At 39.7% G+C, this 72,089-nt stretch overlaps 2 pseudogenes; both read right to left on the minus strand.

Annotated features, from left to right (window-relative positions):
* Positions 1 to 9,942: 9,942 nt before the first annotated feature.
* Positions 9,943 to 47,962, minus strand: LOC144252975 (kinetochore protein NDC80 homolog; annotated as a pseudogene).
* A 2,184-nt stretch (positions 47,963 to 50,146) lies between these two features.
* Positions 50,147 to 51,220, minus strand: LOC144252983 (akirin-1 pseudogene; annotated as a pseudogene).
* Positions 51,221 to 72,089: the final 20,869 nt, after the last annotated feature.

The following is a 72,089-nucleotide window of genomic DNA, read 5'->3' on the forward strand; positions in this document are numbered from 1 at the left end:
ACTTTAAAATATTAAAGCTTGAAAACCTAATAATCTATCAGCTATTAAAATAGAATAAAGGTAAGAAGTCATTACTCTGAAATTTAATAAGATTGCAAGATGTTTGGGTGCTTTTTTTAACCTTCTCAGTATAGTAGTAGCTTTGAAGACAAAGCAGATGTGTTTGATCTTAAGTAAGTTGAATAAGTTAAATGACCATCTGGATTGTTTAGTAGCTATGGTGAGACTTTCTACTGTGTGTTTCATAGTGTGGTTAATTGAAAATAGGGGAAAGGGTATGGGGGTAGGAAGGATAGTAGAATAACTCAGACACAATTACCTTATATGTATATATAACTATAATGACTGGTGTGGTTTTACATCATGTACAACCAGAAGAATGAGATAATATAATCCATTTATATGAGGTATCAAAGTGCACTCTACTGTCATGTATAACTAGTTAGAATAAATTTTAAAAAAAGGTATACTGTGTGTGTATGAGTGTGTTGTGCACATGCATGCACACACACACACGTGTGTGTATGTGAGTCACCTGTTCCACAGGGGTTCAACTCAGATTATAAAAATAGTAAGAACATGTGATAAAATAAAAATAATTGGATTAGGAAATGGAATGAAAAGCTATTAACATCAGTTTGAGAATGAGGTTAAAACTTGCATGTTGTTTGGTCTTGGGTGACATTGACATTTTCCCCATACCACTGAATTGTCCACTATTTAATTCACATTTCTCCCTTTTTTTTCCTTCTCATAGTAAAAATCAAGCTTCTTGTTCTAGGGGCAATTACTTTGAGATCTGCAACAAGGCACAGGAGTGGCATAAAGGGTATACTGATGTTTCTGAATGATGGGGACACTATTAAGTAACTTAGAAGCTTTAAATTGCTGGCACTTGTGCTGTGAGAAGTAAAAATTAGTCTTAAGATATGACCTAGCATGTCCTTGCTGTGGGGAAGGGTGAATGCCGTGTTGACTGAGCAGTCACTTATCTTCTATTTAGAATTCTTCCTGTCTGTGTGCCATGTGTGTACCCTGAATATAGCTATTAAAAAAAGGATGCCCCTTTGAACAGGACTAGAAGAAATAAAAACATTTGTTGGTTTAGGCTAGTGGGATTATGGGCTCATTTTTATTTCTTCTTTATGATAATTTTAATGTTGTTTTAAGTATCTTTATGATATAAATAAGAAGGAAAAAAATAAAAAACGTTGATTACTTATCAAGTATTACTGGCCTCCAGGATATTTGAAGTCTTTGGAGATGAAATTCTCATTATACTGACAATATTGTTCAATCATTTAAGCAATTTTTACCCAGCAAAGCATTGTAGGAAACTTAGAGTCCCAATGGAGACACTGTTCTCACAGAGTCATAAGGGCCATAATAGGTAAAATAATGTGGTCTGTACATTAACCCTATGGATAGCTTCATTTTATCAAAAGGAATCAGGGATATCTTTTAGAAGGAGGTAGAACTGTAATTTTATTAGGAAGAATGATCAGATTTGGGATCCATGGAGATAGGAAGTCTTTAATAGTGTTGGTCAAATATTTTTAGTTTCTTCCTCCTTCCCTACATATGGTAGAATTGTACTTTTATGGCTTGGTAAAACCACATGACCAGATGTGGTATTGAATTGTGTCATTTTGAACTGCACACTTAATTTCTGGTACAAGGCTCCAACATAGTTTTCCTCTCCTCCCAGCATGGCTACACATAGTTTATGAATTGGTGTTTATACCCTCAGCTGGATGCCTATGTAACCAAGGTGGACAGAACTGCCTCAATGGACAGTACACAAGACATAAACCTTTGTGTGACCAGTTTTTGAAATTTGGGGGCTGCTTATTGTCACAGCAACACTTAGCTTAATCTAATGATATAATGCCAAAAGATGTTCAGAGCAGTGAGGTATATGAGGAAATACATAAAAAAATGACTGGAACCCAATAGTGTAGTGACATTGGTTAAAACCATGATTGGAAAGACTTGGAGCCAGGCACAATGGGGTTATGCCTGCAATCCCAGCCACTTGGGAGGCTGAGGAAGGAGGATGACAAGTTTGAGACCACCTTAAGCAACTAATCGAGACCCTGTCTCCAAATAAAATTAAAAAGGGTTGGGGGGTTGTTTCTCAGTGGTAAACTGCTTGCTTAGCATGTGGGAGGCCCTGGATTCAATCTCCAGTATCAAGAAAAAATGAATAAATAAAAGTGGCCAGAGGAAGTGGGGAGAGATGAGGCCTAGCATGGCAAGCAAGCCTGGAACTTTGTTAGTGATTAAATTAAAACAATCCTGTGTGCTGTGGCTGGGCCACATTTTTAATTTCAATGTTATTTCACACTCGATTGCTAAAGTGAAAGTGGGCAAATTTTATGTTTAATGAAGGGGTCTCTTTGTAAAACCTTGATCAGTTTTAAAAAGGAAAAAAAATAGCTAATGAACAAATTAATAAAAACATCATAAAACACCTCAACACTTTACCTGTATAAGATTCTGAAATTAAGAATTTCTCCACATGGTGGCCTTTCAGTGAAATCCAGCTCGCTACCTATCTGACTGCTTCCTCTCTCCCTAGAGCCTGGTGCGCTCTTTGTGTGCTCCTTGTTAACCAGTTTTTTTGGCCCAAGGAGGATTTCCCTACAATGAGCAGGTGGCTTGATCCTCTGAATCAGCTTTGTGTATTCATTGCTCTGTGTTATCTTTTTCTCTGAAGCACGATGAAAATGAGTTAAGGTTTATAAAATGTTTGAGGAGACACTGAGAAAAAATATATTCTGTATGGATGAGATGATACAAATAATGAAATTACAACCAAGTTAGAGATTGGTGAAGAAAATTTAATTTCATTTGCATCAAACAGGCTCAATGCTTTGAAGGGATGGTAAAGTTAAATCTAATTTCTGAAGTTCTTCAACATTCTCATTTCTAACCAGGGCTTTAATATCATTTTAATGCAGTTTTTTACATATGAATTAATATAATAAATGTCAATGCTATATAGAATAAGGTCACATTTTACTACTTTGACTAGAAGTATAATCTTCCAAGATTTAATTTTATTACTATTATAACAGCCATACTGGATAAGGTCACCAATATTTCTTTCCAAGTGATAATAATATATGATGACAGCCTTTATACTAACTTTCGATTTTGTAATTTGGATTTATGTTCTGAAACATGTTGAAAAAGATATGCCACAGACATTTCATGGTAAAATGGCAGCCTAGGGAAGATTTTTCCTTATAATTAATGGGAAATTTGAAGATGGATAAATGGAGTCATTGAAATGTAGCATTTTCTTGATCATATCATCGCGTGTCTACAGATAATTAAATTCTGGTGATGTTTTAGTCTTCTGCTTGAGAGAGAAAGGTTTTGTTGAAAGACTTCTCCATAAGTAAGTGTTTTTCTCTATTCCCTGGATGAGTGTGAGTGTGAGCATCCCAGCCTGCCAGACGGCACAATTCATATGTGTGACACGTTCATTAAATCAGAAGAGTTCAGGGTTATAGGGGTCAGTAAAGGGCAACTAGCAAAACCATTTACCTTGACCCTCTTTTGCAACATCTTGACCAAGCCATCAGTCTCTTCTGGCACAGCTCCAGTGGGGACAGTGAGTAAACCTACCTTGTGAGATTGTCATGAAGATTAAATAAGGACCTCTCTGCCTTGTGAAAAGTGCTCATGAAATGTAATCTGATGCCATTAGGAATATTTTGTTGGCCATCAACTCAGAAGACACTTTATTTTCATTTTTCCAGAACTCTGTTAAAATATTTTTCTTATATTGAGTTCAAAGCTACCTCTTTGTCCTTTTAACTAATTAATCTCAGTTTGACTTTAGAGATCTTAATGATAATGATGATGCTAATAGTGTCTAATTGATATTGAGTGCTTACTGCGTGCCAGGTAGTATATTCAGTGCATAATCACATTCAAATTTCATTTTCTAATGTTTCAAATACACTCAAAAGTAACATAAATAAAGAATGCCAGTTTGCTTTCAACCAGATTCAGTTGTTACCTAGATTACACACACACACACACACACACACACACACACACACAGAGTTTACAGGGTCACTCTGAACATTTTAGTTTCTGAGATCCATAATATCTGAACCCTTTCTAGTTTAAAGAATGCTTTTGTAATACTAAATTTGTTCAACTTTGCTGCTTTTACAGAATGAAGGGAACAAGTCAATACTAAATAGTATATTGCTTCTAACTTTGCAAACCTAAGAGAAAAACTGTTGCAACTCAAAGCCAAATTTCTCAAGGTGTTCTAGCTCAAAGCCAACCACAACAGGAAGAGGAAGCATGCAAGTTCTAACACAGAGTGTAATCATGGTACTCTCTCCCCCATGTTCCTAGTCTTCTTCCTTGTCTCTAAATATTCTCACAGGAGAACACTTCCATGAGAGTGCAAGAAAGAGATAATGAGCATCTGAAGGAAGATTCACCTTAGATATTTCAACTATTGTTCAGTGGCCATCTATCTCCACACAAGTCATAGTTCTCATTATCTCCTGCCTATGTAGAATTGTTCATGGATTACTCTTCTAGAATTACAATGCTGCAGAGATTTTTAAATTTTTTTAAAAATTGTTTTTTAATTGTCAATGGACATGTATTTAACTTATTCAAATGCAGTGCCTCATACATGCCAGACAGGTGTTCTACCAGTGAGCCAAAATCCCAGCATCTACATTTTTGTTTTATTTATTTATTTACCTATCTATCTATATACCTATTTATTTATTTATTTATTTTCAGTTGTAGTTGAACACAATATCTTTATTTTGTTTATTTATTTTTATGTGGTGCTGAGGATCAAATCCAGGGCCTCATACATGCTAGGCAAGCACTCTACCACTGAGCCATAACACCAACCCATATATTTTTATTTTTTAGTTTCAGGTGGACACAATACCTTTATTTTATTCATTTTTTTAAAATTAGTTGTAGGTGAACAAAATACCTTTATTTTATTTATGTGGTTCTGAAGATAAAACCAAGGGCCTCACACATGTGAGATGAATGCTCTACTGGTGAGCCCCAGCCCCAGCCCTTATTTATTTATTTTTATGTGGTGCTGAGAATCGGACCCAGATCTTCAAATGTGCTAGTTGAGTGCTCTACCACTGAGCCAAAACCCCAGCCCCCTACAGAGATTTTTCCATGGCCTTCTATTTAGTCAAATTACTTTCTCCATCCAGCACTCATAACTCCAAGCAGAGATTGCCAGATTCTGATAAGAGTCAGACTGTAATGAATGATGTTTTCAATAGGACAAGGAGAAGGCTAACAGAACAATGCTTCTAACCAAATTTAATAAAGGGTACACTGCACTTGCAAAAACTAGCAGTCTCCTCTTACAAGCTGCCGCAGTCCGGCTGCAGCAAAATAACCAGGGGATTACGAACAACTTGTGTAGATTGATACAGCAGGAGTGGAAGCCTTTTATTGTAGGACAGGAGCAGTATTTATACATTCCACACAGCGTATCTTAATTAGCATAAACTAGATACATCAGTCAACCAATAAGGAATCTCCACACTTAATGGCTCGCTGGCGTTACTTCACAAACTACTCCCTTTGGCATTTTGCCAGGTGCCATCCAGACTTGTTTACAGACTCTAACAACAAGCAACCCACACAAACTCCAACACTATAACAGGCTTCTCCCCACTCTATCTGACTGAAATATCTCATGACCAGTTTCTTGTTGCAACAGTAAGTTCAATAAACAACTAGTCTCTGTGAGTAAGATAGCTACTGGGCTTTAACTGGCTTTTGTTAGCTCTGGCTGGCTTCCCTAATTCTCAGAGTGTCTGTCCCATAGAATTAGAGTCTCCTGCCTCTCCTCTTCACAGCCACGTTTTCCCATTTGCTTGACGAAATTCCCCAAGTTCCCTTTCTTTGCTCCAGGATATAAGTTTACTTAAGGAGAGACCCAAGAACAAGCTGGACCCAAGAACAAGCTGTTCTTGGGTCCTAGTTGCTCAATTGCTCACCCTCTCTTTTTTTTAAGAGAGAGAGAGAGAGAGAGAGAGAGAGAGAGAGAGAGAGAGAATATTTTAATATTTATTTTTTAGTTTTTGGCAGACACAACATCTTTGTTTTTATATGGTGCTGAGGATCGAACCCAGGCCGCATGCATGGAGAATATTTGGATTTGTTGCTCTCAGGATGCAACCCTTGCTCACTACCTTCTATCTAGGGACTCCACGCTGATATGTCAAAGACAACCAACCAGCCTTTGCCCTGCTCCACAGCCAACTCCATTTCCAGCCTGATTTTATTCCACATCTTTTCTTCTTCTCCTGAAAATGGCCTATTTCAAGTAAATAGCTATTTCACTTCTTTTTCTTTTTTTAAGGTGGACACAATATCATTTTTTTAAAATTTTTATATGGTACTGAGGATTGAAACCAGTGCCTCATGCATGCCAGGCGAGCAGGCTCCCACTTGAGCCACATCCCCAGCCCCTATTCCACTTCTTCATACCCCATTCCAGAAGTGAGGCATTAAGATTGTAGGTGTAGAAATTAGAATTCTTTTTCCAGGATTTATATGACTTAGACCTTGCCTGGAAAACCAACTCAAAAAAGACTTTCTCTCATTTTCCCTACTGAAGTTGACTAATATCTAGGGATTCCAATTTACAATTAGTTTATTTATCTTCCAATTCAGTGCATTCTTTTTTCTCTTTCTTTCTTTCTTTCTTTCTTTCTTTCTTTCTTTCTTTCTTTCTTTTTTATTTTGCTGTGCAAAATGAAGCTTTTCTAAAGTGTCCAAATAAATAACTTATTTTTTAATGCATTAGATAGTTACTCATTCTATGTTTGAAGAGGAAAGATAAGGAAGCAGTAGTTTTTCCCACAGTGACACCCTTCTGCTAGGACACTGCTCTGGTTCATATCCTCTTTTAAACAGAGTACCCCAAAAGTCTCTACTAGTGAACAGACTGGCTTAGCATGGATATCTACCTCCTTTCTCAGGAGTTGGAAGAGTTGTCAGTGGAGAGATACTTATTATCCCACCCTCCACCAACAAGGAGCTGTCACCTCCCCCTCAGAGGCACTCCAGTAAGGGGCCTTCCCCATTTGTCCCTTAATCCTGCCCAAATCTGGTGGGTGGAGTCTCCTGCTTTAGAGCTGATATCTTTCTCTCTAGTAAGAGGTTGTTAGGTTTGTAAAGAATAAACAACTCCACTACCATACCCCTCTCACAGAACAGTGGTACCACTTGTCCTCTGCAAACTCAGTTGCTTGATAAGAACCTTTTTGGTGGGGGAGGGGTACTGAGATTGAACTCAGGGGCACTTGACCACTGAGCCACATCCCCAGCCCTATTCTGTATTTTATTTAGAGACAGGGACTCACTGAGTTGCTTAGCACCTCGCTTTTTGCTGAGATTGGCTTTGAAGTGATCCTCCTGCCTCAGCCTCCCAAACCGCTGGCATGAAATGCTGCGCCACCACACTGGCAAGAGCCATTTTACCATCCCAAATTTAACTACATACCACTTGCTTGGCAATTTCATTGACCAAATCCCAAGTAGTTGCCAAATAGTTGACAGGACTGTAGTTGAAAGATCCTTTCGCTCTACTCATATTAATTTTTTTTTTTTTTTTTTTTTTTTTTGCTACTGGGGATTGAACTCAGGGGCACTCAACCACTGAGCCACATTCCTAGCTCTATCTTATATTTTATTTAGAGACAGGTCTCACGGAATTGCTTAGTGTATCACCATTGCTGAGGATTGACTTTGAACTTGTGATCCTCCTTCCTCAGTTTCCTGAACTGCTGGGATTACAGGTGTGTATAACCTGCTTGGCCATGTTATCATTTTGCAAATTCCTTGAAGGGCTGCCTGACTTCCTAGATGCCTTGCTAAGTTGTTTCACAATCATTTTTATTGATTTCAACTTGCTCCACTTGGGAGATCTCTTTTGCCTACTAAATGGGTAAGCAAGTCATCCCAAGTGACATCCCACAGAGAAAATTCTAAAAAAAAAAAAAAAAAAAAAAAGAAAGAAAAGAAAAAAAAAAAAGGATGTGAGACTATACTGTATATAGCCAGTGGTAGAGAGCAGCATGCTTGGCATGTGTAAGGCCCTGAGTCTAAGCCCTAGCACCATTTAAAAAAATAAGAATCTAACTCAAAAATTAGAAAGGAAAAACCAACCCAATAAATTAAAGCAAAGCAGACGTCAATTCATAGAGAAAAAAAAGCAAAAATTTATTAATTATTTAACATGTGTACAGTTATGCTAAAAGTTTTTATTAGGTCATCATTATTTGCTCATGTGTGTCACTGATGTAGTTTTTGAGTATTGTGCCTAATACCAATTTTCCTATAAGTGCTATAATTTTTTTTTGCTGTTTTTTTTATTGGTTGTTCAAAACCTTACACGGCTCTTGACATATCATATTTCAGACATTAGTTTCAAGTGAGTTATGAACTCCCATTTTTACCCCAAATACAGATTGCAGAATCACATCAGTTACACATTCACCTTTTTACATAATGCCCTATTAGTAACTGTTGTATTCTGCTACCTTTCCTATCCTCTACTATCCCCCCTCCCCTCCCCTCCCATCTTCTCTCTCTATCCCATCTACTGTAATTCATTTCTCTCCTTGTTTTTTCTTCCAATTCCCCTCACAACCTCTTTTATGTAGTTTTTTTTTTTAACAATGAGGGTCTCTTTCCATTTCCATGCAATTCCCCTTTTCTCTCTCTTTCCCTCCCATCTCGTGTCTCTGTTTAATATCAATCTTTTCTTCCTGCTCTTTCTCCCTGCTCTATTCTTAGTTGCTCTCATTATATCAAAGAAGACATTTGGTATTTGTTTTTTAGGGATTGGCTGGCTTCACTAAGCATAATCTGCTCTAGTGCCATCCATTTCCCTGCAAATTCCATGAGTTTGTCATTTTTTAGAGCTGCGTAATACTCCATGGTGTATAACTGCCACATTTTTTTAATCCATTCATCCATTGAAGGGCATCTGGGTTGGTTCCACAGTCTAGCGATTGTGAATTGTGCTGCTATGAACATCGATGTGGCAGTATCCCTGTAGTACGCTCTCTTAAGGTCTTCAGGGAATAGACCAAGAAGGGCAATAACTGGGTCAAATGGTGGTTCCATTCCCAGCTTTCCCAGGAATCTCCATACTGCTTTCCAAATTGGCTGAACCAATTTGCAGTCCCACCAGCAATGTACAAGAGTACCCTTTTCCCCACATCCTCTCCAACACTTGTTATTGTTTGACTTCCTGATGGCTGCCAATCTTACTGGAGTGAGATGGTAAGTGCTATAATTTTTTACTGCATTATTTTGCACAGCATGGCAATTATTAGCAAAGTGTAAGTTGTATTACAGAACAATGACTCTGTAATTTATAATATAATCACATTTTACTATATAATACTCATAATTTCTAGGAAATTTAAAAAAAGAAGATTAGTGGGGCTTATTAAAATTCACTATCAAGTAGTCAAATTTATTTGAATTGATTTAAAATGTTATTTTGTGGGGCTGAAATTGTGGCTCACTGGTAGAGCACTCTCGTAGCATGTGTGGGGACCTGGGTTCGATCCTCAGCACCACATAAAAATAAATGAATGGAATAAAAGTATTGTGTCCAACTACAACTAAAAATATAAATATTTTTTAAAAAATGTTATTTTGTTTTCAAGGATAAAAATTCACTAATCAATTAAATTTAAAATGAATCATTTCTTGGGGGCAATAACTATAACAGTAGAAGAATGTATCTAACATTTTAAGTTGTTCTGCTTAAGTTCTATTCACCACTCTCTCCACCACAAATAACTTTATAATAGGAATTAAAGGAAAAAATTAGATATAGATTTATAGAAATTATAAGCAACTAATAAATAAATAAATCTTGGTTAGATGAACTTAGTCCCGCTGAACAGCATCTAACTCATTCATAGCTTCACTGAGGCCCTCATTAACAGCACTTTCCAGCAGGTGCTTATGTTTCTCCAAGGACTCAAGCTCTTTGGCACATTTTCATCCTCTTCCTCAGCTTCCTATTAGGATAAAGTCATGGTTACATGTTTTTGATATTCATATTCCATATATTCAAGGTAGATTTTTAAAAGTACATAAAGCATTTTAAAACAATCCAGATTGCATCATTTATATTCTCAGGATGCTTACCACAATTGCCATTGGGAATTCTGTATTATAAATATAACACAGATGTGACCTTTTCAAGAGGTCTGTATAGCTTTAATTTGGAATTTTCAAGTCTGACTATTTTATTTTCTTTTTGATACTTTTTTTCTACAAACCTGAATTTTTAGGTCATTATTTCACAGTGGCATTAACTGTGCACAAAGAAGCCCAAATACAATTTCTAGGTTTTTGAAGATAAAGTATGTATCTTAAAATCTTTCATTTAAGTGCTTCAAAGAATAAACTTAAGCACTGTCAAGGAGCATACATGATAAAACAAAAATTATTATTAAATATCTCACATATAGATCATAATTTGTGGTAAATTTTCTAAAATTTGGATACTATTTTAAAAAAAACAAAACAATAACAATAACAACAACAACAAAAATAAACAAACAAAAAATGCATGGGTTCCACATATACAGAATAAGAAAAAAGTTTTCAATTTCTGGATACTTTGCTGGCATTAGTAATGGTATAGCTCAAAATTTCACTTAAATTGTCTAAGTGTTAATGAACAGAGTCATTTGAATACTTCTCTAAGTAAAATGCTGGTCAGGGGGTGACATATAAAGTAATTAAGAATCAATCTTAATATTTTTTCTGCCTTGTAAACTTCATGAAAATAGTTTTCATCCTCAATCCATTTTATCTTGAAACAGGTTTGGGTTAAGTTTCCAAGGCTGGCTTTAAACTTGCCATTCTACAACCTTAGCTTCTGAAGCAGCTGGGATTACAGGCATTCAGTGACTATTTTTGTTTTTTAATCCCACCCAGCAACACAATAACTCTTGATGGGCAATTATGCATACAATAAGACTTTACTGGTGCTCAAGTTTAGGAGTATATAACACTGAATCTCTATAAAAAGGTAGAAGACATATGTTTAAAATATGTTTTTGTCTTGTAAGAATACTTAATCACATATGCAAGTATAAAATACCAGATGTGTTCTATGCTGAAATAACCTGAATCCAGAAAAATGTTCTTTAAAGGACAAGATAAATGATTTACAATAAATTTTAAGAGAAGACAATCAAACATAAAGATTTCAGTTTTAATGCTAGACTATATGGTAAGTCAATCATGACACAGTTTTGGCTAACTTGAACAAATTGGCCAAGTTCTTACCTTAACTTTTTGTTGGTAAAGATCATCCAGCTTTTGAACTTCCTCTTTCAGTGTTCTCACACTTCTCTTGCTTTCTGTTATCATTGTATTCAACTTGGGGAATAAAACTTTGGTTGAGAATCATAACTATACATCAAAGAAATTTAACATATCATATAATTTTATATTCTCTTTCTGTTATCATTTTTTTAGACAATACTGGGGATTGAATCCAGGGCCCTACAGGCAAGAATTCTACTACTGAGCAACAACCACTGCCCTTTTTTCATTTTTTGAGACAAGTTGCCTAGGCTGGCCTGGAACTTGTGATCTTCCTACCTCAGGTTCCTGAGGAGCTGATATTACAAGCATGAGCCACTTCGACTGGCTAACTTTTACATTCTCAATCAATTAACTATACCAATGTTATTTCTTCTAGTCTTTTTGACTTCCAATCTATTGTTTGTCCAAATATTTTATTATTCTCCAAAAGGAACTGATTCCAAAGAAACTTTAAAATAAGATTACTAGGGCTGGAAATGTAGCTCAGTAGTAGAGTGCTTACCTAGCACGTGTGAGGCCCTGGGTTTGATACCTAGCAACTCAAAACAAAACACAAAAACAAAAAGCAAAACATAAAAACAACAACCAAAAAACCAAACCAAAAACAAATAAAAACAAAAACAAAAAACTCAAAGTACTAATATGTATTTCTAGTGGTAGCTATGGGAGTGTTTTATAAATACTCACATATTATATAAATATTATACACATCACATTATTACATATTATTAATATTGTTATACCAACATATTCATAAGTATAAATTACTTTTGCTGTCTAGATTTTTTATATTTTATATACTTTATATTTTATATACTTCATATATATGTAGCTTCCTATTTGTGTGTTCACTTTCTGAGATGTTAAAAGATAATTTTTTATATTAATTTTATTGCATAATACTTGCTACTTGGTTATAGTTATACATTCTTTTGAAAGATTAATAAGGTAATCATATTTAATCTTGTTGAAGCTTGACCTTGGAAATAATTTGAAACCCAAACTGAAGAACTGTGTCTAAAGTTCATTTCCTCTTGATAACTGCTGATACCCGTTGATGGCTATGATTAAAAGTTTTCTTCAGGTAGATCAAGAAAATATTTCCCACAGGAAACAGAAAAAGAAAAATGTATAAAGAGCTGTCAGGTTTTTTTTTTCTTTTTTTGAGATGATGACTCTTCACATACAAGAATGAAATTTTAAAAAAATATGTTTTTTTTGAAAAGCTTAGTTTATTTGGCAAAAGATAAGGTAATTAAATAATTATACTTATTAAAGACAATTCCATATACAGAATGTTCTTTTATTATTTTACATATGAGAGGAGTGGATTAGAAAGAATGCTCTTTGCTTGGGTTCACACAGTTAGCATAGGGTCAGAAATCAAAACCAGATGTTCAAACTAAAAAGATATTTTCTAAATGTACATGTTATTTTTGAAGGGACTAACAAGTTAACAAGTGGTTTTGTTAAATTTACCTGCAATAAGACGAAAGGACATCCTAATAGTTTCTCATGGCTGGTCAAAACAATGTTTAACAGTTTCTACTTTCTGTATCAACTCCAACAAAGATATGTCTATTAAACATTTTCCCCCTGATTATAAAAATATTCATTGAGGCAAAAAGAGAAAATAATAAAGAAAATATTTGGCATACTTTTTTATCAAGAGCTCAAGTTGTTGATAATCCAAGATACGATAATTACTTCCATTATATGAGCTTCTCTTTTTTTAATCACTAACAGAAACCACCAATGTGGAATTCCATTATTTCCTGCCTCTAATCAACATAATTGTATGAGGGTTTTCCTTCTTTAAATGTGCATTCTTTTATTCCTAATATTTAAACTTTATCCTCATTCCCTTCGAATCCTTCTCACATCATTAAAACCAAACAATTCCCTTATTTGGCAAAACCAAACAAAACCACAAAAACCAGAAAGCTTTTCTACACATCTCTTTTCTCACTACTGTTCCAAATCCTTTCTTCTGATTCAAATATTGGTAGTACTATAATGTGGAGTAATCCACAAAGGCAAATCTATTCATAATACTATATCTCCTTTTCTACTATCCATACCTCAACTCACAATAATACGATTTCTGGCTTGTTGGCTGCATGAAGCCTTTTCTGCAAATGTCACTGGTAACTTCTTTCTTCCCCTCAACCCCTTCAATCCAGGCTGGTGGGTTGGTTGTGGATAAAACCCAGGTTCTGGAAGGCTAAGCATGTCCTCTATCATTAAGCACACCCCTGGCTCTTCGGTAAAATCTTAAAATCTAAAGCCCATGGCTACCTTTCAGATATTTAATTCTATTTGTCATTTTAGTACTAATTGTGGTTACTATTAGCTTCTTTTTAAAAGCCCTTCCTTGGTTTTTAAGACCATGGAATCTCCTGATTTTATCTCTAAGTTTTGGAAAGTCCCTCTTCACATTCCTTTACATTTCTTTTTCTATTCATAATTTGGATATAGATGTTCTTCCAGGATTCTGATCCTGGCTGTAGTCTCACTTGCTCACATGGGAGAGTGCTCTCTCACATCACATCTGTGAGATCTTTTGACTTTAAGAAACTGCCTGCTAAAATAAAACATACATACACATACTGATTTTACACTTTGATGACTCAGAGACCTGAAACTCGGCATATCCAAGACTGCAACAACTCTGTTCTGTACCTCTCTCTCATTAAATATCAAGGTAAAGAACAACATCACATGCCCATTTGCCAGATACAATGTACCTAGACATTCTTTATTTCACTTTTCTAGCCTTCACATCCAACTGTTCACACTTCAGTACTGAATTCTATTGTCTCCGCCTTCCAATTTCTTTTCTCCCTCCTCACTGTAGTAACCTTGGTGTGGGTCCTTATCATTTGTTACACAGAATATAGTTTAGTCTCCTAAGTCTATGTTTCTGGTTCATGAACCTCATCTATTTTTTGAAAATGCCAAATACATAGGTGATTAGCATTCTTACTTAAAAACCTTCAATGGCCCCATTGCCTATAGAATAAAAATTCTACTAGTAAGTAAGGACAAGTTAATAACAATTAGATTATTGTTTCCCCAGGCTTTTCTTTTATCACACTTAACACTCTTGCAATTTGTTAACAAGCTGGTTACTTTGATTGCTGTGCCTTTATTTAGGGCACACATGTAAATTTCTTTGTATTCACTGGTGAAGTCCTAGCTCAATTCAGTTACTGCATCTTTCAGAAAGACTCCTGTGCTTATCTTATGGTAATATAAGAATACACAGCTTATTTATACTACAAAAATGTTATGATAGAAGAAATTGTTTTCATACCTGTCTTTTCAATCGAAAAGGCAAGAGCTGTACTATAATAGTACTACCGACACTAATTATAGTACCAGCCACAGAGACACTCAAGAAAATATTTGCTAATTAAAATTCAGTGGCAAATATTTAAGTTTACCTGTACATTTATATTTGTAAGAATATAAAACATGTAAAGAATCTTTTTTTCCCTTTTCTGATCCCTTAAATATCACTGTTGCTTAGTATTCTATCTTCTGTTATTTAATTTATACATTCTAAGTAATATCACCCACATCCATGGCTTGTAAGAGTGATTGGTTTGACTTTCTTTTGTGATGTTTTTGTTGTGGTATACACTAGCCTTTAAGAATAAATTAGGTCTCTTTGTGCTTTTTAACAATTTACATGTCATAGAAATCATCTGACCTTCAATAATTGAAAACAATGAACTTTTGTAAAAATCACCTGTTATTGAAATCTTTTCGGAGAGCTAATTATTTCTGTACTTTTGTTTCTGGTTACTTAAGTGTTTTGACATTTTATTTTGAGTCAATTTTGAGATTTGTATTATTCATGCTGTAATTCAATTTGATAAAAAAAACAATTTTAAAGATAAGATTTTTATAGAATCTTTTTTATTTTATTTTTGCAATGCTGGGGATACAACCTAGGGCCTTGTGCATGCTAGGCAAGTGCTCTACCATTAAGCCACATCCTTAGCCCTTCCAGTAAGATTTTCGTTCACATGAATTACTCTGTAATTCAAATGAATTCCCACCATCTCTCTATAAACTGTCTACTTCTTACCTCACATTTTCCTTCTTTAACTGAATAGTTTTGGCAATTATCTGTAAATATTTTTCAGATTGATTAGCTTCATTATTCCAATTTATTAATTTCTGTATGATATTTACTATTTCCAATTGCTTTAGTCTCATTAGCATCAGGTATTACTAATTACTGATTACTTTCTTCTTAAAGTTTCCCATATTTTGGCTTCTACTACATATTCTCTTCTTCAAAATAAATAACTCTCTAGCTATTTTGTCCACTTTTTATAAGTATTTTTTTCCAGGATTTTTTTTTCTTTCTCGATCCCTTAAATGTCATTGTTTCTCAGGATTCAATGTTCTGCTATTTTATTTATACATTCCAAGAAATATCATCCACACCCATGGATTCATCTATCATATGTGTGCTAAAGACTATCAAAAGTATTTTCAGCCCTGGTCTCTCTCATGCTCTGAATCTACTGCTTCAACTTTCTCTCGCTTTTCTTCCTCTAGGTAATACACTATAGTCCATTCAGTTGTCCATACCAGAAATCTGGAAGTCATTATAGAACTTCTTTTTCTCCAAGCTTGGTCATGAAATCCTTGGAATTTATTTACCTTCTTAACACTTCCTAAACCTGTCCCCTTCCCTCTGTTTCTACTATGAATAGTTTGGTTTAATCTCTTAACATTTTCGGTTGCATCCTTTCTAAGCCACATTTTCCCTTAACTTAAAGGGTTTTGCAAAAATGCAAATGTGATTAGCATAACTGCAGAAATGTCAGCCTTTTTCTCCAAGTGGGAGCCCTTGAAGGGTAGGTTTATCTTTAGAATACTAACATGAGGCCTAGCCTATAGTCAACATTTTATAAAACTTTCTTTCCCCAAGATTTCCTGCTCAAAGTCTATCAAGTTTCAAGTCATTCTGAAAGTTGTTTTAGTCATGAGGCCCCTATAGCTTGGAAGTCATCTTTTGGAGGTTCTTCAGATTTAATGTCCATTTCAACAAAAAAAAAGAAAATCAACCTGAAGCAGGTCAAAAAAAGACCTTGTCTCAAATAATCAGCACACCTTGTATACAGTCTAAACTTTCTTCCCATAGTCTAATATTTCATAAATCCCAAATTACTCAATAATGTTTCAAACTTGCTTTTTTGAGGAGTTTCAAATTTGTTTTTTAACTTTCTAATACAAAGTAATTCTTTTTTTTATTTTGGGGGTACCAGGCATTGAACTCAGGGCACTCAACCACTTTGCCACATTCCCAGTCCTATTTTTTTAATTTAATATTTATTTTTTTAGTTTTAGTTTGACACAATACCTTGATTTTATTTATTTATTTTTATGTGATGCTGAGGATTGAACCCAGAGCTCTGCCTGTGCTAGGCAAGCACTCTACCCTTGAACCACAACCACAGCCCCCACAGTCCTATTTTTTTTGTATTTTATTTAGAGACAGAATCTCACTGAGTTGTTTGACGCCTCGATTTTTTGCTGAGTCTGGCTTTGAATTCCTTCTGTCTTGGTCTCCTGAGTTGGTGGGATTACAGGCGTGCACCGCTTGCACTCAGCCAAAGTGAGTTGTTATAGAATTTTTTAATTTTAAAAAATGACTTTCGGTGGATTATTAGAATAATTATTTGTGAACTACAATTAGGTTTTGTTTCTAAGTGAGAAAAAATAAACATATTTCTACTTAGAGAAAAGATAAGACTTCTTTCTTATCCAGGAATCCTAGTCAGAACACAATAGTTCTTTTCTTTTTTGTGGTGCTGGGGTTTGAACCCACGGCATTGTGAATGCAAGGCAAGCCCTCTTATCAACTGAGCTATCTTCCCAGCCCACACAATAGTTCTTGAAGAGTTGAATTAACAACTAGGGGCTTCCTTTAATTGTTTGGTGTCATAAAAACACACTCTAGTGTGTTTGGGAAGTAACTTCTTAACTTTTCTCAATCAACTACTACAGCAATGTTTACTTTAAAGGTTATTAAATATAATATTAGGCCTTTTTCAGGGATATAGGTGGTTGGCTTGGAATTGTTTCATAATTGTTTCAAGGATCTCAGAAACAGGAACTTTCTGAAAACTAAATGGACTTCTATTAGCATTTAAGTTCTCCTGAAATTCCATGATCTAGAAAGAAATACTTGGCAAAAAGAAACCTCTAAATCCATCACAGTTGGCTAGCCTCACCATAAATGACACATACATACTTTAAACATAGACACCTCAAATCCATTTTAGATTTAAAAAAGAATATCATTTCAAGTAAAGAAGGAATTCTGTAGTTCTCTTACACCCCCAAAAAGGGAATGAAATCTAGTTTCATATCACTATATCATAGTGATATAAGAAGCCTAGGATATTTAAGTTACTTGATAAGTTACTTCAAATATTTCAGTCAAATTTGTACCAACTTTCATTTTACAGAATTTTTTAAATAAAAATTAATTCCTTGGCAACTAGAAACACATTTAATTTTAGGCTTTAAAAAAAAAAACCCTTATTTTTGCTTTAAGCTAAGTTTCATTACTTACTTGGTCTAAAGTATCCTCCAAACCCATTTTTTTTTAATCAGAGCTTTATTCGTTTCTTCTTCATTTTCATTCAGGAGTTCCTTGAGGGGTACCTATACAAAACATGAGAATGTTAGTGAAAGGTAATTACAAAATTTATTTTATGTGGAATATGTAAATTGTGATACAGGGATTGATTTCTATCATGGGGATTGAACTCAGGGCGTTGTGCATGCTGGGCAAACATTCTGCCACTGAATTACATCCCCAACCCTTTAAAAAATAATTTTGGAGACAGTGGCTTGGTAAGTTGTCCAGGATGGTTTAGAACTTGCCATCCTCATTCCTTGGCCTCTGACTAGCTAGATTATAAAGGTATGTGCCTGGAAAGCTGTAATATTTTTAATTTAATACAACATTACTAAGAAAATAAAACTAATTCTTAATGTAATTTCTATGACTGTAGAATATAACCCGCTCTTGGTTTTTAATACTTGCAAAGTTCAAGAATTGTTCATCTATTCTGGAAATTCACTTCTATATATTTTGTAGGTACACTGGGTGTACCGAAGTAATTTTTCTGAATTGTTCATCTATTCTGGAAATTCACTTCTATATATTTTGTCGGTACACTAGGTTTACCGAAGTAATTTTTCTTCTTCTTATTTTCTTTGGTACTGGAGACTGAAACCAGGGATGCTATACCATTTAGCTACATCCTTAGCCCTTTGTATTTTTTGAGACAGTGTCTTGCTAAGTTGCTTCGGGCCTCTGTAAATTGCTGAGGTTGGATTTACTACAGTATATTTTTGAAAACAATTTATATGTAGGTTGTATTTTTATGCTATATTCTCCAGATAGGTCCTACAGTTTTTAATTTCAATTTTGTTGCTTCTCATTATTCTTTTCTTTTATTGAGGTGAAATTCACATTTTAAGATGGTTAAACTGAAATAGGTTAAATTTAAGTGTGAAATTGAGTGGTATTTAGAGATTCCCAATGCTATGTAAACATATCCCTAGTTCTAAACATTCCATCATTCCAAAAGAAAAACTCATAGGCCATTATGGTGGTCTTTAAAAATTTGGGGTAAATTTTTAAATAGTGGTGCTCTACCACTGAGCTGTATTCCCAGGCATGTCAATTATTTTTTTTTTTTTAATTTTGAGGAAGGGGCTCACTAAATTGCTGAGGCTGATCTCGAAATTGCCACCTTCCAGCCTCAGTCTCTTGAGTAGAATAAATTATAGGCATGTACTACTATATCTGGCTAAGTCTAACTTAACCCATTTCAGTCCACTAATAAACTAATCTCCAGGAAAGTAAAGGTTTTATCTATGTATTTTACCTCTAGCATAGTAGCTGGTCTTCAACATAATATATATTCAATTAATATTTGTTGAATAATTCTCAAGGGAAAAAGTGCATAGCTTTTGAATTTGACAACCTTCTATTCAAAAAACTAAGTATCAGCAGGGAGCAATGGCACACTCATATAATCCCAGCAGCTCAGGAGGCTGGGACAGAAGGATTATGAGTTCAAAGCCAGCCTCGGCAAAAATGAGGCACTAAGCAACTCACTGAGACCCTGTCTCTAAATAAAATATAACATAGGGTTGGGGATATGGCTTGGTGGTTGAGTGCTCCTGAGTTCAATCCCCAATAACCCCCACACCCACAAAAAAACAAACAAACAAAACAAAACAAAAAAACCCAAAAAACATAAATGTAAGTATCATGAAAGAGGGCATTTTAAGGGGCCAATAAAATATTAAAATTTATGAATAAGTAAGACATTGTGATAGAGCAAACTAAAAATTTTCTTCCCAAAATTATTTCCTTGGTCATATTGCAAAATTAGGCATAGATTTCTCATTGTTGACTGCTGGTACTCCTTAATGCATTGTTACATCTTATGCTTTCATGTGTGTCCTTGTGCCTTTCACACACCATCCCATGAATATTTCAGTTTTCAAGATTTCATTCCATGGTCACCATCTCTGTGGAGTTTTATTGCTACCTGGGAAAAACCAATCATGTTATATCTTGTAAAGACTTCTAATAGAGCACATATTTGTCATTCATTCATTTATATCTTTCTCCCATGAGGGAACTAGGAGCAAAGGTTGTCATGCTTGTCTGTACAGTCTTGGTGTTTGTCTTGTATATACATTAATTACTTATGGATAGTTGAATAAAGTAGCTAGAGAAGAAGAAAAGGTTTTATACTTTGAAGAGTTAGCTGTAACAAAGACAAGATTTCTACCACAAAGAAGAAAGAAGACCAAGAAGTTCTTTCTCTTTAGTCCTGGGATATGGACATATTTAAGTTCAAATTCTTTCAGATAACAATCTCGTAATTTACTTACATAAACTTGAGCCCTGTATTTGATGAGGCAGTTGGCGCCTGCTTCAGGGTTAAACTTAATTTCAAAGTCATAACCTTTCTAATTCTCAGCACTTTTAGGAATAAGTTTTAATTTTCTAGCCAGTTTGTGATATTCTGCTAATTGTGTTTCAATCTAAGGAGAGAACACAAAAAGAAATGTTAAAAATAAAGTAGCCCTATTTCATATGGTTTTCAACTGGTATTTCTGCAATTTTATGCAAAATGTTATGACTATTTTAGTAGTTTAGTGATTTAGTAATTTTTAGTAATAAGGGTGGCAACTTAAAAATACATAAAAGATGAAAGGTTTTATTCATACTAAATCTATATAATAATTTTAAGACTATAATTGATTGGTAAGTAGTATATTACTATTCTTCCATTTACCTCATAAACAATTTAGAATAAGTGTCCATGTTCAGGTTTTAACTAATACTTACTTTTCCAAATGCTAGACAGAAAAATTATGAAACATAAATAAAAACCTTAGTTTTGTCAATGTACAAATTAACACATTTCATTTATTTAAAATAAGTGGGGATCCAACATGGCGGCCGGCGAGGAAGCAGCGACTCCAACGTCTCCACTTTAACGGGATATGAAAGACTCATCGAAACAGCTGCAGCCTAGCTACGGAGGAACTTCTACCATAACTTCCTTAAGAGGAGAGCTGCTGTGAACTGGTAGGTTTACTCGAAGTGACAGGTTGCCCCAGAGAAGTGGATCTTGGAAGGCCACGCGGGCACAGAGGTCTAGTCCCCCAACCATCAGCCGCTCCGGCAGGCGGCTCCCCCTGGAGGCCTAGCTCTCGCCCTGGGAGAAGCGGCCCCACCCGCCCGCTTCCTAACCTGGCGGCCACAGCTACTCAGCGATAAAGGTGCCCACGTGGCGGGTGCAGAAGTTAAATCCTGCAGACGCCAGCCACCTTTGCAACCCCCGGGAACCCTGAGTGGCTTGGCCCGCCCCGCCCGAACCGGCAGTCCTCCGCCATACGGGCTCCCCCGGGAAGCCTAGCTCTCGCCCTGGGAGAAGCGGCCCCACCCGCCCGGTTCCTAACCAGGCAGCCACAGCTACTCAGCAATAAAGGTGCCCACGTGGCGGGTGCAGAAGTTAAGTCCTGCAGACGCCAGCCGCCTTTGCAACCCGCGGGAACCCTGAGCGGCTTAGCCCGCCCCGCCCGAACCGGCGGGTGCAGAAGTTAAGTCCTGCGGACGCCAACCGCCTTTGCAACCCGCGGGATCCCTGGGCGGCTTGGCCCGCCCCGCCCGAACCGGCAGTCCTCCGCCATACGGGCTCCCCCGGGAGGCCTAGCTCTCGCCCCGGGAGAAGCGGCCCCACCCGCCCGGTTTCTAACCAGGTGGCCTCAGCTACTTGGAGATAAAGGTGCCCTCGTGGTGGGTGCAGAAGTTAAGTCCTGCAGACGCCAGCCACCTTTGCAACCCGCGGGATCCCTGAGCGGCTTGGCCCGCCCCGCCGGAACCGGCAGTCCTCCGACATACAGGCTCCCCCGGGAGGCCTAGCTCTCGCCCTGGGAAAAGCGGCCCCACCCGCCCGGTTCCTAACCAGGCAGCCACAGCTACTCGGCAATAAAGGTGCCCACGTGGCGGGTGCAGAAGTTAAGTCCTGCAGACGCCAGCCGCCTTTGCAACCCGCGGGAACCCTGAGCGGCTTAGCCCGCCCCGCCCGAACCGGCGGGTGCAGAAGTTAAGTCCTGCAGACGCCAACCGCCTTTGCAACCCGCGGGATCCCTGAGCGGCTTGGCCCGCCCCGCCGGAACCGGCAGTCCTCCGACATACAGGCTCCCCCGGGAGGCCTAACTCTCGCCCTGGGAAAAGCGGCCCCACCCGCCCGGTTCCTAACCAGGCAGCCACAGCTACTCGGCAATAAAGGTGCCCACGTGGCGGGTGCAGAAGTTAAATCCTGCAGACGCCAGCCACCTTTGCAACCCCCGGGAACCCTGAGTGGCTTGGCCCGCCCCGCCCGAACCGGCAGTCCTCCGCCATACGGGCTCCCCCGGGAAGCCTAGCTCTCGCCCTGGGAGAAGCGGCCCCACCCGCCCGGTTCCTAACCAGGCAGCCACAGCTACTCAGCAATAAAGGTGCCCACGTGGCGGGTGCAGAAGTTAAGTCCTGCAGACGCCAGCCGCCTTTGCAACCCGCGGGAACCCTGAGCGGCTTAGCCCGCCCCGCCCGAACCGGCGGGTGCAGAAGTTAAGTCCTGCGGACGCCAACCGCCTTTGCAACCCGCGGGATCCCTGGGCGGCTTGGCCCGCCCCGCCCGAACCGGCAGTCCTCCGCCATACGGGCTCCCCCGGGAGGCCTAGCTCTCGCCCCGGGAGAAGCGGCCCCACCCGCCCGGTTTCTAACCAGGTGGCCTCAGCTACTTGGAGATAAAGGTGCCCTCGTGGTGGGTGCAGAAGTTAAGTCCTGCAGACGCCAGCCACCTTTGCAACCCGCGGGATCCCTGAGCGGCTTGGCCCGCCCCGCCGGAACCGGCAGTCCTCCGACATACAGGCTCCCCCGGGAGGCCTAGCTCTCGCCCTGGGAAAAGCGGCCCCACCCGCCCGGTTCCTAACCAGGCAGCCACAGCTACTCGGCAATAAAGGTGCCCACGTGGCGGGTGCAGAAGTTAAGTCCTGCAGACGCCAGCCGCCTTTGCAACCCGCGGGAACCCTGAGCGGCTTAGCCCGCCCCGCCCGAACCGGCGGGTGCAGAAGTTAAGTCCTGCAGACGCCAACCGCCTTTGCAACCCGCGGGATCCCTGAGCGGCTTGGCCCGCCCCGCCGGAACCGGCAGTCCTCCGACATACAGGCTCCCCCGGGAGGCCTAACTCTCGCCCTGGGAAAAGCGGCCCCACCCGCCCGGTTCCTAACCAGGCAGCCACAGCTACTCGGCAATAAAGGTGCCCACGTGGCGGGTGCAGAAGTTAAATCCTGCAGACGCCAGCCACCTTTGCAACCCCCGGGAACCCTGAGTGGCTTGGCCCGCCCCGCCCGAACCGGCAGTCCTCCGCCATACGGGCTCCCCCGGGAAGCCTAGCTCTCGCCCTGGGAGAAGCGGCCCCACCCGCCCGGTTCCTAACCAGGCAGCCACAGCTACTCAGCAATAAAGGTGCCCACGTGGCGGGTGCAGAAGTTAAGTCCTGCAGACGCCAGCCGCCTTTGCAACCCGCGGGAACCCTGAGCGGCTTAGCCCGCCCCGCCCGAACCGGCGGGTGCAGAAGTTAAGTCCTGCGGACGCCAACCGCCTTTGCAACCCGCGGGATCCCTGGGCGGCTTGGCCCGCCCCGCCCGAACCGGCAGTCCTCCGCCATACGGGCTCCCCCGGGAGGCCTAGCTCTCGCCCCGGGAGAAGCGGCCCCACCCGCCCGGTTTCTAACCAGGTGGCCTCAGCTACTTGGAGATAAAGGTGCCCTCGTGGTGGGTGCAGAAGTTAAGTCCTGCAGACGCCAGCCACCTTTGCAACCCGCGGGATCCCTGAGCGGCTTGGCCCGCCCCGCCGGAACCGGCAGTCCTCCGACATACAGGCTCCCCCGGGAGGCCTAGCTCTCGCCCTGGGAAAAGCGGCCCCACCCGCCCGGTTCCTAACCAGGCAGCCACAGCTACTCGGCAATAAAGGTGCCCACGTGGCGGGTGCAGAAGTTAAGTCCTGCAGACGCCAGCCGCCTTTGCAACCCGCGGGAACCCTGAGCGGCTTAGCCCGCCCCGCCCGAACCGGCGGGTGCAGAAGTTAAGTCCTGCAGACGCCAACCGCCTTTGCAACCCGCGGGATCCCTGAGCGGCTTGGCCCGCCCCGCCGGAACCGGCAGTCCTCCGACATACAGGCTCCCCCGGGAGGCCTAACTCTCGCCCTGGGAAAAGCGGCCCCACCCGCCCGGTTCCTAACCAGGCAGCCACAGCTACTCGGCAATAAAGGTGCCCACGTGGCGGGTGCAGAAGTTAAATCCTGCAGACGCCAGCCGCCTTTGCAACCCGCGGGAACCCTGAGCGGCTTGGCCCGCCCTGCCCAAGCGGCGGCGGGTGCAGAAGTTAAGTCCTGCAGACGCCAACCGCCTTTGCAACCCGCGGGATCCCTGAGCGGCTTGGCCAGCCCCGCCCGAACCGGCAGTCCTCCACCATACGGGCTCCCCCGGGAGGCCTAGTTGTCGCCCAGGGAAAAGCGGCCCCACCCGCCCGGTTCCTAATCAGGCAGCCACAGCTACTCGGCAATAAAGGTGCCCTCGTGGTGGGTGCAGAAGTTAAGTCCTGCAGACGCCAGCCACCTTTGCAACTCGCGGGAACCCTGAGCGGCTTGGCCCGCCCCGCCCGAACCGGCGGCGGGTGCAGAAGTTAAGTCCTGCAGACGCCAGCCACCTTTGCATCCCACGGGATCCCGGAGCGGCTTGGCCCACCCCGCCTGAACCGGCAGTCCTCCGCCATCCGGGCTCCCCCGGGAGGCCCAGCTCTCGCCCTGGGAGAAGCGGCCCCACCCGCCCGGGTCCCAACCACGCGACCGCAGCTACTCGGCGATAAAGGTGCCCCCGCAGCGGGTGCAGGAGTTAAGTCCTGCTGATACCAGCCGCGTTTGCAAGCCGCCGGCACCCAGTGCGGCTTGGCCCACCCCGCCTGAACCGGCAGTCGGCCTCCACCATCCGGGCTCCCCCGGGAGGCCTAGCTCTCGCTCCGGGAGCAGCCCCCTGCAAGCTAGGGGAACCTTTGACCCATCGGGAGGTTAGGCCCAATAACCTGCGGAGTGATAGAGGTGCCCCTCGTACCTGCTGGGTAGGCGGACCTTTGACCGACCAGCAGAGCAGACCTAGGGCCTCCCAGCGTGGTAGACGGATCACACCAATTGGAGGAGGATCACAGCCACTACATGCCCTGCAAGGGTGATTATTCAACTATACAAGAGCAATATAAATAAATAGAGGGAAAATTTCAAAACACAACAGTTTCACCAAGCAGAAAGAAACGCCAGCAGTATGAAAAGACAAGGAAAGAAAGGACCACAGGCAATGCAGGTCAACTCAACTTTAGAAGAGGTAATAGGTGCAACAGATGGAATGTCAGATAGAGAGATCAGGATATACATGCTTCAGATGATCTGGAGTCTCAAGGAAGACATGAGACAGCAAAATCAGATAATGAAAGATCACATTGACAAACAAATCCAGGAAGTAAAAGATCAATTTCACAGGGAGATAGAGGAAATAAAAAACAAACAAATAGAAATACTAGAATTGCAGGAAAAAATAAACCAACTTAAAAACTCAATTGAGAATACTACCAGCAGAGTAGATCACTTAGAAGAGAGAACATCAGACAATGAAGACAAAGTATTTCAACTGGAAAAGAACATAGACAGCTCAGCAAGTCTGCTAAGAAACCATGAACAGAACATCCAAGAAATATGGGACAATATCAAAAGACCAAATTTAAGAGTCATTGGGATACAGGAAGGCACAGAGCTCCAAACCAGAGGAATACACAGCCTATTCAATGAAATAATACGAGAAAACTTCCCAGACTTGAAGAATGAGACAGAATCCCAAATCCTAGAAGCCTACAGGACGCCGAATGTACAAAACCATAAGAGATCCACACCTAGACACATTATAGTGAAGATGTCCAACATACAGAATAAGGAAAGAATTTTAAAAGCTACAAGGGAAAGGAAGCAGATTACATTTAGGGGTAAACCAATCAGGATAACAGCTGATCTCTCAACACAGACTCTGAAAGCTAGAAGATCCTGGAATAACATATTTCAAACACTGAAAGAAAATGGGTTCCAACCAAGAATCGTGTATCCGGCAAAATTAAGCTTCAGGTTAGAAGATGAAATTAAAACCTTCCATGATAAACAAAAGTTAAAAGAATTCGCAGCTAGAAAACCATCTCTTCAAAAAATCCTTGGCAAAACATTGCAGGAAGAGGAAATGGAAAATAACATTGAAAACCAACAATGGGAGGTAGGACAGTAAAGGCGGGAAAGTAGTCAAAGAGGATAACAAATCAGGTTTAGTAACATTAACAAACAAATATGGATAGAAGTACAAACCATATCTCAATAATAACCCTAAATGTCAATGGCTTAAACTCACCAATTAAGAGACACAGGCTAGTAGAATGGATCACAAAACAAGACCCAACAATATGCTGTCTACAGGAGACGCATCTGATAGAAAAAGATATCCATAGACTCAAGGTGAAAGGTTGGGAAAAATCATACCACTCATATGGACAGCGGAAACAAGCAGGCGTGTCCATACTCATATCTAATAAAATAGATTTCAAGCCAAAGCTAATCAAAAGGGATAAAGAAGGACACTTCATACTGCTCAAGGGAACCATAAACCAACAAGACATAACAATCATAAATATATATGCCCCAAATAATGGTGCAGCGGTGTTCATCAAGCAAAGTCTTCTCAAGTTCAAGAGTCTGATAGACCACCATACAATCATCATGGGAGACTTCAACACACCTCTCTCACCACTGGACAGATCTTCCAAACAAAAGTTAAACAAGGAAACTATAGAACTCAACAACACAATTAATAACCTAGACTTAATTGACATATATAGACTTTACCACCCAACATCAAGTAGTTACACTTTTTTTTCAGCAGCACATGGAACCTTTTCAAAAATAGACCATATATTATGTCACAGGGCAACTCTTAGACAATATAAAGGGGTAGAGATAATACCATGCATCTTATCTGATCATAATGGAATGAAACTGAAAATCAATGATAAAAGAAGAAAGGAAAAATCAAGCATCACTTGGAGAATGAACAACAGGTTGCTGAGTGACATATGGGTTATTGAAGACATCAAGGAGGAAATTAAAAAATTCCTAGAGTTAAATGAAAACACGGACACAACATATCGGAATCTATGGGACACATTGAAAGCAGTCCTAAGAGGAAAATTCATTGCTTGGAGTTCATTCCTCAAAAAAAGAAAAAACCAACAAATAAATGATCTCATACTTCATCTCAAAATCCTAGAAAAAGAGGAGCAAAACAACAGCAAAAGAAGTAGAAGGCAAGAAATAATCAAAATCAGAGCTGAAATTAATGAAATTGAAACAAAAGAAACAATTGAAAAAATTGACAAAACTAAAAGCTGGTTCTTTGAAAAAATAAATAAAATTGACAGACCCTTAGCCATGCTAACGAAGAGAAGAAGAGAGAGAACCCAGATTACTAGCATACGGGATGAAAAAGGCAATATCACAACAGACACTTCAGAAATACAGAAGATAATCAGAGACTATTTTGAAGCCTTATACTCCAATAAAATAGAAGATAGTGAAGGCATAGATAAATTCCTTAAGTCTTACGATCTGCCCAGATTGAACCAGGAGGATATAGAAAACCTAAACAGACCAATAACAATAGAAGAAATAGAAGAAACCATCAAAAGACTACCAACTAAGAAAAGCCCAGGACCGGATGGGTATACAGCAGAGTTTTACAAAACCTTTAAAGAGGAACTAACACCAATACTTTTCAAGCTATTTCAGGAAATAGAAAAAGAGGGAGAACTTCCAAATTCATTCTACGAGGCCAACATCACCCTGATTCCGAAACCAGACAAAGACACTTCAAAGAAAGAAAACTACAGACCAATATCTCTAATGAACCTTGACGCAAAAATTCTCAATAAAATTCTGGCGAACCGGATTCAAATACATATCAAAAAAATTATACACCATGATCAAGTAGGATTCATCCATGGGATGCAAGGCTGGTTCAATATACGGAAATCAATAAATGTTATCCACCACATCAATAGACTAAAAAATAAGAACCATATGATAGTCTCGATAGACGCAGAAAAAGCATTCGACAAAGTACAGCATCCCTTTATGTTCAAAACTCTAGAAAAATTAGGGATAACAGGATCATACCTCAACATTGTAAAAGCAATATATGATAAGCCACAGGCCAGCATCATTCTGAATGGAGAAAAATTGAAGGCATTCCCTCTAAGATCTGGTACAAGACAGGGATGCCCTCTCACCACTTCTGTTCAACATAGTCCTCGAAACACTGGCAAGAGCAATTAGACAGACGAAAGAAATTAAAGGGATAAAAATTGGAAAAGAAGAACTTAAATTATCACTATTTGCAGATGATATGATTCTATACCTAGCAGACCCAAAAGGGTCTACAGAGAAGCTATTAGAGCTAATAAATGAATTCAGCAAAGTGGCAGGATATAAAATCAACACGCATAAATCAAAGGCATTCCTGTATATCAGCGACAAATCCTCTGAAACGGAAATGAGGACAACTACTCCATTCACAATATCCCCCCAAAAAATAAAATACTTGGGAATCAACCTAACAAAAGAGGTGAAAGATTTATACAATGAAAATTACAAAACCCTAAAGAAAGACATAGAAGAAGACCTTAGAAGATGGAAAAATATACCCTGCTCATGGATAGGCAGATCCAACATCATCAAAATGGCGATATTACCAAAAGTTCTCTATAAGTTCAATGCAATGCCAATCAAAATCCCAGCTGCATTTCTTGTAGAAATAGATAAAAGAATCATGAAATTCATATGGAATAATAAAAGACCCAGAATAGCAAAAACTATACTAAGCAGGAAGTGTGAATCAGGCGGTATAGCGATACCAGACTTCAAACTATACTACAGAGCAATAGTAACGAAAACAGCATGGTACTGGTACCAAAACAGGCGGGTGGACCAATGGTATAGAATAGAGGACACAGTAACCAATCCACAAAACTACAACTATCTTATATTTGATAAAGGGGCTAAAAGCATGCAATGGAGGAAGGATAGCATCTTCAACAAATGGTGCTGGGAAAACTGGAAATCCATTTGCATCAAAATGAATCTGAATCCCTATCTCTCGCCTTGCACAAAAGTTAACTCAAAATGGATCAAGGAGCTTGATATTAAATCAGAGACACGGCATCTGATAGAAGAAAAAGTTGGTTATGATCTACATACTGTGGGAGCAGGCTCCAAATTCCTCAATAGGACACCCATAGCGCAAGAGTTAACAACTAGAATCAACAAATGGGACTTACTCAAACTAAAAAGTTTTTTCTCAGCAAAAGAAACAATAAGAGAGATAAACAGGGAGCCTACATCCTGGGAACAAATCTTTACTCCACACACTTCAGATAGAGCCCTAATAACCAGAATATACAAAGAACTCAAAAAATTAGACAATAAGACAACAAGTAACCCAATCAATAAATGGGCAAAGGACCTGAACAGACACTTCTCAGAAGAGGACATACAATCAATCAATAAGTACATGAAAAAATGCTCACCATCGTTAGCAGTCAGAGAAATGCAAATCAAAACTACCCTAAGATACCATCTCACTCCAGTAAGATTGGCAGCCATTAGGAAGTCAAACAACAATAAGTGCTGGAGAGGATGTGGGGAAAAGGGCACTCTTGTTCATTGCTGGTGGGACTGCAAATTGGTGCAGCCAATTTGGAAAGCAGTATGGAGATTTCTTGGAAAGCTGGGAATGGAACCACCATTTGACCCAGCTATTCCCCTTCTCGGTCTATTCCCTAAAGACCTAATAAGAGCATGCTACAGGGACACTGCTACATCGATGTTCATAGCAGCACAATTCACGATAGCAAGATTGTGGAATCAGCCTAGATGCCCTTCAATAGATGAATGGATTAAAAAAATGTGGCATTTATACACAATGGAGTATTACTCTGCATTTAAAAATGACAAAATCATAGAATTTGGAGGGAAATGGATGGCATTAGAGCAGATTATGCTAAGTGAAGCTAGTCAATCTTTAAAAAACAAATACCAAATGACTCCTCTGATATAAGGGGAGGAAACAAGGACAGGGTAGGGACGAAGAGCTTGAGACGAAGATTTTCATTAACAGGGTTGAGAGGTGGGAGGGAAAGGAAACGAGAAGGGGAATCGCATGGAAATGGAAGGCGATCCTCAGGGTTATACAAAATGACATATAAGAGGAAAGGAGGGGTAAGACAAGATAATTCAAATGGAAGAAGTGATTTACAGTAGAAGGGGTAGAGAGAGAAAAGGGGAGGGGAGGGGAGGGGAGGGGGGATAGTAGAGAATAATATAGACAGCAGAATACATCAGACACTAGAAAGGCAATATGTCAATCAATGGAAGGGTAACTGATGTGATGCAGCAATCTGTATACGGGATAAAATTGGGAGTTCATAACTCATTTGAATCAAACTGTGAAATATGATGTATGAGGAACTATGTAATGTTTTGAACGACCAACAATAAAAAAAAAAAATAAAAAATAAAATAAGTGAAATTTAATTATTTAAGTTTCAAAATTCTATCTTAACTGTATCGATAAAAATATTTTAGTAACGTATGTCACATTTCCTGTTCTCCTTCTTTCCAATGGGGCTTTGTTTAAATTATGTTATCAGAAAGTTTTCCCTTCTAATGTAGCCCCAATGTTTTTTCTCAAACCTCACTTTTCTTTTTTTCTATAGCAATCATCACTAACTGACAAAAAAAATCGCTCGTTTTAACTGCTGAAATGTAATCACCATGAAAACAGCTGTCTCTACTGTATCTACAACAATGCTTGACATATAGTAGATGCTTACTATTTGATTGAATAAATAAATGGCGGATTCTAGGAAACTTATATTTATAGTGCTTTCTCCATTTAATATGTACTTAGTTTTTGATAACTATTATATATTCATAAATTTTGAGTAAAGAAATGCAATGGCAAATAATTTTTAATTTCAAAAAAAGCATTAGATCTCAAAGCAATACTACTTGTATATTAAGATTTTTCTAATAATAAATTAGGAAATAATTTCTATTCCTTTACTATAATATACTAGCTCTCTTGGAATCATTAAAGTATGTAGTTCTATTTGTCTTTATGCTAAATGATGCTGGGAGTAGTTTCTTCTGTTCTTTTCTTCAAACTGTACGGAAAGCATATGTGTGACACATGTGTCTCTAGTTTCTCTTTCCCTCATCAATTCCAACAGCAAAAATTTATTACACTCTTTCCTGATGAATATAGATTTAGTACAATGTCCATCTCAACAAAGAACTCCAGAAGGCTAATACCAGAGTTGAGATGTGAAACAAAAATTAGTCCTGGGGTAGGATGATAAATGAATGAAATGTTCATACTGATCTTTTGTGTACTGCCACCATCCTTAATATCTCTCTTAACTAATTCTGAGGAACCCAATTCTCTAAGTTTTGTTTGCACTGTCCATGGCCTTGCTATGGCTCATCCCCAGTCTACTGCTTTCCCACTTCCTCATTTTTTTTCTCCATTCAGCCTAATCATCCAAATACTAATTGTAGTTTATTAAACTTAGATTTCACTTTATTATACAGTGCTGGTGAAATAAGGTGTAGTGAAGTAATTAATTTCAGATACACTGATTAAGTCTAACCATGTTTAATTTCCTGAAGAAGCAAATGGAGACTATGGGAGGTTAGATGACATGACAGGGTCACATAGGTGGGTAGTGGCAAATCCAGGGCTAAACCCGAGGTTTATGAAATTCTAGGCTAGGTTTGAAGACTTTGACCACCAGAGGCCATCTCCCTTTCCTTCTCTTTGTTGGGATTGAACCCACAGCCTCAAGTATGGTAAGCATTCTATCACTGAGCTACAACTCCAACACCTATTTCCTATAAATTCCCCTTTTTCTCCTTGATGCACAAGTGGAGAGTTTACCTAGCAATGTCAGGAAGAAGAAAGAAAACAGATGGCTAAGGAAAGAGCAAAATTATGTAAAACAGGGTAAAGGAACGAGGTAAAGCTTTGTTAATATTGAACTGTCCATTTCATATTGAGATTCATATATGTCGGTGTGTAAAATTCACACTTTCCATAAATCAGTTAAAATCTGAATGTTCAAGAAACTATCTGCAGACTGAGGATGTAGCTCAGTGATAAAGCCCTTGAGAGGCACTGGGTTTGAACCTCACCACTGCAAACAATAAAACAAAACAAAAACAAAAACAAAAAACCCAAATTCTCTCTGATTATGTCTATAATGCAGTTTATAAATCTGACCAGGAATAAAAACTAGTATTTCCCCCTTAGGGAAAACTAAGCTGCTGTGCTTTAACAACTTTTTCTCATGTGATAAATGTGTAATAAATACTGGCTGGGGTTGTAGCCCACTGGTGTAGCACTTGCCTCACACATATGAGGCATTGGATTCAATATTTATCACCACATAAAAATAAACAAACAAAATAAAGATATTGCATTCAAATATAACTAAAATTTTTTTTAAAAAAACTGTAATAAGGAAAGTACTAGAGGTTATAAGATAAAAAAAATCATTATTTTGGAACAAAAATCAAATGCTAAATTTTTCTCATTAAGGTTTAGATTTTCAAACTAAATCTACCAATAAGCAAACATTATAAATGAAAATCAAAGAATGAAAAACTTTAAAGCAAAAATGTAAGTCTGAAACTCTCTACTCTCTATTTTTCTCCATTAAATAAAAAAAGCCCTTTAAACCCTTTTTTTATTAAAAAAAAAAGATAACTGGAACTAATAGGCTATAAGCAAGAGTAAAGAATGCATGAAAATTAAGTATGGCAGGAATAATGAAGACTGCCTACAAAAATAAGAGTAACTTTTCATTACCTAAAAATTCATATGGCCAGAAAGTCTACTTTATCAACAATGTTGGCTAAAATATTAAAGTATTATCTATAAAATTAAGCTTAGGCTAAGTAATTTGGTTATTTTATGCTGAAGTCTAAACCCATATATACAATAATTTATTATGCCCTGGATGCCGCATATAAACATTACATCTATCCCCATTCCTGACTTATTTCTTATTTCTCTTCTATTCGCAAGTGAGTGGTACTATTACTCATCCAACTGTGCAAGCTAGAGACATGGCTGTTCCTCTTCTCCTTCAACTATCTCATTTACTGTACCTCCTAAGTAGCTAGAATCCACTCACTTCTTAGAATCCCTATTAGCATTACCTAAATTTAGCTTGTAATTTCTTCCTAGATTACTGATACAGATCCTTATTTAACTGTTTTGCTCCCTTCCAACACATTTTTCACATTACCAAAAATAACACTTTTCTGAAGAGGTAATTATACTTCTTTATAATTTTTAAAACTATGAAACTCTGAGAGTTTTCAGGTCTTATAAACTACAAGAAAAGTTTGGTCTTTTAAACTACAAGAAAAGCTTGTACATTAGGCTGCTTAGTCTGAGCTTTCCCATATATTCCTTTTTTTGCTAATTCATGCAAAAAAGAGTTGCCATGTTAATTCTTTCTTATATTTCCTAATTCAATTTGAAATGTTATCTCTTAAAGGAAGCCTTTTCTAAAAACCTTCTCATCCATTTCCCCACATCATGCACACTAAATCTGGGTTAGTTATACTATATGCTTCCTTAGCACCTTGTGCAAATATCTATTAGAATTTGATCTCACAATAGAAAATATAAGGAGAATCCTTTCTTCCTTTTGGGTAGTACTGTACTGGGGATTGAGCCCAGGGGAACCCTACCACTGACCTACATGGCCAGGCATCTTTATTTTCTGTTTTGGAACACTGTCTTGCTAAGTTGCTGAGGCTGGACTCAAACTTTTGTTATCTCTGCCTCAGCCTTCTGAGAGGCTGGGGTTATGAGCATTTGCAACTATGCTGGGCTAGGTCAGATGTTTCTTGATGGAAGAGTCTTTACATTTTTATCTTTATTTCCCCTATGCCCAGCAGAGTAAGTGGCACATGGTGGCTGTTACAGAATTGTATCCCTCTACAGATGGGATTTATACAAATTATTTCATGGTTTTAAGAGAGATTTTTTTGTTTATTTCTTTGTTCACTGTTATAAAATACAGTATACCTTAAATATGACTGTGAGAAAGTGTTACTGAATTGACATAAAAGTAATGAGTATTTTAGTCATGCTAAATGTCAATGTTAGACAATTTTACCTCTTTAGCCAATTTAGTCTACCTCCAAGTTCTTCTTAATTGGAACAGACCTTTAAAAAGGTCAACTCTGATGAGTTGCCACCAAAAATGGTACGACTTACCCCCTCTTTGCCTCTGGCATACTTTAACTCTTCATTCCATAACTGCTGTTGTTCAGCTTCCAGATCCTTGGTTAATTTATTAATGGTTTGCTGCAAATCATTTTTTTCATGATTTATTCTATGTCTGCAACTGAGTACTTCTGGTTATCAACAACATTCAGTAGACGTGCATTCTCCTGTCTTATTGTTTCACATTCTAGTTCTGAATTGGAAAAAAAAAAAACTTTTAAATTCTTCAATTCCTAAAAGAAAACTGATGCCATTATTTAACAGGACTGATGTCTACCTATCCAAGTTGTGTATATACATATTTCTTCTTCTTTTGGCTAATTTAGGTCTCACTTTGATAATAATATTCTTAGAAATAATACAGTTAAAGTTCTGTTAGTATCTTATTTCTCTGTTGTCTTACTATTGTTTTCAGAAAGTAGTATATGAAAAAACTGTAACCTAATACATAATAATTACAATTAAGAATATTTGTACTTAAGAGGGATAGTCTGTTTCTGTTAATATTCATTTAAATGCTTTTAATATATGATTTTTTTAAATTAAACTTTATTTTTTTATTTTTTAAAATATCTAGTTTTTAGTGTACCTTTATTTTTTATTTATTTGTATGCAGTGTTGAGAATCAGACCCAGTACCTCACACATGCTAGGCAAGCACTCTATCACAGAGCCACAACTCCAGGCCCAATAGATGACTCTTCAAATAGCCAGAAAAACCATATCCACAAATATAAAAACTTTATTTCATTAAAATAAAGTTTTTAGGGCTAGGGTTCTGGCTTAGTGGTAGCGCGCTTGCTTAGCCTACCCTGTGTGAGGCACTGGGCTTGATTCTCAGCACTGCATATAAATAAATAAATAAATAGTCCATGAATATCTAAAATATATTTTAAAAGATAAAGTTTTTATTTAAATAAATCAGTATTTTCCAACATCCTATCACTCATGCCTTACACAGATATGATAATATTTTTATAACAGGTTGGGATAAAGGGAAGGAGTTGACTAACTGGGTAAAGAACATCATCTTGAGTGCTGAGAGGACCAATATGTCATTTTTTTTTTTTTTGGTACCAGGAATTAAACCCAGAGTTGTTTAACCACTTACTCATATCCCCAGTTCTTTTTCTTTCTTTCTTTCTTTTTTTTTTTTTTTTAAGACAGGGTCTTGCTAAGTTCTTGCTAAGTTGCAGGGCTGTGCTAAGTTGCTAAAGCTAGCTTTGAACTTGTGATTTTCCTGCCTCAGCCTCCTGAGCTGATGGGATTACAGGTGTGTACCCCATATCTGGCTCAACTTTATTATAACCTATCTGTAGCCCAAGCCCAATATTTGGGAAGCTCCTCATCTGAACTTAAAATAAATTAATGTTGATTTAGGTAAAACTTTATGTATTCATCACAAATGCCTGTTCAAAAATATGTTTAGAGTTTAAATATTTCTTTTACATTCTTGGCTGCAAATGGCTTTAAATAATCAAGAAAGTTAAAATACTCCCAAGAATTAAGACATCTTAGGTTAATTGTTAAAAAATTAAGCTCTCAAACTAAACCACTTTGAAATGACAAATGATAGTTGAAGTATTACTCTCTTATCTATTCAGTTTGCAACTTTTGGGAAAAAGTTTTCATAAGTAGGAAATATGACAATTCTCTTAATTATATGCTAATAAGGAACAGACTCTGTATTAATGTTAGAAATTATTGACTTAATTACATTACAAACATTATTAGAATAATAAATTAGTTATGGTTCCTTGTCATGATGGAGAACAAACAAAGGATAGTGACTAGTTTAGTTTGTATAGAGCAAATTAAACATACATAATCACAGTCATTTGGAAAAAAACTGATTTAGCAAATTCTTGGGATAATTACAAGCCTTGACTTGACAGATGATCAATACTCCATAGACTGAGTTAAATCAAAATTCCTGAGGATTAACTATATAATTTCTGCATGGTACAGACTCAACTTATAAAGTCCTAAAATAAAATACAAGAAGGCCAATTTCTGAGAAAGTAATGGATAATTTTTCATGTATTTACTTTTAAACTGTAGCCCAACAGTTTTGTGATTTGTAGATACCTTCCTTTGCTCTCCTTCTAGATGCTATCAAATACCTGTGCCACACTATTTGCCAACTTCACAATTAAGATGGATATGTGTTTATGAAAACAAAGATAGGGAGACTCAGGATACAAACAAGGTTTCTTTAGTTGTGCTTTTTCTTCTTGAGAATTGTAGTATTTGCATATTTTCAGATTTAGCTGCTGAGCTGCTTTTGTTTGTAGCAATGGAGAGTAAGACAGAACACACTGAAACAGGCAGAGATCAAGAGTCTGGCTTATTAATTACAAAGCAGAATCGAAAAAATATAGAATAACACACACACACACACACACACACACACACACACACACACACATATCAGGCAGCATGAGTTCTTAGGGTAGGTCCCTGTTGACTTTCGAGAGCTTGTGCTTAAAAAAGTGGAGGAGGTTGAATGATGGTGACACAAATATATGAAGTCCTAATCTCTGGAACTTGTACACATTACTTTATTTGGAAAAGGATTTTTGCAGATCTGATTAAGAATACTGGGACAAGCAGATAGCTCTGGATTATTTATGTGGGCTCTAAATATCACAAGCATCCTTGTGACATCAAAGCAGAGGGAGACTTCACACAGAAGAGAACTGAACATAGTGGCACAAGCATTTAATCCCAGTTCCTTGAGAGGCTTAGGTAGGAGGATAGCAAGTTTAAGGCCAGCCTAGGTAATCTGGCAACTCCATCTCATCATCTTAAAAAAAAATGACACACATGGAAGGCAATATAAAGATGAAGGCAGAGAATCAGAGAATGTAGTGATGTTTATACAAGCTTGGGAACACTGTCCAATACTAAAAGCTAGAGGAGGCAAGGAACAGATTCACACTAAGTCCTTGGGGGGAGGGTGGTGCTATTGGTTTTTGAACATACAACCTCAGTAACTACTATAGACTGAGTAAGTTTTTATTGTTTTAAACTACCAAGTTTGCAGTAATTTGTTACAGCAGCTTCAGAAAACAGAAAAGGCATTGGAAAATTGGTAACCAGCTATAAAAATTTACCATAGAAACAAAATAGATATAGATAACAAAGGTCTTGGCATATATTGGACAATACACATCTGAATGATTTCTTTCAGCATTTGCTGTGCTTACCTACTCTAGCAATTTCTTCATCGAGATCATTTAATTTCTGGTCCAGAATGGCTGAATGAGACTCCAAATTGCTCATGTATGCCTGATATTTCTGAACATCTGCTTGTAAGGAAGTTTTCAAATTCCTTAATGAATCTAGACGGTTCTTTAAGAGAAAATAATATTAAATTAGTTATTCTCATCAATAATCATTCCATACTTTATTTTAAAAGAAAACAATGTTATTAAATTCATCTTAGAGAAAGTTTAATCAGCATTCCCTTTCATTTTAGGAGGAATCAAATGAAAAAGCACTATATTATTATTACCTATATAAAGACATGGACTTTTCAATAAGTCAGTTTAGAATAGAAAAAAACAAAACAAAAAATCCCCACAAGGGCCAAAGAGGAAAAAAAAAAAACAAAACAATCATTTAAAATTGTTTATTTTATACAACAGCCTGGGTGCTTCGTTAGTAATACACAAAATCAAATTAAAATATCAGTATTCTAATTTAGTCTTTAGAAAACACTTAGGATTATATGTAATCAGATATATCACTATTCCTTTTTATAGTAATTATAAAACTCAGGGCTTTTTGTTAATATTGTTCCTTGGAGATATATACCATGAGGACTTTGTTCAAAAGCTATTTCTGGTCTTATGTAAAAAGGTAGAAACCTTTCATCATATTCTGAACACTGTTAGTCAAAGATTGATAGATCCCAAGGGGGGGGGGAAACTCCATAGATATCAAACATGTTTTCAATGGGAATTTATTCTATGTAATATTTAACTTTTAAGAAGCTTACTTTGTTAGCTCATTCAAAAAACTTTTTATAAAAACAGCCAGTATTCTCTAAGGAGACCAAGAATCTATAAGAGCTCTCAAGGAAGTACATAAACACATTTACTAACCGGCTCTTTTTCTCTCTCTTGTTCCAATATTGCAATCTGTTCATTCAATGCTTTGTTTTTCGATGCTAATTATTCCAGCTTGGAAGCATCTACATTATATAAATCCTCTGGAGACAAAACCCAAAAAACTTCATAAGACTCAGGCCACAATATTTTTTGCCTTCTATCTCTCTGGTCAAATCACAAAGTTTTTCCCAGGCTGGCCTTACACGTATAATCCTCCTGCTTCAGCCTCTGGGTAGGTCCAGTGGACAAGTTGTAGATGAACACAATATCTTTATTTTATTTACTTTTATGTGGGTGCTGAGGATCGCACCCAGTACCTCACATATGCTACACAAGTGCTCTACCACAATCCCAGCCCTGCACTATACTTTCTATTCCCCATACCCTAACTTGAATTTTTCTCCATAGCATTAATCACCACTTGATTTATAGTTGTTTATTTATTACTTCTCTTTCTATTAGAATGTAAGTTTATAGGGGCAAGAATTCTTTTAATCTCGTATTTATTACTGTATCCCCAGTGTCTAAATGATGCCTAACACATACTAGATATACAACAAAAATTTGAATGGGTAAATGAATGAATTAATTTATATGCTTAATTATATAGAGAAACATAAAATATCTCACTAGATGCATTCTGTATTAGATTACTAGGAACTTTCCTCTCTTAAAAAAAAAGTGTTATTTATCTTGCTTTCTTTCTCATGTGGTAAAGCTAAAATTGACCTGGTTACTCTTAAGGAATGTACATCTGCAGCATAACATCAGGGAATGTTTTTTTTTTTTTTAAATTTCATGCCATGAGTGGCGAGGTGATATTATCCTGTTTTGATTGACTCGATTGTTTTTGAAGGAACAGCTTCATATATCTTAATCTATTTTACCTTTCTCTGACATTTTGTATACATGGTAATTCTAACTTAAGGAACAATAAAATATAATGTCCCTGGATCATTTTAGAGTTAGCCAGTAAATATATTGGGCTGTCACCAGATTATACTGAATACAAAAATATTTTTTATTTAGAAATACAATGATCTGTTAACTTTCTACGAATTTAAAATGAGACTTTAGGTCTTTTGACTAATTAAGTTTTCAAATAGTAAAGCAAGGACATTCTCTCTGTTTAGAGAAATAACATTTATTAATTACTTTCAATGCTGCTGGTTGTGTTTGGTATTATACTGCCATCTAATCCTGCAAAGCTTTGTCAGAGTGATGAAGATTTTTGTTGAGTGCACAGTCACTAAGAAACTTTAGGACTGACATCAACACCAGTATTCTGTACTCCACTACTACTTTTCTCTACCAAAGAAAAAATCTGCAGGCATCTGTATGCATTTAAAGTACAGAGCTCTTATGAATATTAGATATGGCAAAATAAACTACCATACCAAGAGCAGAGGTAAATGACTGAAGACAAACACACTGGATATGAGAATACTTACTCAGCTTTGACTGCAACTCTTCATTCATCTCTTCAAAGCTGTCAGCACCATTCATGAAACTCTCATAGCATTTTATGGTGTAGTCCAAAAATAACTGGTTGGGTAAAGCAGATTTTAAAAATAAAGTCATAATTCTGTTAGTTTGTTCCACATTTCTAAATAAAAATTTATTTTGAATAAAAAATGTCAGAAACACTGAGTAGTTATATAAATGTGTACGATTAAGAGACAGAAACCTATATGCTATACATTCTCAGCATGCTACATCTAAATGTAGTATTAGATTACTAGGAACATTCCTCTCTTAAAAAAAGTGTGTCATTTATCTTGCTTCCTTTCCCATATGGTAAAGCTGAAATTGACCTGGTTACTCTTCAGGAATGTACATCAACAGCAGAACATAAGGGAATGTTTTTTTACATTTCATGTCATGACTGGCCAGGTATAAATAAGAAGTATAAATATGTATTTCCTATTTTAAAATATCTTCAGAATTTCAAGCTCAAAAAACAAGGAAACTTGCTATAATCACATTGCAACTTCCAGCTCAAAAACAGCCTGGTAAGTAGAGATCTAAACAGTAGAGCATCAAAATTTTTAATATTTATCCAAGAGAAAGTAACACTCTATTTTGTTATCATCGGGTATTTTGGTTCCTGAGAATGAGTATTTTTATTAGAAAGCAAAGCAATTCCCTTTGTGCTAATTCTTTGCTTACAAGCAATTTTCTCATTACTTGGTTGCTATGGACGGAGTACCTTAAATAGATAGTACAAGTATTCCTATAACTGGACAGACTTACCACTGATGATAAAATAATATATTTTCATTCGACTTCAAATCAGTCTCTTGTGATTTTTAGTAATAGTGAATAAGTTTCCCTAAGCTTATTCAATTTTAATCTTACAGATTAAAAAAAAATGAGTTTACAGACCCACAAAGCTGAGGATCAGAATCTGGTGAATTTAATACAGTGAAAACTCTTTATAATTAAAAATAGCACTTTATAGATTCCAAAGTGTTTCTCCGTATTTAATCATTTGAAATAATAGCTCTGATGGAAAGAATAACTTTTAATGGTTTAAACCTTTTGGATGAATGTCAAGAAATTTAACAGTTAATAGGTGGTAATTATATTTGGGTGAAACTGAGGTACAACTAAATGTAGCTGAGAACATATGTTGCAATGTGGGAGAACTCTCTCTAGGGTAAGATCAAAGGCTTTCAAGAAGCAGTTCCAGCTGGGATCACTGCTGATGTACTAAAGGACATGCATATTCTTGCTCAAAAAGCGGGCAGTAATACCACATCAGTTGATATATCTCTGAACTATTGACCAGGCGGTAATAAAAGATGAGAATGGAATTATTTTCACTCTCTTTTGGTGATAAAGGCTCCAAAGATTGAAGGTTAAAATTAGAGATAGAAAGCTTTTCTTCCAGGGGCCCGTGTGGTAATTGATCTTTTATGTATGCTGGGAACACAAGTGCATAATCTCAACATTTAAAAGTTATTCCTTGGATCTAGTATTTATTCCATTTGGATATATAGATTGGCATATTTTAGGAAATGGAGGAGGGGAGGCTTGTCACACAGCTTAGGTTTCAGTAAAATATATAGTTGTATAAAAAAAAGTATATAGTTCTATAAAAAAATGCATGGTAACTCTAAGTGACAATATGCCTAAACTAAAAAGTCAGAACAAAATAAAGAACCTATGTGTAATATTCTAAGATTCAATTTGTTATCCTTTGTATTAACAACTACATTAAAATATCATTAATATTTTCATTCTATAAGAGGAGGAAAAGAAATCTTATATAACATAAAACATCTTATCTTATTATGCATAATTCCATCTTCAGTTTCTTCTCCCCATGGCTGTACATCATCAAATAAAGGTGAGCTTTCTTTCATGGCAGTTTGTATCTAGTTAGCAAATAAACAGCATAGTAAGTTGATTGTCTAGATGTGAAAAACATGGCTTTCATGTTTGTCAATTTTTAGGGTAGGGTGGTTCTAGGGATTGAATCCAGAGGCTCTTTACCATGAAACTATATTCCTAGTCCTTTTTTATTTTTTTTAAAGATAGGATCCCATGAAGTTACTTATGGCCTCATGGAGTTCCTAAGGCAGGCATCAAACTTGTGATCCTCCTGCCTGAGCCTCTTGAGCTGCTGAAATTACAGGTGTGTTCCAATGATCCTGGCTCAATTTTTTAATAGTTTTTTTTTTGTAGGTGGACACAATACCTTTCGTTTTATTTTTTCTGTGGTGCCAGGTATAAAACCCAGTGCCTCATATATACTATACAAGTGTCCTACCATTAATTCGCCACCCTCGCCCCTGAAATTTGTTTTTTAGTGTCATTTTTAGAAGCTTTTAATTGTATGACTGAAAGTTTGTTTTCCTGGGATGTTATATTGAATCTTAAAACATGATCCTTAAAATTTTAGTAAAAAAAAAAATCCCTTAAAATTTTGGAAAAAAGTGCTCCATATTTAGTTCTTCTCCATAGAGAAAAACATGTGACCCTTACACAGCTATTAATCTATTGAGAATTTACACAATTTAATGTAACTCTAAGAATTCAAATCAGAACTGCCATAGAAAAGATGAACTAATAATTATTTCTTCTGAGTTCAATTTTGGTAAATCTCATGTATAAATATGAACTTTAAATTGAATTTTACAAAATAAAATTTCAGAAATACTAAAGTTATTGAAATTTGAAAGTAATAAATGAAAGTGGTTTTTGGTGGGAAATTTTCTTTTCCTGGGACTTATATACAGGATTTTGGAAAGACATTGTTCTTAGCCCAGAGTTGCCTGTCCTTCTACCCTTTCCCTAATCTCAAGGCACTGAAGACTTTCTGTATGTCTAGGGTGGATGCAGGGAGCTCTATCAATTCATTTTTTGCCTTGTCTTTCATTCACAGGGCCTAAGGTGACAGTATGGTTTAATGAAGTCTGAGAGACATGTATGACAGAGCCCAAGAAAACAATAGAAGTTTAATGTCAAATGTCCTTGTGAAAACTGTTACTACTCTGCAAGGTTCAAGGAGAGCCATACACAGAGATAGACAGATTCTCCAGGAACTATAGAAGCCTCAACTGCAAGGATTGAGAGTTTTAAAATGAGAAGACTTGGTTGAAATAGTTGGAACTTAAAATTGTACAGAGATAAAAAGGAATATAGCTAGGCATGATGGTACACACCTGCAATCTCAGCAATTTGGGAGGATAAAGGAGAATAATTATGAAATCCAAGGCCAGCATAGGCAACTTAGTGAGACCCTATCTCAAAATAAAAAAATAAAACAGCTGGGATGTGACCCAGTGCTAACACATAACATTTTATTGTTTAATAGAAATTTTCCTAAGTTCAAGTTCAGTCTCCAGTACAGCAAATACACTTGAGGCATTTTTTTTTCAGCTAAAGATTACATTTTTGCAAAATACTACCACTTCTCAAGAAGTTTCACAACTTCAGGCAGAAAGCATGCAGAGGAATATGAGATAAGTCAGGCTCTGCCCCCTTGATCATTAAACAAAGGCTACCAGGGAACTCTAGGGGCACATACAACCCTCCTATTCATGGTCATCAGTAGAGGAGATGGGGGACTTTTTAAACTACTGCCACTCAAACTGATTATGTGCCAAGCTCTGAAAGGAGGCATAGAGAGAATGAAAGGAGAAACCAAACTTTATGAAATATTAACAAGCAATTTGGGAGTGTAGCAAAAGAATAATAAACAATGATCAAACAGAGGCTATTAGGAAATCAGGTCAAGAGGAAAAGCATACTCTCAATAGATCCTGCAAAAGCATACAACACCCTTTACCCATTCCTGATTAAAGCAGATGAACTTCAACATGAAAAACATTATCTCTATCTTAATACATTAAAACTAAATAATAAAACTGAAGGAGCAAAAGAGATAGGAAAAAAGAGATTGACTACTTTTCCACATGATGATGCTGAATATTGTCAAGATAGAAATCCTCTCCCCCCAATATATCTATGAATTCAATGTGATGTCAATGGGGAGCAAAAGCAAAATGGCTTTAAAAGTGAGGATCTGAGAATAGCTAGATAACTTGTGAAAAGCAAAAAAAAACCTGCCTCTACTATATAAAATATGTTAGAAAACAAAGCAATTGGAATGCCCATGTTGCAGGGATAGGAGAAAAGGAAAAACGGATCTAAGAATACATTAAGAACAGTTCCAAATTGTTGGGAAACAATAGGTTGGTTATTCAGTAAATGTTACTAAGATATATGAGTGAGTTATTTAAAAAAAATGCTTTCTCTTTCTTAAGCTAAAATAAATTTCAGAGGTATAAATGTTTCAAACAACACAAAGCTGGGTGCATCGGCATACACCTGGAGTCTAGCTATCTGGAAGGCTGATCAAATGAGCTCTGGATTTTGAAATAAGACTGGGCAACACAGTGAGACCTTGTCTCAAAAAAGAAGAAAAAAAAAAAACACAATCACCAAAAAACAAAAAAAATGAAGAAAAACACAAATAAGCCATAAAATACTAGGAAAAATAACTGGAGGAATTAAAACTAACAAACAAACAAACAAAAACAAAACAAACCAACAAAAAAACACCAGGGAATAAAGGAGACCTTCCCAGGTGTGAATAAAATTTCTAAGATTAAATGGGAAAGACAATTAGAACAAGAAACCTATAGTGTCTCATGGATTATATGTTGTTGCAGTGTTCAATTTTATCACACTGAGAAAAGCAAGATAGGAAAGAGGGGATTCCAACCTAAATAATAGGCTTGGAGGCATCTCAAGAGATCTCTTTTTCTAGCTGGATGCAGTATCTGTAATCCCAGCAACTCAGGAGGCTAGGTGGGAGGATCACAAATTGGAGTCCAGCCTGGGCAATTTATCAAGACTGTTTCAAAATAAGTTATAAAAAGGGCTGAGAATGAAGCTCAGTGCTCTAATGATTGCCTGGAATGTGTGAGGCCCTAGATGGACATCCTAGGACTGTACAAAAAAGAGGTCTCTCTCTGACCAGTCATAGCAGTTCCTGTACATCTGGAGGTGTTATCTCACAAACACATAACAAAATACTAAGATGCTTAGGCGAATAAGGTTAGTATTCCAGTGCTAATAGGGATATCTGATAGCAAGAATGCAGAGGTGATTACCATGTCCATGGAGTATGTGAGACAAGTTAAATGTCTAAATGTTATATATAAAGTTCAGTAATTTGTGCTTTATTAATGGACTCTGGTATTGGATTTATATATATATATATATATATATATATATATATATATATATATATATTTTTTTTTTTTTTTGACAACTGCTGATGCTCCATGTACTAGCATGGTTCTTGGGTCAAAATCCATCCACCCACTGCCTACTTACATTTACTTAAGGGCTTTTGATGACCAAGAAAATGTCAGGGGGCCATACTGGTTTTAAAAATTATATTGCTAAGTAGGACAGGAAACTCAGAAGCTACAAAAGGAAGAGACTACATTAGACTAGATGAAAATTCATAATTCAGAATAGTCAAAACATGGTACATAAAATCAAAAGGAAAAACCAGGGCATAATATAGACAGGGGCTAATTTCTTTATATGTTGTTATTTTTTTTTTTGTAGTGCTAGGGATGGAAGCAAGGGTCTCATGTATGCTAGGCAAGTGGTCTACCACTGAGCTATACTTTCAGCCCTAAATTAATTATTTTTTAACTAGACAATGGCAATCTTGGGTTGGATATAGCTCAATGATAGACAGTTTACCTAACAATCACCTGGAATTGATCCATAACACAGTTAAAACAAATGACAACAACAAAAACAAATAAAATAGCACAAAATGCAAATGTGAAAATATTATTTACCTTTTTTTTTTTGCTTGTTATGTTGCCAACTATTAAAAACAATGCGGCTGGGAGTATAGATTGGTTGCAGAGTGCTTGCCTAGCGTGTGTGAGGTTTTGATTTGTTTAATATTGACAATTGTCTGTATGGAGGAACCCTAAAAAGGGAAATTAAAGTAATAGCTGGGTATAGTGGGGAGAACTTGTAGTCCCAGCTTCTTTGCCAACATGAACTTTATCTCCCTCACCTCTCATGACATATGTTGATAGTCTCAGGAACTTAAATGTACTTTGAAAAATGAAAACTTTGAAGCAGACTTGAGATAAGTGGCAAAAGCAAGACTGGGAGAGAAATAGGAGTACCTTTTAGAGAAAAAGCCCAAACTTTCCTATGTGTACATTTAAAAGGTGAAACCAAATACCTTGATGCAGTCTATTAGCCAAACCAAGGCTGCTACAATGTGAGGCCAGGTATGAGGGGCTCCCACTGTGTACATGGAACTTTTGGATAGTGCAAAAGGATACCTGCAGGGGGAGAAAAAAATCTCATATTAATATGGTAAAAATAATGGGCAAATTAAGCAAGAAGTTATGTTTTTAAAATTCCCCATATTCTATTATTTTAACTTGTTTAGAAAATATTTTGTTGTGTTTCTGTGCTAGTCATCTAACTCTCAAAATGATTTTGTGTATTTTTGGTTTCTTCTCTGCAGATTAATTTGTATCTACAAACCCTTAACATGTGGAATTTGATTTATAATCAATATGTTGGAGTCCTATCAAAAGATCTTTTGTTTCCCTAAATTCAATAAACCACCTGTAAGAACTACTCATCCCCAAAACCAACACTGTGCTTACTCTATTTAGCCATTTCCAAATTCATATTCACTCCATTAGACCTCAATGATGTTGTTTTTGTTTCCATAAAATCTGTGGTAACCAGGGCTGAGGTTATGGCTCAGCAGTAGAGCACTCGCTTAGCATGTACAAGGTGCTGGATTCGATTCTCAGCACTACATAAAAATAAATTAAACTAAATGTATTGTGTTCAACTACAACTAAATAAAATATTTATTAAATAAAAACCTGTGGTAACCAGCCTGTACTTTCTACCCCATCACTTCGGCAGTTTAGGGCTTCATGCTCTATCACATGTAGTTCTGTACTAACTTACTGCTATGGTGTGAATGTTCATCTCCCAGAATTTATGGATTGGAAACTTAATCCATAAAGTCAGATGTTAATGATACTCAGAGGTGGCACTTTTGGGAGGTGACTTACAGAGCCCACATGAATGGATTAATCCATCTAGAGGAATATTATTGAAGGAGTGGCTTTAATATAAAAGTCAGATCTCTCTGACACATTTGTATTGTTTTGCCATGTGATACCCTCTTCCATGTCTTGATCCAGCCCTCACAAGGTGCAGAGCAGATGCTGATACCATGCTTTTGGGTTTTCTAACCCCCTAGACCATAAGCTAAATAAATGCCTGTTCTTTATAAGTTACTTTGTTTCAGTATTTGTTATACAGTACAAACACAAAACAGACTAATATATCCACAGTATAATTCCTCTTCTATTCATTCTATATGTACTGTTCACAATAATCATTTTAAAACATGTAACTTTTCTAACTCAAATATTAAATTTATTGAATTTGGTTTTTAGGTTCCAATAATTTCCCCAGACTAAGAAATATAATGTTCATACCCAAGGTTTTTAAAGATTTTTGGAACCTCTTCTTCAAACTTTGTATCAGGAAGTTCATATGAAGGGCACAGGAAGCCATAAAGAAATTTGGTGTGTTGTGAGTCTCCATATTTTCATTCACAATTTCAAACCATATTTTAACTTAGGTCATCATTCCAAGACACTGTTTTCATTTTTTCTGTCCAAAAACATTTCGACACTTGTCTCCAAGTTTTTGCAAGTTGCCCTAAGATTCAGCATTGCCTGAAATATTTCTGAAGCTTTCTCAGTGCTTCCCACAGTATTCCTAGGCTATTCTAAACAACTTAACCTATGATCTGAGCCAGAAAATTGATTGGTGAAAGGGGGATACAAGCTATCTTGCAGGCCATTGTTACAAGTAGTTCTACTTCCAGATGAACAGCCCCATCCTATAACCCGGTAAAGTTTCAGTGTGTTAATGTCAGTTAAAAAAAAGGCACTCTTTAAAAATACTGTACATACCCATTTACAAAATTATGGTGGGGGGAGTTGCATTTGGAGTATCTTCCATTTTACAAAGAGTACATTTTTTAACCATGAAATTTTGTATTTAACATGTAGTGAATACAACTCTTTTTGACATTAATCTTGGATTTATTTCCCCACTTAGGGTATAAAACCAATGACTCCTTACCAATTTTAATTATCTCATAAGTACTTGGAGTGCTGATGGATACACAAAATACATCTATTATTGACTTTTCACCCAAATTGTTTCTTTAGAGAAATCTAAGAGAACTATAAATGTTCTTACTTCGATAACTCAATGACAAATGACAGATAGTTACTAGCTAAAGAAACTAGATATAACAGGTGGGTAAGATAACCAAAAGGGAGAGATTTGTCCAAACATAAATGCTATTTCATACTCCCCCCAAAAAGTTTATTTTTACATTGTATTTTGTTTTGCAAACTGACAAAAGAACTGGCAGGTCTCAGGAAGGTTTTGTGTTGCACCCAAGTTTGGGGGCAAGAATTTTAAAGGGATCAGTGAATCAGATGTAATATAGGCTCTGTTGGAGCCACCCAATCCGTTTTGATGACAGTCAGTATTTCCACTTATAAAAAAGCTGCATTGGCATTTCCATCAGCTCAAAAGAACTTTATTCCTGTTTTCATTCTGACATACTTATTATGACTTTATTCACTAAGCAAAAGGAATTATGGGAAATGGAAACTTGATGTCATGTTTTTATTAAGGAGCCATGAGCATATCTTCAGTGAGAAACTAAAGAAACAAGCAGAGTTGTATGTTTTCCTTTCAGGTGGGAAAGAAAAAAAAAATTAAAAAGGCCTCATTCATTCCATCTAATACTGTGATTTAGTTAACTTGGAAAACAAAGTAGCATAAAATGAGAAGGCTTATGTCCAAAATAGATTTTTATATTTTAAACAAGTAATGCAATGATTTTATGAATTTAACAACAACAACAGGAAAAAATAAAATAAAAAAAACCTCTGCAGATTTATTCTCTGAAGGCATGAGAAGAGGAAAGGCCAGTTAAGAAAGGAATGTTAAAAATCTGGATTTTTTTTGCCTTCTTTAGAGTTGTAAGTTGAGAGAATGGAATGTTTGCATTTCAAAACAAGGTACCCATCTTCAAATCTAAGTGGCAATACTTAGTCATAAACTATATTGTCCCTTTCTTTATAATAGACATTTTCTTGCAACCTGCTGGTAAATTAAACATTTTATAAACCAAATGTTTTCATGGTAAATTTTATGCTGTTAGTGATACTCTATTTAATTATGTTGTGAAATGTCAACTTCACCTTTTAAATATCTTGGCTTAATATCTCCATTAAGCAGATCTTCACCTTCATTCACATAATTTGCTACTAAGCTTGTTAACACTATATAATGAAAATGTACAAAGAATAATGTTGCAGTTTTTGGTTAGATTTAAGTCAGACATTCATTAATAAGGAATCTTCGAATGTGAATATTCCAAAAATTTCTCTAAGCCATCTGATCAGAACAACTGTCTCTGAATATTACCTTACTTTGGAAGGTATTGGCATACATTTGAATTAAACTCAAAAATTTTCAAAATAAGCCATAATTAAAAAAACTATTCTATGTTCAAACTAAAACAATTTTAATAGAACTTTCCTTTCCAGAAACAATAAAGGAAACAAGGCATTTTGTAAAATGTGGTCCTGAACAAGTCACAGTAAAAAATAAATGTATACTTAACTCCACCTCCTCAAAACAGAGGCTATTTTCTGCTCTGCAGCCTTGGAAACAAGGTGAAGAACAGCCTATAAGCAACTTCGGGTAGGGGGTTGCCAAAACAAAGCTCAAGCAGTTGAACATGGACACCTCAGAAGAATTTGGGGGAACCTGACCAAAGAATCTGAATTGTATTTTTAATAACTAATACAAAGGTGAAGTGGTTCCTCCCAAGTAGCAGTGCTGCTGGGGCCTGGCCCAGTCCCTTGCTCACCTATACTATGCTCCCGAGCAAACCCCAATGCTTCTGCTCCAGAATCTTCGATAGACCAAGAATCCAGATCTTCGATAGACCAAGCAAATGTTTTTAACCATAATTGTCGTGCATCAAATTCACAGCCAGAATCCCCAAGATCAAAAAAAAAATTTGCACAATACAAATAATAACTTAAAATATACATACACACACATACACACACTCTCACACACACTTCTTACAGAACTGTGCTTGGGGAAACTCCATTTGTTGAGTGCCACTGAAGGCATATTTTGCTAAACTGCTGCTCCAGGTATTTTTGTTTGGAAAATCTATCACAGTAGGGCACAGCTGTTTATTGGATGAGCAGAAAAGAAAGATATGCTTGTGGCAACCAGAAAGTTTTAAGGTCTTTCAAGTTGTATAAAATGGACCTGCAGAAACGTTTAAGTGTTCTCAGGATGCAAAGTTTTGGAGCTGAAATGTGATATCAAACCAGTTGCAAAAAGTGTACAGCAGCCATCTCTTGAGGTCAAACCTGGTACCCAGATAATGCAAGAAAGCTTCAGGATACATAGCTTGTTGGTCTTGTCCCATATCGCCGCATAATCTGATCATGTGTGAATTTCACAAAAGATTCATACTGTTCTGCTAGTTTGGTGTTGAGGATTTGCTCATACTCCTCCCGAATTTTATCTTCATAGTCTTTTAAAAGCCTCTCACATATTATTCCAACTTGTCGAAGGGTAAAGGTGGGCTGGTCCTTCTTCATCCAGGAGGAACCTGGAGAGCTAGGTGCTGTGAGTGCTGAGGAGTGAGGCTGGCTTTCTGAAGTACAAGCTTCACTCTGATTGAGAACAACTTCTAAATGTCTCCACCTCTGATAACGACTATATTCTTGCTTTATGTTCTGAAAAATTTGCTCCGGAGTTGGAAGGCGCCACTCGCTGCCGGGCGGGGCGGGCTGCTGGAGAGTCGGCGGCGGCTCCGCGTCAGGGGGCCTGAGGCCCGGAGTGGGGCCGGGCAGAGGGGCGCAGCGCCCCCGCTTAGGGGAACCGGGGCTTAGCAGCGCCGCCTCGAACTCCATGGGCCGCTTCAGCGTCGCCCCGCACGCCATGACGCTGAGGGGCCAGGGACCAGGGGCGGACGCGGCGGCTGCTGCGGCCCAAGCTCCGGCTCCTCAGCCGGGCTCGCAAGCCAAGCCCACAATTACCATATTTAGAGCACAGTATGACAGTTTCATCTGCAGGACTTGAGGAATGTCTGAGCCCTCAAGCCCAGTACTTTATACCATGATCTCATCCTCCATGTCACCCTCCCACTTTCCTCTCCTGATCTGTCTCCAGAGAGGAGCTGGCTAACCCACAGACTTCTCTGTGAGTTTCTGTTTATTTCATTTGCATTCAACATGTCTTATAATGATACAATTAGCATATAAAGGAGGTTCCATTGCCCAGGAGACTGTGAGTGGGACAGGGTTCCATCTTGCTGGGATGTCCTAGAGTCTCTTTTGTTGGTTGGATTTGAACAGAGCTCTTGATTATTCTTATTCTTGCAGTCACAAGAATGTAAACTCATCTCCTCTGTCTTATTTGTTTATTCAAAGGTCTCATCAGCCTATATCCTTTTTTCTTAAAAATTTTCATTTAACTCATTTTACTTTTACTAGTTTTAATACATTTATTTCACTATAATGTAGTCACCTTTTAAACAATATTGAGCACTCAGTATAAATGCCATTTGTTCAAGGTCATATGTCTATCTTACCTCTCTCCTTTATGGAAGCCTTAACTGGATACAATGAGCTGAAATTTCTGAGTAGTCAAATAACTGTGGCTTGATTTACTAGAGATACAAGCAGGGATTCATTTCTGGGTGCCAAGGTAGGGATTGAAATGGGAATGCATTACAGAGAGTATAAAATAATACTTAATAAAAATCCTTCTCTCTCAAGAGTTATAAGAAAAGTCCTCATTTGGATATGCAAATGAGAACATTGTTATAAGGGTTTGATCCTGTGATAATTTTCAGAAAACATAGAAGTTTAGCTTATAGGCTGAATTTGCTGGTAGAATTATATTCTGCTTTCCTGGCAAATATTCTTTCTGCTTGTGCCTCAATAAAATCTATGTCCCATTGGGTCTTTAATAAACACTTTATATTGCATTTTGTTCTTTTTCCCTTAGGTAAACTGATGGTAGAAATTCCAAATCGGGTGTTTAAGAAAAATTCAGTTACAAGCCTCCTTTCATTTTTACATATACCATACCACTTCCTCAGCCAAGTATATTTTTCTCCACTTTAACTCTCCATTGCCTGTTTAAGTCAAGACCTTTCTCACCCTCTACAAAGACAGAAATTAATTCCAAAGTCTTATCACTGCTTGAAGTCAATTCTTGAAAGATAACTTTGACCTCTTTGCAGATTCTTTTCTGTCCCTTGAAATTCTTCCCACCTTGTGTGAGACAAGGGGATCATAAGGTCAGTTCTTTCCCTTGAAGGGGGGTCTGCCCACAAGCTGTACCACGAAGTGAGCTGGAATCAGGTGTGAGCTGTCAGTGGAGATGGAGCTAATGGAACTGAGGGGTGTCCTGAAAGTACTATATTCTGTTATCACCAAATCTACCATCATGCAGCCATTTCATGTTCTGGAGTATTCCCCAGATTCAACCCATTTGTGGTGGTCTCTGCTTGGTAGGAGAATGCCCTGGTGGATCAAGAAAAAACAGAGAGGCAGGCTGCTGATGGACAAGAAGCAAGAGAAGCAAATTCTTGCATTTAGACTTGTGACACAGTCTGTTTCCTTTTAAAATATGATGTCGTAGCAGAAGCATTTTTGGAAAAAAATATCATTAGACAAAATAGTAATAAAGAAGTTTCTATTTGAGTTAAGATATTTACCTTAGGTTCTGTTGGCCAACCAGCCGTTGCTAGGTCAAATTAATGGATAAAAGTGAAAGTTGTATATCATATAGATTCTATTTAAGTGTTAGACATAACCCTTTTCATTGATAATTAAAACATCATTTTAAGAGTCTGAACTTTTAAATTATTTCCTCTGATTGCTGAGAGCTCCATTTTCCACAGAAACATGCAAATGTCTTGGCAGAGGGTAAGATCATCATCAACCTCGTCTTCTCTGTCATTATGAGGGCATACTCTCACTAAATAAAAGAACTTTTTGATGTTGTAAGCATCTGTGAATTTTCATTGCTCACTATTGCAGTTTCCATATGTTCTAAGAAATGCATGGAAATTTCCACAGGAGAGGCTAACTATGCCCATTGCTTTGATATAATAAGAAAGCAAACTTTGTGGAAACTATTTTGTTACAGACTCTATAGTCAGAAAAAGATCAGATCCCACTGCCCTGTGGGATTTGGTTAGAAGAGAGCCACAACAAACCTCATACCATATATTGACAGCATGAACCACCATTCAGGATACTCTTTGTATCCTGCTCTCAAATTAAGATAAATCAAAGAAGTGTCAGAATATTTCTTTTTTAAAACATTTTAATTGGTGCATTATAATTACACATAGTAGTGGTATTCATTATGTCATATTCAGTGTCTGAATATTTATAACTACAACTACCATGAGTTTTCCTTTGAAATCACTGCTGCTGCATATTTACAAATAAATACATTTTAGCTGAGTTGCCTCTGGGACTAGCTGAGCTAGTCTGGGATGAATTCCTTTGTGCAGAAGAGTTCAAAATAGGTTCCCACCATTACTTAAATAATGCTCATTTAGCATGTATTTAATTATATCCCACATGGTGATGTTTCTTTTTTGGTCTTTTTCTACCCTACATTGATAAATTTGGGGTGTATACTTCCTTTATCATGTCTAATATCTTCCCTGAAGTAAGTGCTCCATAAATGTTTGTTGAACTTGTGTTGATGGCTTGGAGCTACTTAGTTTGATGTGGGATAGAACATCATTTGGCTGCAAGGTTGTGACTGTCTGGATCCCATGCATCTCTCAGGAAGGTGTCTGCTCTCAGTGACAACAGCAGACCAGATCTTCCCGCCCCACTTCACTCTGAGTCTGATTTCCATAGACATAGAGAGATCGGGTGGCTCCAGAGCTCCACAGTGAAAGGCAAGCTGGGGAGGAGCGGGTGGCTAACAGAACACTTGCTCTTTGGCAAGCAGGGAAGAGAGTTTGTCAACGGACTCCCGCATGTGACATTTGGCATCATTTCCAACTAATGACGTTTTTCAGAGAGCCTTGCAGAGTTTGTCTGCTTACTCAACCAAGTTACGATCACCCAGAGACACAGCTATGTGGGATCTGGAAAGTGAATTAGCAGGTTGTTGGTCTCCGAAGGTGCTGGGAGTGTGTGGACAGAGAGTGATGGCTCTGAGAGGAGGAAAGCATCTTCCAGCTTAATACCTTTCCAGGCCCTGTTGCACCTGCTGTGGTCACTGAGAGGATCTCTCCTAATTAACCTTTCCTGGGATGTCTTCAAAAGGGCAGTCATTTGTGCTCACCTTGCCATGCTTCCTTGGGTACAGAAAGGTCAACTGCCATTGTGCAAACCCTCACCAGCTGCATGACCTCCCGCCAGTTACTGAATCTCTGAACTCTAGTCTCCTCATCAGTTCCATGCCAACAGTAACACCACACAGATCTGTTCATGCAGTGGCCAGGGGGAGTTACAGGCCAAAATGTGCTGAGTGTTGATGCAGGGCCTGGCATGTCATAAGGGTATGGTGACATTTGCTAATGTGATGTTTGGAAGACTACATCTGTCGGGCAGAAGAAAGGTAGGAGTATTTCTACTTGAGAAGGAGGATGGTGAGACAGAGCAGTGGCTTGTCCAGGTTCACACAGCATATCAGTAGCTTTGCTGAGAGCCCTCTTCTAATAAAGAGGTGGACCTGGTCAGAACACAGGTCCAGTCCCTGACCCACCTGCCCAGGTACACTGAATTTTTCAGGCTCCTTCTGAGTTACAGCCTCTGTGCTCCTCTGTGTGGCCCATGGAATGAGGTCCCATTCTCTATGTGTTCCTCCTAAAGGCAAGAGATATGCAAACCTGTGTATATACATGCACATACACTCATGCTCACGTGTGTACAACGTAACCACGTTGGGAGGGGCTGCCTTCAGTTCTGACAGACCTTGGGAAGAGGGCTTTCTACTTTGAGAAAGGTAGTTAAAATTGTAGTAGAGCAAGTCAATAAATATCCAGCTAAGCAAAGAGGCTGCAGCATATGCAGGCCAACGTACAGAGGCTATGTACTCCAAAATCTACACTTCAAAATACACGTGTACTTGCACACGGGCATCATGTAAGCACATTTACACACCTGTCCAGAGTCTCCTAGGCACTCTACCTAATGCCACTTTAAAGTCTAAGATTTGGGGATCAAAGACTATGTAGAATGAGATTGATCCAGAGTGGCAGTCTACTGTCCCACACCCACATCCTTTATGATTAGAGCAGACCCCCGGAATTGTCCACCAGCCTTGATGACAGAATAGGGCAAGTCTAAAATTCTAAGACCTGGTGGGTATACAGGTGGCAGCTGGGGTGGAGTGGCCACACTCCACCAGTGTGTGCAGGGAATGGCACTGAGGCTGAGGGTACTGGCTCCATCCTCCCACATCAGGAGTCCTCGGGTGGGTGGCACCCGGGGTTCTGGTGGAACTTTGAGGAGAAAAATCAAGTGGAAGTAAGGAACGAGGTTTTTGCCATTTCTAACAGTAAATACCAGGTTGTCATCAGCTCTTTGTGCTTAGAGAGGCAGGAATGTGTGTGTGTGTGTGTGTGTGTGTGTGTGTGTGTGTGTGTGTGTAAGAGAGAAAGGGGAGAGAGAGAGAGAGAGAGAGAGAGAGAGAGAGAGAGAGAGAGAGAGAAGACTTTAAAATTTAATTGGCCTGCAATGAAAGATTTAACTGTTTAAAAACACAGCTCTCTCAGTCCCAGACCACAACTTATTTGCTAATGTGGGAGGTTGGGGGACCATGAAGAAAGGAGGAGGGGAGAGTTGACTTCCTGATGGAGCCCTAGGGAATCACGTTATCAGGAAGCAGCTACATGAACAGTTGAGTACAGTTCAGGTCTAACTTTCTAGTTGTCCATCTCTTCAATGGAGAAGTTAATTTGCTTTTCTTACTTTAAAAATTATCCTATAAATGCAATAGATTGTAGAAGAGAATTGCCAGTTGGTTGAAGGTTTACTGCATGTCCAGTTTTAACAGATGACTTGGCTGGTGGTTGATGGTGGAGTAAGGCTGAGGTGAAGTTCGGTAACATAGGATAAGCCACGGGGATCAGGCACCATCTCCTGAAAGAATGATTGATTGACCACTTTCCCCCTCCATGTAGAAGATGAGCCCTTGCGAGGTAGGGACTGGGTCTCCTTCTCTACCATGGCACTCCTTGGCCTAGCACAGTGCCTGAGACTAAGGAGATGTCAATAATAACCTTTTGAATTTTCTGTGGGCATTTCAGGAAAGTAGGGCCCCTGAGTTTCTGTGGCCCTGGTGACGTCTGTGGCTTTCCATTTGGTCACAACACTAAACTCGAGCAATAGCTCAAGTTACATGTGAGGCAACTTTGCACCATTTGCCAACTGTGCTTCAGCCCTACCCCCACAGCTGCCCTAATGGCAAAGGTGGCTGTGACAAGGCCATGTCTGCCCTGCTGGTAGCTGATCTGCAGTTGTAGAAAAGGGAGGGCCTACAATTGAGCAGATAGTAAATATTTTTGAAGAAATGAGTGGATGTTACAGCTGGATCTTTTCTTCTGTCCCCCTTTTCTAGCTGAGGAAGGGAACTGGGGTATAGCTCAGTGGACATCCTGGGTGCCATTTCAAAGTCCACTGTAAGTGGCATTGAGCTGAGTTGGAAGTGATGTCTCTGTTCTCATCCACCCTGGTCCGGGTCTCTGGGGAAGGTAATGAAGATAGTATTAGTGATGATGGTGATGGCAGTGATGATGGTGAAGGTGACAACCAGTGATGATGGTGATGATGGTGATGATGGTGACAACCGTAGTGGTTTCAGAGTTCACTGTTAGTGCTGACCACATGCTAGGAGCTCTCCTGCACATCTTCCCTGCATCACCCTACTGACTCCTCAGAATCATTGTCACATAGAAAAAGAAGGTCAGAAGCTCTCTTAGCTCAGGATGCTTTTACAGACTGCCAAAGATGGGATATTGTCAATAACAGACCTTTACTTCTTAAGTTCAAGAATCTGGAAGGTCTGAGATCAGGTGCAGCACAATCAGGTCCTGGTGAGGGCCCTCCTCCTGGCTTGTAGATGGCTGTTCTCTCACGTGTCCACATGACGATGAGAGAAAGAAAGCACTCTAGTCTCCTTGTAAGGTCATTAATCCATCCTGAGGACTCCCCTTCACAGCCTAATTGCCAAGGGCACCTTCTCTAAATACCATCCTATTGGAGGTTAGGATTTCCACATATGATTTTTGCACAGAAACAAACATCTAGTCCACGACAGAGGGGCCAACCTGCATGTCCAAGGCTATGTAGCTAGGAAGGTGGCAGTGGACTCAGACTGGCATTCAGGGGCCCTCTCTTACTTGCATCCTTCAGAGCATGTCAGCTCCAGGGTTGAAGGGAGGCCCAAGGGGGTTGGTAATATCAGCTAAAGAAAACAAACTGCAGGGAGTCTATTATGGTTGATCTTAAAAGTCTTGTCGTGTTCTCCTTTTCTCTAGAGTACACTCCAAAAGCCAAGTTACCCTGACCGGCTCCCTGGCTAGGAGAGACGTCCAGGCAGCCAGTTCTCCCTACCTGTGCCTCAGGACAGGGTCCATGGACCCCTGCAGGGTCCCAGGCAGGAGCCATCCCATCTCCTTTTACTTCTCTGAGAGGGGGACTATCAGCCCTTGGGGGTTTGTTTTCCAGGCGGGTTACGGGATTCTAGCCAAAAATCCTTTCAATTAATGGACTAGGAACAGCACCCATGAAGAAAATTAGAAACAGATAAGGAAAGATGGGCCCCAGTGCTTGGCGCAGAGGAGGGGGATAATTCCTGGGCTGTACTGATGATTTACCAATGTTTTCCTAACGTGAGAATCTGTCAGCAGGGGCCCAGGTTTTTTATGAGGGAGGAACCTCTTCCAGACAGCTCCCTCCACAACAGCCCCCATAAATCCCCACACCCCCACTTCCAGTGAGAACGCAGCCCTCTCCAGGGTCACTGTGTCAAAGCCTGTTTAGCTGTTCTTTACTTATCAGCCGCAACCCCAACATTAGTTCATGCTTGGAATATGAGGCCATTTCATATTTATTCTTGTTATATCTGGCAAGGAGCCTTAAAATTAAAAAAAAAAAAAGTCCCGTAATGGTGCTGTTCAGCCCTTATATCTTTATAGTGTCTTGAATTGATTTGACAGAGCAATCACAGGCTGTGGGGAGACCAAACTCTTTTTTTAGCAGCGGGTAGAAACAGCAGAGGGGTCCAGACAGCTCCCTGTTCCAAGTCTGCCCTGAGCCTGTCTATGCCCACCTTACCCGCTGGGGTCCTTGCATACTGCAGAGAAAATTTTCTGAAGGCCACTTGGGCAGAACCTTCAAAAATAGCGAGGGTGTCTGGGAGTCATTAGGAATGGCTTTCACCACAGAACATTCCAGAAGCTGAGTGGGTCAGACTCCCCCTGAGGGCATTACAGGCTCCCATCAGGACTTCTATAAAGCCACAGGGAGATTCAGAGAGATTTGCTAAGGTTTATCTTCCATAAACTTCATATCAGTCAGGAGGGTTTTAAACTGAGGGACTTTGACAACTTGAAATGACATGTAAAGTGGTGTGTGACAGGCACAGGCTAACTTTCTGGAAAAGGGGTCTGCAGATTTTAGTGGGTATACAATGGGGTCTTTGACTGCTGGGAGCTGAAGAGCCTGGGAACAGGGCCATCTTCCCCAATGCACACATGCCCCCCTGGTGGTCTGAGGGGCCTTTAAGTGAGACTCAGGCGGATGTCTTATTTCCTAGTCCTGCACTTGTTTTCATGTGGCTGGAACACACATAACTAAAAAGTCAAGCTTCTAATCACAGATACTTCAGATAGAGGCAGGGTTGACACAGACACGTAAGGAAACCTAAGAGCCAAGTTATGTATGGGTAAGGATAGAACAGATAGTCGTACAAGTTCTCCACATCTATGGCAGAATCTGCAAATGATGATAAAGAGCAGCTAGAGAGCCACTGGATCCAGGAGGAAAAGCACGGAAGAACCTAGCCTCATCAACCTCTGGTCCTGATTATAAACCCAACCACTTGATTCTAGTCTCTTCCACCAGCTGACTGCACACTCTCATATTTCTAATGCTGGCTCAGATAAGGTGCCTTTCCTTCTCTAGAACACACAGCAATTACCCGTGACCACCACAACATACCTGGGTTTTCAAGCCCATCCTTCCACCTGATATTACCCTAAGTGTTTCCTAACTCTGCAACTTGTCTCTTGCAAGCCATTCTTTTCAATAGTCTCCCTAATTCCCTGGATTCCATGTTCCTTTCTGCCTCATTGCTTTACCAAGGAATTACCTCCACACTCTGAGTTTCCTATTTCTTCCCGTTCCTGAGCACCCCCTCCAACCACCACCAGTCAAAATTTTACCATTTACACTTCTAACTTAAGTCTCCAGTCTTACAATTCTGCATGTCAGGGGAAGAAATGGAGGAGTGGGGACTTTTGGTTAATCACTAGGTCATTTGGCACCAGTTAGCCCAGGCTAGAAAGCAGCTCTAGCCCCCCCCGCCCCCCCCAAGCTGTAACTTCCCTTTGGGTTTGTTGAACTTGTTGACAAAATAAGATAAGCTTGGAATTAATCATTGAAAAATAAGTGAGATAAATTCCTGGGTTCCAGAGATATTAACTCCTTGGTCTTTGTCCCAGCTTAGGTTAATAAAACCAAGAATTGTTCATTTTTCACAGTTTATGAGGTTTATCTCTGGCCTTTCATGAGATGCCGACAGAAACACAGAATTGGCCTGTGTCTGGTCTATTCCACTTTCTCATTCCCACCCTTAAAGCAAGTTGAAGTGCCCCATTGTAAACATATAAGGAAAAAAGAAAGCTGAGATGAGAACTGTGTGTACTGTGCCTCTTGTAGTTATTTGATGTTTTTATACAAATCTTATTAAGTCCACACTTGAAAGATGGGGACTTCTCTTTATATTTCAAGCAAAAAGAAAATTTTAAATAACCTACTAGGGGAGGTGAATACAGATTAATAAGTGGGGGTGGTCTGAGAACTTTATATCCTCTCTGGTTAAGGGAAAAGGGATAAGGTTCAACAGGCAGACAGCAGAGGTGAGCGGACAGAGGTTCCTTCTGAGAGGGCCATCTGAGGGGGTTTTCCATTTCCCTCCCATTAGACATTCATGCAGAAACTAGCAAAGCATTTAGATGAATGTGGAAGTATTTTCAAATGTGAAAATTTCTACATTCTTGAAGAAAAGTTGCTTTTTCAACTAATTGGGGTTCTTCATATCCCTCTGTTATTCCTAACAGATGACAATGTAATAAACCTCTTCCTGGGCACCTCAGTCTGGCACTCACTGAAAAGTTTTCTGAAACAACTTGAATGACAGATGGGCAGGAAAAGTGATTCAGGAGTGGTTTTAGAACTAAATACTCCAATAAAGAAGCATCTTGGATGAAATAAGGAACCACTTTAAGAGCAGTTTCTCAGGACCTGATTGCTGAACAGCTGCCCATCAGTATTTCCCAGATGCTTGCTGCATGCTCCTGTCATTACAGCTGGCACATGTGTGTCTTCTTTTGATGACTGTGGTCAGGTCATTTCTGGCCACTCTGTAGCAAGTTGGGGCATGCCTGGCCTATAAACTCTGGGTCTGTCCTATTACTGATCTCATGCTCTGACATCTAATACCATTAAGCTGTTGCTGTTCCTACCTGTTTGGAAGCACTCAGTATCACCATTTCTTTTTTTCTATTGAACAATTTAGAAGTATCTTATAATTTAGTGATCACAACATTTATCGCTCACTGATTAATTGAGCACTATATTTTATAAGTGATGGGAAATGCTTTACCACTACTGTGATAAAGGGGTGGGGACATCCAGGCCCCAAGAGGAAAAATCATAAGGGACCCTCTGGCTGTCTTCCCCACCTCTTCACTCACTCCTCCCTACTTGAAGCCATGAGCTGTGGGGAGGACATCCAGCTCAAAAGCAGCAATTGAGCCTGTGCAGCCCAGGGTCAGCTGCTCCCAGGTGGACAGCCACTCTGAAAATCTGCACCCTCTGTCCACACTCCTGGGGTTTAACACTGCCTCAAGGCAGTGACTCACGTTCTCTGCTTCCTCTACATAGCGTCACATACCCTCAGGGACCTCGTCCAAAATCTTGGGAGGAAGCACCATTAAGGTCTGTTCCCCATCTGCTTGACTCACCTTCATCTGAAACCTAGAGTGGATGAGTATACTGTTAGTTATCACACAGCAACCCCCAAAGGACCCACACCAGGTTCTGTGTGGCTGTGTTGCCCTATTGACCCAGCCAGAGTCTCCTGCACATCGCTTCCTTCAGGGAACAGGCCAGAGTCGCCTTCTGCATGAAGTGGATGCCATGAGAACACTGCAGTGGGGCCCCTCACCATCAGGATCCTCATCCCCACACCCCCCCTGGAGACAGGATGGAAGGGCATCAGGCCACTCCAGAGGGACCTGTACATATGACAGGCCATTAAGAAATCTGCTGTTGTAACATTTATCTGGAAAATTCCTACAATATAAGAGTTCCTAGCGTCAGAATGGACTAAGCTCCTTATGGTTTCAGAACTCTGCATTTGGGAGAAACAGCTAAATTGTGGATAGTGATGGGGTTCAATATTGTAGCCAAGACCCCAAACATCTAGGCAAGCCTTAGGTCACTAGGATTCAAAGATCATTTCTGTTGCATAGCTTTGGGTATTTTACTGATGTCCATTTAAAATGAAATCTGAGCTCTATTTGTCTCTCTTCCCTTCTCCCATCCACTGAAATGGGACCATTTTATGTCACCCTGGTGTGAAATGGGAAAGGATATTTGTAGCTCAAGTGTCCCCCTGTTGACTTCTGCCCAGGTAAATCATGAGTCTCTCAGGAGAGGAACGCAGGTCCGGCTCTGGAAGCGCTGTGCTGGAAGACCTGCTGCCTCCATGTTTGTCTTCCCTCCCTTCAAAAATGCAAAGACCTCCCTTCCAGGGTAGAGTATCCCCCAATCACATCTTCCACTACCCAGCTCCACCAGCCACATTGGGACTCTGCGGGCTTTGTGGAGTCCTGCTGAACCTGTTGCTGTGCACATTGATGCTGTCAGTGTTGAATTTCTGTTGATGGTCATTAGCTAAGTCTTGGAGACAAGAGGGTGATGGAGTAACTCAAGGTCAATTCAGAAGAGCCAGAAAAAGTACCAGTGTTGCAGAAATTGACTTTAATGGTAACTTTCTCTGGGAACCGCCATGATTCTCAAGCCTGTGTGAGAGCAGAGGCGTAGACGCCAGTGAGCTGTGGGTCTTGCTGCCTTGGAGCTGGGCTCTGGGCAGAGGTGAGGTGCCAGCTTGGGGCTAGTTTGCCAGCTGAGCAATTATACCACAGAAGGGGTGGGGGAAGGGAGTAAGGGAAGCCACCGCTGGAGACCAGAAGTTGCCATGCCACTGGGACCACTTTAATCTGACTAATGAGAATCATTTATTTTGCAAATGTGTATCCTCTCAGGAGAGCAGCCTTCTTGACAGTGATGACTCTCAATTTTCTGACAGTAGATTAGCCAAATTTTCCCCCCACTATCAACTACCACAGTACAAATCATTTTCTTTCATCACTTAATCATGGAGTACCTAGGGAAGACAAACTACGTTTAGTATTCACTTGTGCAATCCATGGATAAGGTATTATAATTAGAAATAGATAGGAAATGTAAATGTGCATTAAAATCATGTAATTAATGTAATGGCAGAATCCCAGTGATTTCTAGAGTGTCTGTTTTGTTAGATGATCTAAGTGGCTGATTTTTCTCTGTTCCCTCCCTCTCTCCCTCTCTCTCGCTTTCATACAAACACATACACACACACACACACACACACACACACACACACACACACATGCACACACACACACCCCCTTTGTAGCCTGCCCTTTGTGAGCATGTTTCTGCTGTGAGTGTAGGAGTCTCTGTGTCCATGGCCTGGTGCGCTGTGAAGACCCAGAAGATACGGTATGTGCTGTGGTGGGGTGACATGGGTAAAAGGATTCCTAGCTAAGATCTCGTGGTTTGAATCTTGCCTCTGTCCCCTACCAAGACACCAGATTCCTCTATGTCTTAGTTTCCTCATGTGAAAGTGAGGACAATAATAGCTCCTAACTTCATCGGCTTGTTATAAGCATTAAGCATTAAGTAAACACGGTGGTCTCCCCTTCTCTGCCAAAGATGTTCCAAGATGGGTGGAAAGATGCCTGGAGTTGCAGATGGTACTGAACCATTTTTTTTCCTACATGTACATACCTATGATAAAGTTGAATTAATAAATGAGGCAGAGGGCTGTGGCTCTGGGTTCAATCCCCAGAATCATTAAAAAAAAATTAAAATCAAGATATTACAAATCAGGCACAGTAAGAGATAAACAACTACACCAATAAAATAATTATAACAATAGATTCTAATAAAAGTTACATTAATGTGATCTATGTCTCTGTCCAAATCATATTGTACTGTATTTACCTTTTTTCTTGAACTGATGGAAGATGGCACAATGCCTGGAAAATGAGAGGAAGTGAGATAAGTGAGGCATTGTGGTGCAACATTAGTTAGTACATAGGGCTACTTAAACACAGCACTCTGACACTGTGACAGTAAATCTGATAACCAAGAAAGTCACTAAGTTACCCATGGGCGGGTAGTATACCCAGTGTGGATACACTAGATGAAAGGATGATTCACATCTGGTGGGACAGAGCAGGATGGCATGTGACTTCATCTTACTAGTCATAGAAGCATGAAATTTTAAACTTGTTTAAATTGTTTATTTCTGGAATTTTCCATTTAATATTTTCAAACAATGAGTATAAATAACTTTGGAAAGTAAAATGTTGGCTGAGGGGTGACTACTAGAAATGGAAATTAGAAAGCCTGACATATAGTGGGGCTTAAATTGTGTTAGGTATTATTGTAGCCATCCTCTGTTATCCGCTGGGAATTGGTTTCAGGACTCCTCAAAACCCATATATAGGGGCTGGAGTTGTAGCTCAATGGTAGAGCACTTGCCTCAATATGTGAGACACTGAGTCAGATTCCCAGCACCACATATAAATAAGTAAATAAAATAAAGGTCCATCAACAATTAAAAAAATATTTTTAAAAAACCCACAGATATAAGTCCCTTCTATAAAATGGCATGGTATCTGCATAGGACCTATCAGCATTCTCCTGTATAATTTAATCATCTCTAGATGATTTAAAATACCTAATGCAATGTAAATGTCCAGTAAATAGATGTTACTCTTGGTTTTTCTTAAGGAAATAGTGACAAAGGGGAAAGTTCATATACATGTGCGATTCTTTTTCAAGTATTTTCTAACCATGGTTAGTTGATCCACTGACGCAGAACCACTGATAGAGAGGGATGACTGTATTCTATTCTTCACCATTTGACCAGGGGCATGGAGGGGCCATGGCAGGTGAGGTGGCCTTTGTGGGCATTTAATTACATAAGTTGCTTGAAGTGGGAGGAGATTGAGATGTACAGAAAATTAAATCCTGGGAGGGTGCCTTTTATGCTTATTGGGTTATAAACAAGTTCCAGGTGGAAAAGTATAGAACATTAAAGGTAGGACCATGTAACACATGGGGTTCTTTTTCTGTAGGAATCTCAAGGATGCCTTTGAATCTCAGGATATCCTAGAAAGCCCTCAGAGAGGGTCTATCAGCTATTGCACTCATAGGGTGCCAGCACTGCGAGAGCCCCACTTACCCTATTTGTTCTTCTGGGTCATGAGTCTCATAATCCATGGGGTTCCTGAGACTTCCATGAAGCCACCCAGCCTTCACACCCCAGTGCCTCTGGGACAAGGGTGTCTGTAGGTATCCTGGTAGGGGCCTTTCCACTGTTTTCCCCCCAGCCACACAGTTAGGAGTGAGTCATCACTAGAATCCTGGATCCCATTCTCTCATATGCACCCTACATGGCCTACGTTGGTATCCAAGAATCCCAGCTGACTCTAGGAGCCATTGGTCAGCTGCTGCTGGCTACTTACATTCTCTACTCTCTTTATGTGTTGTGTTGGTTTTACAATGTCATAACATCAAGGGATTTCAAGGTCTTGGCCAGAATTGGGGAAAAGGAGGATAATTGGCTCCTGTGGCCTGTCCTTCACTCAGGAAAGAAAGTGACCCCTGCCCTGGAGCAAGGTGGTAGATTTCTGTGCCAGTCATCACTCTTTTTTTGTTGTTATTTTCTTCCTTTCATCATTTAGTTAGGAATTTTTAAGGTGGCTTCTTAGAAAGTATGGGAAAACAAAATATTCCATAAATCCTGATGAGGCTGTAGAAACAGCTGTGGTCACATAAGATGGAAAGTCCTCCAAAAATCTCCAAAGACCAAGGCACTTCCCAAGTAGGAATGGGAGCACACAGAGCCAGAGGGGAGAGTCTGGCCAGTGGGGACTTCACGGGCCAGCCTTTGTCTTCATGTCTGTGGAGTGGCTTTGCAACATTGGAGAGGCATTGCAAAGCCAGGCTGAGATCCTCAGAGATGGGCGCCCTGCACAGGGCCTGTGATCATAGGGTGGCTGTTTGGGGCTCCTCTCCTGACCTCAGGAGCCTGGGAAGAACCCTGGTCCCAGCTCTGACACGTCAGCTGTCAATGTCTTCCCGAGAACCTGGCCACTCTGTACTTGGCTGATATCTCGGGTTTCCTCACTCCCATAGGAGATGGAGAGGAAATGTGAATTTTCACTTTGGAGAAGCAAGATAAATCTCTATCAGACCTAGGCTGAGAATGAGCACACAAGAACTGTTTTCATCCAGAGAATGAAAGAGCTGACCCAAGCTCCACAACACCCACCTACTCAGCCCCAAAGCTGGCCTTCCTGGAGAGCTTCAGGGTCAGTCCTGCACTGTGTCACCCTCTCAATAGAAAGCGCATTGAAGCTCATGCCTAACTCCAGAGTCATTGTGCTGCATGTAAAGGGCCTTGGCTAATACCCCCAACATCTTCCAGTCCCCACCCCTGGAAACGGACATGTTCCTGCCACTAGGAACCTGTGAGACTGCAGTGCCCCATCTGTGTCCAGTAGAAAATATGTTCCTAGTACTAATTCACCCAGAGCAGCTTTTTCTAAACCAAGTCCCTTAGAATCCCAAGGTTCCACAGAACACACTAGGGGCTGGGCAGGGGACACGGGAACTGGGTGCAGCAGGGAAACAGGAGCCAGTGAGGGGGCACCCTGCTTCCCTCTCAGTGTCACTTGCTTTCTGCTCTTTGTGGTGGCTGTGCATACTACTCCACTTGAAAGAAGTCCCCATAGCTTTCAAAAAGAGTTTGAAAGCCACTGGCTGATTTAGAGACTATCCACAGGAGTCAGTCTGTAATTATATTTACAGGAAAAAAACCAAAAACACATTTACCAATCCAGCTAATTAGCCCTTGCATTAAGTGAAAATAAACTCAGGAGAATTCCACAGGATTCCGAGTCCTCATAATTATTTTTCCCCTTTGGATGTACTTGAGGGTCTTTGCATCTGTCACAAAATCCCCCACTCCTGATCCATAATGTCGCCTTGCCTGTGTGCCAGTAACCCACAGACTCATTGGCGGGAGCACAAGGAGACAGGAGAAGCTTTCACCCGCCCAAGGAAGTGTCAGAATAGCATGTGAGGGGGGGCATTCTCTTGAACAACTTCTCAACCAGGGAACAGTGGCCCAGGAAAGGGGGTGGGGCAGAGGCAGGTCCAATGGCAAAGGGGATGACTCTGGGTGAAAGGGTAAAAATGCATGTTTTCAGGAAAATTACAAAAATTTGCCTGAGGCAGTGCCTCCTTACACACTGAGTTCTTACATGGGCCCTTTTATATTACTGTTTGCTTTGCTTAAAAAAATGAGTGCCTGTTAGCCAGGGGGCCTCTCAGGCCCTAAAGATCTGTAGGGTGTCACCCCCACCCTACTCCCAGACTCCAGGTCAGAGAGGGATGGGAATTGTAAACTCAGCAATCAATGGGGAATATGCAGAGTAAGAACAAGCAAGGGTGGCACGTTCTGCTGTAGTTCCCTGGGGCAGCCCAGACAATTCCAGAGGAGTCCTCTGCAAGCCCTGTGAGAAGAGCAGGCCTCTTCCTGGTTCCTCCTGACAGATCACAGAGCACTGTGTTCTTCTGGTCAGCACTTCCCCAGGCCTGGCTTCAGCTTTGCTGCTAGGAAAGGAAGATTGAAGCAAGTGGCCAAGGTGGCGGTGTTCCAGCTGTGGCTCCCCAGGGGCTCAGAGCAGTGCAGTGCACATGTGGGACTTCACACATGCTGGTGAGGCCATGGGCCTCTGAATGAGTCAAACAAACCCTGGTCCTTCCCTTTTGTTTGAGTCCTCAGAGCTTCTGTGTCCTTAACTCTGAAGTGGGAATATGAATAGAATCTGTTCATAAGGGGTCGGAGGGACAAGAGAAGATAGTTGTGTTACTCAGCTTTTCATTGCTATCACAAAATACCAGACAGAAATCAACTTACAGAAGGAAAGATTTATTTTCATTCAAAGTTTCAAAGGTTTCAGTCCATGGTCAGCTGGCTTCATGGTTTCTGGGACTGATGTGAGAAAGAGCATCATCATGGAAGGGTGTGGTAGAGGAAAGCTGCTCACCCCATGGTGGTCAGGAAGCAGAGAGAGAGAGCAAGGAAGGGTTCAGGGACAAGAAGTACCCTTCCAGGGCACATCCCCATGACCCACTTCCTCCAACTGCCCATTAATGTCCATTAATCCACCTAAGAGTTCAGCACCCTCGTGAGCCAATCACTTCCCAAGAGGCCCCACCACTGAACATAACTGTTCTGGGGACCAGGATTTCGACATGTGAGCCTTTGGGGGACATTGCAGATCCAGACTAACAGCAGTCTTTCTGAACCCCTAGCTCTGGCCTCGGCACACAGTAACCACTCACGAAAGTGTTAGTTGAGTAGATACTCTTATTGGAAAGGAGTCTAGTAAGAGAACATCTTGGCTGTGCCAGTTACTAACTGTGTTGTGGGACAAATTCCTTCACCTCTCCACCCTGCACTTCCCCTTGCACAGAATAAAGACAATGATAATTTCGTCTCAAAGGCAACGGTGACAAATGAAAGGAGATAATCCAAATAAGTGCTTAGCAAACAGCCAGGTAACAGCAGACACCATTTTTAATGAGAGTACTCCTGCAGCATTCTCCAAGGAAAACGTGTGCAGGTGGGTTTTGTTTTTCTCTACGCCCTCTTCAGAGTATGTTCACCTAGACTGGCTCAGCAGTCAGTGGATGGGCATCAGTGTGGACCCACCCTACGTTGACAGTCCCAGATCCCTGACCTGGGTCCGCTTGGCTATCTTTTTGGTGTGATGCTGTTGAGACTCTCAGCTGGAGCAGGGACATTTGTTTGTAAAGTTTTGGCTCTCCTCACATTCAGCAGAGATCTGCCTTGAAGGCTGTGGGTGGAGGAAGGCAAAGGATGAGGACCTCCTTTGAAAGGAAAATGGAATACAAAGGATTTCGCAGGAGTCAGGTCATTTGAAACAAATCGAAAGTGTCTAGCATTAAACCAAAGACTCCAAAAAACCTATGGAGCTGGAGCTGGAGTTTCCTGCCCTGCCCTATCCCTTTGTTGTCTGCGGGAGGGAGATTGGGACTGAGATGCAACTGCCAAGGGCCCCAGGTGAACTTCTGACAGCCCCTAAAAAGATACCCCAACTCAGACTGTGGACAGCTCACTAGCCAGCCCCTTCCCACTCCCATTTTCATGGAAAGGAGCTGAGAATCTGCAGGCTGGGTCTAAGAACAGAGCACTATTCTGAACTTCCATTAAATGGGGGAGAGGTGGCCTTGGAATTTTTATGGTGCGGACCTGGGCTTTCCTGACTACTCAGCTTAACCTCTGGACTATAACATGTCAGCTACATATTTTTTCACAGAACTGTTAGAGATAAAAGGGACCTCAGAGGACATTCAACCAGGCCCCATCACTGTATAAGAAAAAAAGAAACTTGAACCTGAGGTGGGAGAAGACTTGTTCAAGGTCCCTTCTGGCTTCTGGCGTCCTTGGGATGAGAGTCCACATCTCTTGCTGATTATCTTTGCATCTTAGCTCATTCTCTCTGCTTCTCTGATTTTACTGTAGTATAGGAACAATGGCTGTTGCTGAACTTTCTGGATCTTTTGCCCATACCATTTTGCACTGCAGGCTGAATATCCCTTATCCAAACTCTTGGGACCAAAAGTGTTTCAGATTTGGATTGTTTAGATTTTTGGATCATTTGCATATGTAGGAGATATTTTGAGGGCAGGACTCATCTCTGAACCCAAAGGTCATTTATGTGTCAGCTCTGTCTTACACACAAAGGCTGAAGGTGATTTTATACAGTATATTTAGAGCACTTGCATTTTGACAGCAACCTATGACATGAGCTCAGGTGTGGAATCTTCCACTTGTAATGTCATGTCAGTGCTCAAAAAGTTTTCAGTTGTGGAAATTTTGCATTTGGGGTTGGGGGATTAGGGACACTCAACCTGTAATTGAACAGTCCTGTGAGTGGTGGTACAACTCGAATTTGCCTCACTCTTTCAGGCTGCAACCAGCTCAGTCATGGAACTTTCATAATTGCATTAGATGCAGAGAGGTCACCTGCCGCCCCACACCCTTTCCTTGGTTGGGTTCTTCTTATATCCCTGAGGAGGTAGTCAAATCAATCTCTTGCTAGAGACTTGCTACTGTGTTTCTAGAAGATTCCTTTCAGGTGGCCACTCCTGCTTTTGCACTTGGTCCTCTCTAATAGAATAACTTGGTTTTGCTCCTTCCTCATGCAGATACTAGATGTGGAGCACTTGTGGAGTTTGTTGTGAAAACTCAAATTTTAAAGGCTTTTGTTACCAATGAGAATGTTGTTTTATGAGAATTTTTAACTAAAAACAAACAAAAAAGATCACTTCTTAAAGATGTCTCGGTAGCATATTCAGTCATGAATGGATCTGCCTGCCTTTCCTGCATTGTGGAAGATGCCTTCTCTCTACTCTGTTTTGCAAAGCCTGCAGCCCTCAGCTGAGCTCTCTAATGAAGCACTGGCATGTCTCTGTGGCAAATCCTTGCAGTGCTGGGGAGATGTAAATGTCCAATAGCATTGAGAGCAAGATTTGTTAATGAAAATAAATCCAGAAAATTTTGCTTTCTGAAGCGAACAGTGAGGGTGAACAGCTGGCAAGGCCGAGACGTGGAGCTTGCCAAGGAGATTCCTGGGGAAAGCTGCTGCATTGTTTTCTCAGAGGCAAACTCCAGGAAGACTCCGGGGCTCAGTTCTAGCCCTGCTGGCCCTGGGGGAACATCCCAGCCGATCCTCTTCCAGCTTGCCAAAAGGACACCTGTGAAGGTTTTTCATCAAGGATTTTTTAAAATCCCACCTTAACCTCATATATAACATGTGCAAGATGTGAAGCATATTAATTGTGTCCCTAGTAGTTTTTTGGAAGTTCACTATACAAGACCTTCTTATCCCCTGTCCTGCCCTGGGATGCTATGTTCCTGAAACTGTTTTGAGGTAATGTCCAGAATGCTAGATAAACCTCTCCTTCTATACCCTGTGGCTCCAAGTGGATGGGGAGTCCTTGGAAAATGCTGAAGATGAGACCCACGATTCTGAGTCTTTCTCTGCCAGCCCAGCACGTGGCCTGGGAAGCCTGTTCTGGAGAATCTTGAGTGTGGTCTGTGGTCCCTTCTAAATATGAAATTATAGAATTCTAGGGACTTTGGCTAATTATGTGCCAGATCGAGAAAGCAAGGACAGTCATGCCTGTTGAGTTACAGGAGTGCCGCAGAGATGGTTGGTCCACTGGCTGACCATGCTATTTGCCTAGGACACAGGGCTTCACATCTTAAAACCTGGAGAGTCCCAGAAAAAAAATGGTCACCTTAGGTGGACCTCCTAGACACTGAAGCATATGTGCTGAAAGGGGATTGCTAAACCCAGTGGGCTTTCTAGTAGGGTCTGACTGACAGAAGACCTGCAGGGGGTGGGGTGGAGGGGATGCAGGAGGGAGAGTAGCCTCTGCACTCCCTGGAGGACCTCAAAAGACACCTTGAAGTTCAGTTGGCTTGTATAATCAGCTTTAGCAAAATGTGTACAGACAGTAAACTTACAGAAATGGAATCATGAGCCTGTGAGAATTTTTAGCCAATCACCCTACCACCACCTAAAAAGGAAAACGAAAAATAAGTCATCTATAGATGCCATAAAAAAACATTTTAGTCTCCCTCGTCTGGAAGTAGAGGCTTCCTCTGTAATGGATAGGCTGCCACCTTGTGGCCATGGGCTGGAATGTGGGAAAGTGCAGGCAACTCCAGAGGGGAAAATACCTCTGCCTCTGGGTTCAATCAATTCACCTCCTAAGGTGCCCGCCAGGAGCTGAGCTGCACAGCTAAGACTAATTACATTAGGAAGGTAGGGCTTTGCTCTGTGGACCTGATTAACAGATGTACTTAGCACCTTTCACTGTTTCCGTGGTGTTGCTAACAGCCCTAAGAGGTAGATATTAATACTGTCAACATTTTACAGAAGAGAAAACTGAGACTGAGAGATGAAGTTACTTTATGAAGGCGACACAATGAAGAGCTAGGATTGGAAAGCTGGATTGGTTGGCTTGACCACTGGGTTATATGGAGGATGGTGGGACTGGAGACCAGGGCCTGGCTGAAGACCATGTGGGTATTCCCTCCAGCTACCAGTGTGTGTGAGAGCCACTTTCCTATTGCCAAAGAGAGGGGAGGACTGTGAGCCCAAGAAGGTCCACAGGATAGGAATATGCTTTTCCTTGTCCACATGGCTGGGAAATGCA

This window comes from Urocitellus parryii, unplaced genomic scaffold (assembly GCF_045843805.1).
Source record: "Urocitellus parryii isolate mUroPar1 unplaced genomic scaffold, mUroPar1.hap1 Scaffold_79, whole genome shotgun sequence".
Classification (NCBI taxonomy): Eukaryota; Metazoa; Chordata; class Mammalia; order Rodentia; family Sciuridae; genus Urocitellus; species Urocitellus parryii.